At 36.7% G+C, this 72,089-nt stretch overlaps 1 pseudogene; it reads left to right on the top strand.

The window, feature by feature from the left end:
* Positions 1–30,140: 30,140 nt before the first annotated feature.
* Positions 30,141–48,862, top strand: LOC136118550 (eukaryotic translation initiation factor 2A pseudogene; annotated as a pseudogene).
* Positions 48,863–72,089: the final 23,227 nt, after the last annotated feature.

The raw sequence follows: 72,089 nt of genomic DNA on the forward strand, positions 1-72,089 counted from the left end.
GTGAGTAGGAAGGAAATTGGCATTTGTTGAGTGGCTAGTAATGTCAACCATAATTACTTGTTTTTTAGGCATGATACCACTTGCTTCTTTTTGCCATAATTGCAGGTGAGCATTACTATCCATTTTATACGTGAAGAAGTTGATGCACAGAATATTTTGTACAGGATCACGTAGCCAAGAAAGCAGAAAGATCCAAGGCTCTGAAAGCTTGAAGTTTACTCCACACTGTTTGCTTTCTCCAATAATGCTGAAAGAAATGCATGGTTTACTTTCTAAAATAGAACTATCAAAATTTAAACATACTATTTGTTGCAGGTCGGAAGGATTCTACAGAGCAACAAAATCTTTAGACACCATTAAAGCAAATTTTAAAGATATTAAACAAATTTGCTCAAGGAGCTCTAACTGTTCTAGAATTACTGGGAAATATGACATCATGGATTGACCATGTCTATACACAAGCATTTTGGCTTCAACAAAGGGAATTTCAAGAGAAAGAAATCCTGCAAATGCAATATCTGCTTCCTTGGTCCTGAGGTGTTGTTTCTTTGCTTTTAGCTTTATACCATGACATCATTCTAATCAGAAATGGAAGGACGCCATGCCAAATTTAGAACATACTTGAACTTTGTGATTTCGTACATTAGAAATAAATTCCAATCTTTAGAAGTCAGCTGGTGAACTATAAAATAAAAGAACATTACTTCCTTTTTCCAAGAAAAGTGCCTCCCAACAGTTTCTTGGACATCACATTGCCTGCACAAAACCACACTTCCATGAGCTAAGCGCAAGTCAATTAGAAACACATGTACTATATTGTCCCTGGATCTAAGGGTTACAAAGGAAACACTCAAAGGCTATCATGATAAATGCACCAATCTGGGGATTTGAGTACACATAAAATGGGCTAAAAACTAACTTAACACCCTTATGGAGTATATGTTACTTGTGTTCACCAATTAGAATACTTAGTGCTCATGTTACTGATTTTTGTAAAACCAAGTCAGTACAATTTAAGATAAAACATTCCTTTGTGGCAGTTCTTCCAAGCAGCAAAACCACTGCAAAATGGGAAAAACAAAACAACTCGAAAATATTAAAAAATCCTACTTTTCATATAGGCACTTCCATTTAGGTTTATCTGCAAGGTGAGACAGAATGAGATATTTTGTATATTAGAAATAAATGGTTATCAGGATTTGATGTTTGTCTTAGAGATACTAAATTGATCTACACTTGATAAGTAGGGTATAACACGGTACAAATACAGTAAGAACTTATAACACTGTTGTATTTAAACATCAACACTTATCAACTCATCAGCACATCTCCCAAGAAGTTCACACTCTGATTTATTTCTGTTATTGGGAGCTGACTGTAGTCGTTTTCATTAGTAATTGAGAATGCATGTATTCCCAAAAGATTTACCTTAAAAATCTGTATTTTCACAGGATTTAGAGTGACAATAGCTATCATTCTCTTGATTTTATTTTTGTGTGTAATTTTATCTCTGATCAGTAGTTCTGAAAAAAGTTAAAGAAGTTATGCAATCCATAATAGTATGTCCCAATTCTCACTCCACATCTTGACATCAGCACCCCAATTGTATGATAGCATCTTTGACAAACTCTGGGCTTTACTCACCTCACAAGGCATCATTTCAGAAGCAGTGCAGCCAGCCTGGTGGATTTCATCAGCCGTCACAGACTGGTGCAGTTCCAGGGCCACATTACCGTGTTTCGGTGAAGAGCAATGAAACTTTGAGTACGTGGATGATTTAAAACCAATCCAATCTTTCATAACAGCACCAATTTTCCTTTTATTTTTTAAGTCTCCAAATGATAAAGATTGGTCATTCAGTTTACTCTAAAGAGATCAGTAGATTGTTTTTCTAACTGATGTTTCCTTCTTAATTCGGGCCTTGATGCTTTTCTTGTAATTGGCACAAAACTTTCCCTTCAGTAGGAGCCAGGGGACTGTGAGAGCTGCGGCTTTTGTACATTTCTGTGCACCTTGGCTTTGTTGAGACAGGGCTGTGTTACGATGACATTTAAGGAGGAAAAAACAAGCTGTCCTGAAAAATGTCAGTCTCACTTGTAGTCTGTTTTTGCACCATGTACTGTAACGACATTCCCATCCACACAGCACTGGTGATTTCCCCTCTGGTGGGTTCTAGCCTTCTAGCTACTTGGCAATAAATAAAGTCAGAGCAGAGAGAGAGTACAATTAAAAATTAACTGCCCCCAATTTGCTCCACACTGCTTTCATCTTTGCATGCTTGTTTGATGAGGTGCTTCTCAAGTGTCTTAAATTGCAATATAAAATAAGGCCTCCAGGGCTTCCTTGGTGGCGAAGTGGTTGAGAGTCCGCCTGCCCTTGCAGGGGACACGGATTCATGCCCCGGTCCAGGAAGATCCCACATGCCGCGGAGCAGATGGGCCCGTGAGCCATGGCCGCTGAGCCTGCGCGTCCGGAGCCTGTGCTCCGCAACGGGAGAGGCCACAACCGTGAGAGGCCCGCGTACCGCAAAAAAAAAAACCCAAAACAAACAAACAAACAAAAAAATAAGGCCTCCAGTGAACAAAAGCTCTAAAATAAGGAGGAGGAGGTCATCCACCTTGGTTGTCCTCAACTCTTCCTTCCCAAATTTTTACCTCTTAACCTTGAAGCAGTTCCTAACTCCTGGGGGGGATGCTGGACTAAGGAAAAGCTGGTGCTACCATCACCAGATCGAGAATCCAGGAGCCCTGATTTTTCTACTAACTCCTAGCTTGTTATGGAAACGTTCCTGGCCCTTTAATTCATCCAAGACAAGGTTAGACAGGTTCCAGAGTTGTGCCTCAACAACTGAAAGAGAGAGAGGTGGTGGGAGTGGGGAAGTGGGGACAAGCATACAAAACAGAGAAGCAATTCACTCATACACATTTCTAAAATAATTATTGGTCATAAATGTGTTCAGTTCTATTCACCAAGGTTGACAGGCTATTGCTCCTGCTGAGAGCCCAGTTCTAAAGGAGAGACCAATTCCGAGCATCCTTGGACTGCAACATCCCAGGAAGGACTAGCCCTTTATCCAATGGCAGGCTGATTACATTAGACTGTTGATAATGTAGAGGGAAACTCTTTATTTTATAATATTGATATGAATTTTCCTTCACTTGCTGCAACACTTCTGCCAGAATCACCATTTGTGGACTTTCAGAAAGACTTGTTAATCACTAACAATAAACACCTCATTTTATAGCAAAGAAAGGAGACAGGGGTTCACACTCAAGACATTGACTAGCATTGCCAGCTGCCTCTTATCGTAAAACAGGTAACAGAATGGTAGACCGAACTGCTGAAGGCTTGGCCAACCCCACTTTGAGTTGGGGTTGTGGTCCTAAAATATTCTGTTTGACTCTCAAATCCACAGTCAATGTATTGTGTTGTGGACGCCATAGGGAACAGTGAGAAAGAGGTGAGAGCAGCCCCCTCACTATTACAGTAATAGACCACTAGTAAGTGTTTTGCTTTCCATTCCTATACTCTTGGGTCTTAACAAGGTTTAAAGGTTAACATTAGCCAAGAGAACAATATTTCACCAGAGAACACATACACAGTCCAATCAAATTGTAACCAGGACCGCCCACATAGCCAATCAGGACTCCTGATACTGTTTTTTTTTGTTTCATTTTTTTTTAAACATTTATTTATTTATGGCTGTGTTGGGTCTTCGTTGTTGCACTTCAGCTTTTCTCTAGTTGCAGAGAGCAGGGGCTACTTTTTGCTGTGGTGCACAGACTTCTCATTGAGGTGGCTTCTCGTTGTGGAGAATGGGCTCAGTAGTTGTGGCACATGGGTTTATTTCCTCTGTGGCATGTGGGATCTTCCCAGACCAAGGCTCGAACCCATGTCCACTGCTTTGGCAGGCAGATTCTTAACCACTGCACCACCAGGGAAGTCTAGGGCTCCTGGTACTGTTGGAAAACAGATGAGGGGGAACCTTCAAGATGGTGGAAGACTAAGATGTGGAGATCACCTTCCTCTCCACAAATACATCAGAATTACATCTGCATGTGGAACAGTTCCTACAGAACACCTGCTGAATACTAGCTTCCCAAAGTAGAGGATCAATGCCGACCAGCACTCACCAGCCCGAGAGGCTTGTCTTCTCACCCACTGGGGCGGGCGGGGGCTGGGAGTTGAGGCTCGGCTTCGGAGGTCAGATCCCAGGGAGAGGACTGGGGTTGGCTGTGTGAACACAGCCTGAAGGGGGTTAGTGCACCACAGCTAGCCGGGAGGGGGTCCAGAAAAAAGTCTGGACCTGCCAAAGAGGCAAGAGACCATTGTTTCGGGGTGCGCGAGGAGAGGGGAATCCTTCTCCGTCTGCCCACAGAAGGCAGAGCACAGCCTAAATGAGCTCCACAGATGGGCGCGAGCCACGGCTATCAGCTCGGACACCAGAGACAGGCATGAAACTCTAACGCTGCTGCTGCAGCCACTAAGAATCCTGTGTGCAAGCACAGGTCACTATCCACATGCTGCCCCCCGCCCCAGGAGCCTGTGCAGCCGACCACCGTCAGGGTCCCGTGATTCAGGGACAAATTCCTCGGGACAACACATGGTGTGCCTCAGGCTGTTGCAATGTCATGCCGGCCTCTGCCGCCACAGGCTCACCCCACATTCCAATTATAACTACAGTACCCCTCCCTCCCCCTGGTCTGAATGAGCCAGAGCTCCCTAAGCAACTGCTGCTTTAACCCCATCCTGTCTGGGCGGAATAGAGGCCTGAGGGTGACCTACACACAGAGGTGGGACTAAAACCAAAGCTGAACCCCAGGAGCTGTGTGAACAAAGAAGAGAAAGGGAAATTTCTCCATGCAGCCTCAGGAGTAGCAGATTAAATCCCCACAATCAACTTGATGTACCCTGAATCTGTGGAGTACCTGAATAGACAAGAAATCTTCCCAAAATTGAGGCGGTAGACTTTGGGAGCAACAGTAGTCTTGGGGTTTGCTGTCTGTGACTGACTTGTTTCTGATTTTATGTTTATCTTAGTATAGCTTTTAGTGCTTCTTATTATTGGTGAATTGTTTATTGGTTTGGTTGTGCTCCTCTTTTTTTATTATTATGAGGATTTTTATTTTAATATTTTTTTCCTCCCTTTTCTTCTGAGCCTTGTGGCTGAGAGGGTCTTGGCGCTCCAGCCTGGTGTCAGGCCTGAGCCTCTGAGGTGGGAGAACTGAGTTCAGGACATTGGACCACCAGAGACTTCCTGGCCCCAAATAATAGTTGGTGTGAGCTCTCCCAGAGATCTCCGTCTCAAAGCTAAGACCCACAGGGAGACTAGCTCAGTGCTTTGTGACCACCTAAAGGGGTGGGATAAGTAGGGTGAGAGGGAGAGGCAAGAAGGAGGAGATATGGGGATATATCTATATGTATAGCTGATTCACTTTGTTAGAAAGCAGAAACTAACACACCATTGTAAAGTAATTATACTTCAATAAAGATGTTTAAAAAAAAAAGCTAAGACCCAGCTCCACCCAACGGCCAGCAAGCTCCAGTGCTGGATGCTCCATGTCAAAAAACTAGCAAGACAGGAACACAACCTCACCCATTACCAGAGAGGCTGCCTAAAATCATAATAAGGTCACAGGTACCCCAAAACACATGACCAGATGCAGTCCTGCCCACCAGAAAGACAAGATCCAGCCTCATCCACTGGAACACAGGCATTTGTCCCATCACCAGGAAGCCTACACAATACACTGAACCAACCTTAGCCACTGGGGGAAGACACAGAAAAAAACGGGAACTATGAACCTGCAGCCTGCTAAAAGGAGACCCCAAACACAATAAGTTAAGCAAAATGACAAAACAGAGAAACACACAGCAGATAAAGGAGCAAGGTAAACACCCACCAGACCAAACAAATGAAGAGGAAATAGGCAGTCTGCCTGAAAAATAATTCAGAATAATGATAGTAAATATGATCCAAGATCTTGGAAATAGAATGGAGAAAATATAAGAAACGTTTAACAAGGACCTAGAAGAACTAAAGAGCAAACAAACAATGATCAACAACACAATAAATGAAATTTTAAATTCTCTAGAAGGAATCAATAGCAGAATAACCAAGGCAGAAGAACGGATAAGTGACCTAGAAGATAAAATAGTGGAAATAACTACTGCAGAGCAGAATAAAGAAAAAGGAATGAAAAGAATTGAGGACAGTCTTAGAGACCTCTGAGACAACATTAAACACACCAACATTTGAATTATAGGGGTCCCAGAAGAAGAAGAGAAAAAGAAAGAACTGAAAAAATATCTGAAGAGATTATAGTTGAAATCCGTAATATGGGAAAAGAAAGAGTTAATCAAGTCCAGGAAACACAGAGAGTTCCATAGATGATAAATCCAAAGAGAAACATGCCAAGACACATATTAATCAAATTATCAAAAATTAAATACAAGGAAAAAGTATTAAAAGCAGCAAGGGAGGGGCTTCCCTGGTGGCACAGTGGTTGAGGGTCCACCTGCCGATGCAGGGGACACAGGTTCGTGCCCCAGTCTGGGAGGATCCCACATGCCACGGAGCGGCTGGGCCCATGAGCCATGGCCGCTGAGCCTGCGCGTTCGGAGCCTGTGCTCCACAACGGGAGAGGCCACAACAGTGAGAGGCCCGTGTACCAAAAAAAAAAAAAGCAGCAAGGGAAAAGCAACAAAACATACAAGGATATTCCCATAAGGTTAACAGCTGATCTTTCAGAAGAAACTCTGCAAGCCAGAAGGGAGTGGCAGGACATATTCAAAGTGATGAAAGGGAAAAACGTACAACCAAGATTACTCTAGCCAGCAAGAATCTCATTCAGATTCAACAGAGAAACTAAAACCTTTACAGACAAGCAAACCTAAGAGAATTCAGCACCAAAAAACCATGTTACAGCAAATGCTAAAGGAACTTCTCTAGGCAGGAAACACAAGAGGAGGAAAAGTCCTACAATAATAAACCCAAAACAATTAAGCAATGGTAATAGGAACATACATATCGATAATTACCTTAAATGTAAATGGATTAACTGTTCCAACCAAAAGAGATAGACTGGATGAATGGCTACAAAAACAAGACCTGTATATGCGCTGTCTACAAGAGACCCACTTCAGACCTAGGGACACATACAGACTGAAAGTGAGGGGATGGAAAAAAGATATTCCACACAAATGGAAATCAAAAGAAAGCTGGAGTAGCAATTCTCATATCAGACAAAATAGGCATTAAAATAAAGACTTACAAGAGACAAAGAAGGACACCACATAATGATCAAGGGATCAATCTAAGAAGAAGATATAACAATTGTAAGTATTTATGCACCCAACATAGGAGCACCTCAGTACATAAGGCAAATACTAACAGCCATAAAAGGGGAAATCAACAGGAACACAATCATAGTAGGGAACTTTAACACCCCACTTTTGCCAATGGACAGATCATCCAAAAGGAAAATAAATAAGGAAACACAAGCTTTAAATGACACATTAAGCAAGATGGACTTAATTGATATTTATAGGACATTCCATCAAAAACAACAGAATACAATTTCTTCTCAAGTGTTCCTGGAACATTCTCCAGGATAGATCATATCTTGGGTCACAAATCAAGCCTTGGTAAAGTTAATAAAATTGAAATCATATCAAGTATCTTTTCTGACCACAACACTATAAGACTAGATATCAATTACAGGAAAAAATCTGTAAAAGGAACAAACACGGAGGCTAAACAATGCATTACTAAATAACCAAGAGATCACTGAAGAAATCAAAGAGGAAATCAGAAAAGTACCTAGAAACAAATCAAAATGAAAATACGATGACCCAAAACCTACGGGATGCAGCAAAAGCAGTTCTAAGAAGGAAGAGTTTTTCTTTTTTTTTTTTTTTGCGGTACACAGGCCTCTCACTGTTGTGGCCTCTCCTGCTGTGGAGCACAGACTCCGGACGCGCAGGCTCAATGGCCATGGCTCACAGGCCCAGCTGCTCCGTGGCATATGGGATCTTCCCGGACCGGGGCACGAACCCGTGTCCCCTGCATTGGCAGGCGGACTCTCAACCACTGCACCACCAGGGAAGCCCTAAGAGGGAAGTTTATAGCAATACAATCCTACCTCAAGAAACAAGAAACATCTCAAATAAACAACCTAACCTTACACCTAAAGCAACTAAAGAAAGAAGAACAAAAAAACCCCAAATTTATCTGAAGGAAAGAAATCATAAAATCGGATCAGAAATAAATGAAAAACAAATGAAAGAAACAATAGCAAAGGTCAATGAAACTAAAAGCTGGTTCTTTGAGAAGATAAACAAAATTGATAAACCATTTGTCAGACTCATAAAGGAAAAAAGGGAGAAGAATCAAATCAAGAGAATTAGAAATGAAAAAGGAAAAGTAACCACTGACCTGGCAGAAATACAAAGGATTATGAGAGATTACTACAAGCAACTATATGCTAATAAAATGGACAACCTGGAACAAATGAACAAATTCTTAGAAAAGCACAACCTTCCAAGACTGAACCAGGAAGAAATAGAGTATATAAACAGACCGATCTCAAGCACTGAAATTGAAACTGTGATTAGAAATCTTCCAACAAACAAAAGCCCAGGACCAAATGGCTTCACAGGTGAATTCGATCAAACATTTAGAGAAGAGCTAACACCTATCCTTCTCAAACTCTTCCAAAATATAGCAGAGGGAGGAACACTCCCAAACTCATTCCACGAGGCCACCATCACCCTGATACCAAAAGCAGACAAAGATGTCACAAAAAAAGGAAACTACAGACGAATATCTCTGATGAACATAGATGCAAAATTCCTCAACAAAATACTAGCAAACGGAATCCAACAGTACATTAAAAGGATCATACACCATGTTCAAGTGGGGTTTATCACAGGAAAGCAAACATTCTTCAATATACACAAGTCAATCAGTGTGATAAACCATATTAAAAAATTGAAGGAGAAAAACCATATGATCATCTCAATAGATGCAGAAAAAACTTTCGATAAAATTCAACACCCTTTTATGATAAAAACTCTCCAGAAAGTAGGCATAGAGGCAACTTACCTCAATATATTAAAGGCCATATATGATAAACCCACAGGCAACATCGTTCTCAATGGTGAAAAACTGAAAACACTTCCTCTAAGATCAGGAATAAGACAAGGTTGCCCAATATCACCGCTATTATTCAACATAATTTTGGAAGTTTTAGCCACAGCAATTAGAGAAGAAAAAGAAATAAAAGGAATCCCAATTGGAAAAGAAGAATTAAAACTGTCACTGTTTGCAGATGACATGATACTATACATAGAGAATCCTAAAGATGCTACCAGAAAACTAGTAGAGCTAATCAATGAATTTGGTAAAGTAGCAGGATACAAAATTAATGCACAGAAATCTCTTGCATTCCTATACACTAATGATAAAAGATCTGAAAGTGAAATTAAGAAAACACTCCCATTTACCACTGCAACAAAAAGAATAAAATATCTAGAAATAAACCTACCTAAGGAGACAAAAGACTTGTATGCAAAAAATTGTAAAACACTGATGAAAGAAATTAAAGATGATACAAACAGATGGAGAGATATACCATGCTCTTGGATTGGAAGAATCAATCTTGTGAAAATGACTATACTACCCAAAGCTATCTACAGATTCAATGCAATCCTTATCAAACTACCACTGGCATTTTTCACAGAACTAGAACAAACAATTTCACAATTTGTATGGAAACACAAAAGATCCCACAGAGCCAAAGCAATCTTGAGAAAGAAAAACGGAGCTGGAGGAATCAGGCTCCCAGACTTCAGACTATACTGCAAAGCTATATGACAGTATGGTACTGGCACAAAAACAGAAATATAGATCAATGGAACAGGATAGAAAGCCCAAAGATAAACCCACACATATATGGTCACCTTATTTTTGATAAAGGATGCAAGAATATACAATGGAGAAAAGACAGCCTTTTCAACAAGTGATGCTGGGAATACTGGACAGCTACATGTAAAAGAAGGAAATTAGAACACTCCCTAACACCATACACAAAAATAAACTCAAAATGGATTAAAGACCTAAATGTAAGGCTAGACACCATCAAACTCTTAGAGGAAAACATAGGCAGAACACTCTATGACATAAATCACAGCAAGATCCTTTTTGTCCCACCTCCTACAGAAATGGAAATAAAAACAAAAATAAACAAATGGGACCTAATGAAACTTCAAAGCTTTTGCACAGCAAAGGAAACTGTAAACAAGACAAAAAGACAACCCTCAGAATGGGAGAAAATATTTGCAAACAAAGCAACTGACAAAAGATTAACCTCCAAAATATGCAAGCAGTTCATGCAGCTCAATATCTAAAAAATAAACAACTCAATCCCCAAATTGGCAGAAGACCTAAATAGACATTTCTCCAAAGAAGATATACAGATTGCCAACAAACACATGAAAGAATGCTCAACATCACTAATCATTAGAGAGATGCAAATCAAAACTACAATGAGGTATCCCCTCATACCAGTCAGAATGGCCATCATCAAAAACTCTACAAACAATAATTGCTGAAGAGGGTGTGGTGAAAAGGGAACCCTCTTGCACTGTTGGTGGGAATGTAAATTGATACAGCCACTATGGAGAACAGTATGGAGGTTCCTTAAAAAACTAGAAATAGAACTACTGTATGACCCAGCAATCCCACTACTGGGCATATACCCTGAACAAACCATAATTCAAAAAGAGACATGGACCACAATGTTCATTGCAGCTCTATTTACAATAGCCAGGACATGGAACCAATTTAAATGTCCATCAACAGATGAATGGATAAAGAAGATGTAGCACATATATACAATGGAATGTTACTCAGGCATAAAAAGAAGTGAAATTGAGTTATTTGTAGTGAGGTGGATGGACCTAGAATCTGTCATACAGGGTGAATAAGTCAGAAAGAGAAAAAAAATACCATATGCTAAAACATATATGTGGAAAAAAAAAAACGATTCTGAAGAACCTAGGGGCAGAACAGGAATAAAGACACAGACATAGAAAATGGACTTGAGGACATGGGGAGGGGGAAGGGTAAGCTGGGACGAAGTGAGAGAGTAGCACTGACCTATATACACTACCAAATGTAAAATAGATAGCTAGTTGGAAGCAGCTGCATAGCACAGGAAGATCAGCTCAGTGCTTTGTGACCACCTAGAGGGGTGGGATGGGGAGGGTGGGAGGGAGGCCTACGAGGGAGGGGATATGGCTATATATGTATACATATAGCTGATTCACTTTGTTATAAAGCAGAAACTAACACAACACTGTAAAGCAATTATACTGTAATAAAGATGTTAAAAAAAAAAAAAAGAAAGAAAAACAGGGCTTCCCTGGTGGCGCAGTGGTTGAGAGTCCGCCTGCCGATGCAGAGGATACGGGTTCGTGCCCTGGTCCGGGAAGATCCCACATGCGGTGGAGCGGCTGGGCCCGAGAGCCATGGCCGCTGAGCCTGCGCGTCTGGAGCCTGTGCTCCACAATGGGAGAGGCCACAACAGTGAGAGGCCCGCGTACAGCTAAAAAAAAAAAAGAAAAAACAGATGGGAAATGTATTTGTTCACAGCGCTTTTCGTTAGCATAAAATACATACTCATATATATGTAAATATTAAAGCAGATGCAAATTACATATATAATATAGGTATATATTATATTAGAGACATTATATATTATAGGATTTATATTATAATATAAGCACGACTTGAAGAAAAAGAGAGAAATGCATTCATATATAAATTATTTGTTTAAATAAATTTTAAGAATAAAAGACTTAGTACTTAGCTGTCTGTTTCCCTAATGAGTTCTACCATTTATTAATAGTCTGGCTATAGGCAATTGACTTAATTGCTTTTGACTTGATTTCTATGACTGCAAAATGGGACAGTGGTAGTAGTTATCTCATAGGGTTATTAAGAAATCTAAATGACACAATTTATATAAAGTCATAATTCATGTGAAGTGATTAGCACCTCTTTCCAAAGAAGTGCTCAGTAAAAATGATCTATTATGCTCATATATTTATAGATATAAATTTATGCACAGATATGCATATACATATCAAACATAGATGATAGATATAAGTAGAGTGACGATTTATCATGTATTTTTTCGAATATTTTGTTTCTAAAAAAATCACAGTGGAATTCTAAACCTTCCTTAATACTTTTCAATTTAAAATTTACAGTTTAAAAATGACAGGCATGAAAGTAACAAATTGTTTTCTATATATGTAATTTATTCTCTGAACAATGTCAAGAGGAACAAGCAAATATATTAATGTTTATGGAATGGAAATGTTAAACCTTTAATATATGCTTAGCTACTTTACATTCTTTGTATCATGCCCAGGATGATTTTTCATTCTGCACTCTAGATTCTTGTTAAGTATTAGTAATGATGTTAAAATTATCATTTCTAAGTGTTTCATAGAGTTATACATTTTGTCAGCCATCAGATTTTCTCATAGTTTTAGAATTTATAGGGCAGATTTTGCTAGGAACACATCTATAACCATTTTTTAAAAATGCTTATATGGCTTTTCCAAAGTGTAGGTTGAAATTGGTGCAGATTTTGTTTTAGTAAATCACTCCCCTTGAATGTCATTATTGGGATGACAGCTCTCTTAGCCCAGCCTTCTAACCCACAGACTGCCTTGGTGTGGGAACTGCAGGACTATAATTAATCCTGAAGCAAACTGAAATACCCGTGATCATTTCATGGAATGTATTTTAGCTGTATAATTCCTCCCACACTGGTGTTCAGTCTGTGCGTTTTCCAAATATGGTTGCCAAAGAAAAACCACTGATGAGAATAAGCTTGAAATAGACAAGGTCAAGGGAAAGTAAGTGAATTTAAAAGTTTAATGAGAACCAAAATAAGTTAATGGAGTTAGGAATTCTTTGCCAGTTTTTGGCCAATTGCAATTAATCAAGCCAGCTGTCATTAAGACTGAGAAGGGGGAATTTCCTGTCTTAAAAAATTTTAGGGCCACACAGACACTGAATGAAATATTTTAAGAGTTATAAACTATCAAAACTGAAAGAAAACATTCATATTAAGTAGTCAAAACCCTCATTGGACAGATACAAATACTAAAACTTAGAGATGTGAAGTGATTTTCCTAATAGCCCTGCATGTTATCAATAAAATCGGGACTAAATTCAGGTTGAGTTTTCCATCCAGGGGTCCACATGATACACTAGACACCAGACATATATCTACTGTGCTATTGTAGCCATAGCTCAACATTTATAAAGCTAATTTCAGTGAACATGATTAAATTAGCTTTAAAAAGTGGAGGTAGGAGAGGGAAAGCCTTATTTACGGTGCAATCCCAACTAATAAATGCAGACAGAATGATGGAGGTACTAAAATCACCAGTTTGCAACTGCGACAGTAATAATTGATCCAGGCAGGAGCCATCAATGAATGCTAAGACCATTTCGTAAAAGTTTGCTGGGATCAAGATATTTGAACAGCCTCAAGGTATGTCCCCAAAGGTAGCTTATTCATGACGATGGGAAAACGTAACTTTGCAACAGAGAAAGCTGACAGATGCCACCGTAGCCCCGTGACTACAGTTCATATCCACTAGTGGGACAGATACGTGTCTCCCAGTGTGGTGAGCTGAGGGTGTTGCACAGCTCAGGGAGCATCTCTGCCAACAAACCAACGACATAGACCCCTGAGTCTCACATAAGGAAGCTGTTAGAAATCCGCAAATGAAGGGACAGTTTGAAAACATTCCTCAAAAACCTAAATGTCATAAATTACAAAGACTGACGAGTTGTTCCAGAAGAAGACATGGTATCTAAGTGAAACGATGGACACCAGATTGTGTGTTGACTTGAAAAACAAATGCTGAAAAAGAACTTTAACAGAACAATTAGTGAACTATGAATATAGTCTATAACGCATACCGGTGTTGTATCATGGTACATTTTCTGAATTTGATAATCGTATAGTAGGTGTGTAAGGTGACGTCTTTGTTCTTAGGATATAGATGAGAAAGTCTTTAGGGCTGAAGGATTGGGATGTCTGCAACTTACTCTTTATGAGCGGACCATAATAATAATGAGAATGATGTCATGAAGGGGCAGGAGGAGGAGGGGAAGGATGACAACTATATACACGTACCTTAGGAGAGAGAGAGGAATTAACGGGTGAATCTAAACGAAGGATACATGGGTGTTCGTTGAACAACTTTTGCAATTAGTCTGTAGGTTTGAAATTTCTTCAATAAAGAGTGTAAAAATATTTTCATCATTACAATGAAAATTGAAAGTTTATCTTCATACTACTATGCACAGTAAGATCTTGTGGATTATTTCTGTTTCCTCTGTGCCATGCTACCATTGCCACCATTTCCTAAAAATGAAAAAAAAAAAAAGAGAATACTGTCATTATTAATCTGCACTGCATTGGGAGTTGGAATATAATACTTTTATTACAGACTCTATAACGTTAGAATGACCATATACTTGGTCAATTTAACTTAAATCTCTCATTAGCTATTATGATGGTGAATTTTATCTGTATTTTGACACTGTATGTTGGTGTCAAAAATGAACATGGTCACCTTCATTAGTCAAAAGTCCAGTACAGTGGGAGATAGAAAGTTTGAATGAGTAAGAATTAGGATGAGAGTTGGGAGAAGAATCAATCAAGCAGAGTGAAGAACATGGGATAAGATCCTGCAAAAAGAGACGGCTTCGTGTGATCCAGAAAATAATAACAGGCCATCATGTTGGAACTATGGCATAACTGATTCGAGTGGTTTTAGAGAAATTGGTTCCCCTTCTAAAGATTCCAGCTACAGGACCAGCACTTTATGGCTATGCTAACATAATGTAACTGTATCATAAGTGCCATGGGAAGCTGCTGAAATCTTTGAGGTCATCTAGTGAAATGAATATATTTCAGAAAGAAGTGAGGTGCTATGTGAGGGATGAATTTGAGGGTATTCTGTGGGGAAAAGGAGGACTTTGCTGGGGCATCCACAGAGAGAAAGGTGGCGTGGGATGGGGTGGGGGGAAGGGAGACAGAGTCTTGTTGAGAAGCAATATATTGTGGAGATTATTATGGAGAACTGAGTAAGGATGTCCAAGAGTGAAGACCTAAACAACTTTGACGGAAGGGTCCCCTAGGGGGTGAGCACTTCCAGTCACTGCCTTTCTGGAGATGTCTATTCTCTCCTCACTGGATAGATCTGATGAGCATAACTTCTAGGAGGAAACTTACTTTCTTTCAGAGCTGGAAGGGCACGTTCTATTTTATTCCTGGCTTCCAGTGTTTGGGAGGCCTGAGAGGAATCAATTTTAATTTCTCTTTCAATGTATGTTGAGGTGGAGAAATATCAATATAAATTTGTTTTGATTTCTCTGTCTCCGTAGGAAACTTGCTTTTTATTTCTGTAAGCTATTATAGTTTTTTCTTCATCCTTAGTATTTTCAGATTTCACAAAACATGGCTTTATTTAGATCATTGCATTCATTTTTTGGGGTATAGGGCAGTTTCAATATGGAGATTTTGAGTTCTTCCATTCTAACAATTTTTCTTGTACTATTTTCTTAATATATTTGTCTCCATCATTTTACACACACATACACACACACACACACAGATATAAGTAGGGCTTTGAACATAACTGCTTGATACTCATTTTATTATATACAAATATTTTAAAGCCATTTTTCTTCTCTTTATTTTTGTACTAATTCAGAGAAATTTTCCTGCTTTTACCATCCCACCCTCAATTCAGAGCATCAAATTTATTCCCTTATTCTAAACTCCCATGGCATCTTTCATGTGTCATGATTTCCCCTTACTTTTACTTTCCTGTTTTTTATTTGGTGGAGGCAAACTTTCCTCTCAATCTTCCGTGCGTATTAATCATAGATTGTTTGACTCCCTTGGTTCTCAGCCTGGATTTTCCCTTACATTTTCCAACTTCATTTCCAGTCATGAATGCTGGCACCTTTCCAGTCTGGCACCTTTAACTAGTGAGGCTGTGGTGCTTCCTACCTTTTTCGGGGTTTTGCAGTTTTATCTGTCTTAGCTATGGAGATTGATTGAGCCATGGACCTGATAAGTCACAACTTATAGTTCTTCCAATTTCATTTTCCGAGTTTCAACTCTCCCTGTTTCTCTTTGCTTTTGGATGCTTCCCAACATCTTCAAATATAATTTTAATTGATTCATTTAGTGATTGTTCACATGATCACTTCACTCTTCTCTCTTAAGCAGATGCCTGATGTGGTTTGAACAAACAGATGATACTAATTTTTTGTTTAATTTTCTAGTAGTCCTCTTTAGATAAATTACACTAAAAATAAAGTTGAAAACGCTACAGTGATTTGTGCTATAGCATCTTTGAAAGGATGAAGGTTAAGAAGGGAAAATGGGTCCTTACTGAATTCAATTTTGCCTAGAGTCATTTGCCAGAAAATAAATTAAGTAGCATTTAAAGGGTAAATTGTTATTGAACTTGAGTGAGAGGATTGAGCAGGTTAAAAGTAAAATTGATCCTTTCCCATAATGATCGAAACATCTTTCATATTTTGTATCTTGTGTCATGTTAGCAGGGAAATGTTTGACAGTCCTTTGTGCAGTTAATCCATCGATACGAGGGTTTGTCAGATGCAGAAGTCAATGTTTTATGTTTACAGAGATAATCAGGTTAGGAAACCTTTTCCAGAATGGATTTTGCTCACATTATTCATCAGATTCCCCAAGTGTTCCCATGGAAATGCCACATATCTGTTTCATTCTATTTTATAACCAGTTTTCCATTTTGTAGCTATGAACTATTTCAAATTGGTATTTACTTGTATTTTGAGGATTTATAGAGATGTATAATCCCCCAATAAAAGAAAATGAGTCACTTTTATGATTTTAGTCTGTGTGCTTAGTCCTCATATTTGAATTTCAGACACTATTTTAAGGCTGATCATTGCAAGTTTTTTCTTTATCATGATGAAGAAAAATAAGCCTATTTTCTATAATTAAAAATAAAGCCAGTTTCATATGTGTATTTTCTTCTAGACTAATCAGAGACATAATCACCCAAACTGCTATGACTGATTAGGATTTCTTTTCTTACAAAATGTTTCTAAATAATGGCCATTTTATTTTAATTTTATGTTATTAAGTGAATATCATAGATTTTTTAAAGCTATTGAATTTGTTTGTGCTGGCAACAAATCCATCATTTCTGATTTCAGCATCTCACCCTATGTGGCAACCACAACATTCCTAGCTATAGTCCTAGATTCCATGTAATTTAAAACTTTATATTCATTTGCTAATCATCTGCAGATTCTTCTATGGTTGTTGTTTCATCATGTAGTTGGCTCATTTACATTGAGACATTCCTGGGTTTTTTTTAATTGAGCATTTCTTTATTTCCCAATTTTACTTTTGTTTTTAATGTTATTTTTGTTTCAAATGTGCTTTTAATTTCTAGGTCCAATGTAACTTATTAGAGACATCTAATTTATTAACTTGTACTTATTTTTTTAAAGTTCTACTCTCTTGAATCACTTATATTTTCCTCTATTGTTTTTAGAATCATAGGATTTTAAATTCCAGGGCCATCTGAATCTTGCTCTCACCTATCCATGTTAGGGGAAAAAATACAGTTGGATGGGGGTGCATCCTTCATGATGAAGTATGGTATTGGTAGCTACAGATATTTTTCATCAATATTAATGGTGTCTTAGATAAGAGTACTTGTAGAATATAAGAAAGTGATATTCCACATGTATACAATGGAATATTACTCAGCCATACAAAGAAACGAAATTGAGTTATTTGTAGTGAGGTGGATGGACCTAGAGTCTGTCATACAGAGTGAAGTAAGTCAGAAAGAGAAAAACAAATACAAATACAAAAACAAATACCGTATGCTAACACATATATATGGAATCTAAAAAAAAATGGTTATGAAGAACCTAGGGGCAGGATGGGAATAAAGATGCAGACCTACTAGAGAATGGACTTAAGCTGGGACAAAGTGAGAGAGTGGCATGGACATATATACACTACCAAATGTAAAATAGATAGCTAGTGGGAAGCAGCCGCATAGCACACGGATATCAGCTTGGTGGTTTGTGACCACCTAGAGTGGTGGGATAGGGAGGGTGGGAGGGAGGGAGACACAAGAGGGAAGAGATATGGGGATATACTTATATGTATAGCTGATTCACTTTGTTATAAAGCAGAAACTAACACACCATTGTAAAGCAATTATACTCCAATAAAGGATGCTAAGAAAAAAAAAGAAAAGAAAGTGATATTCCAAGCCGTGCTAATTAGTGATTTTCAAATAGCTACTATTTGTCATTCTTCTCTCAAGGGTATTTGGTTTATGTTGCAATAGCCAAGACATGGAAGCAACCTAAAACAGAGGAAAGGATAAAGAAGATGTGGTGCATATATACAATGGAATATTATTACTCAACCATAAAAAAGAATGAAATAATGCCATTTGCAGCAACATGGATGGACCTAGAGATTATCATACTAAGTGAAATTAAGTCAGAGAAAGACAAATATCATATGATATCACTTATAGGTGGAATCTAACAAAAAGATAGAAATGAACTTATTTACAAAACAAACAGACTCACAGACTTAGAAAACAAACTTATGGTTGTTAAAGGAAAAAGGTAGGGGTGAGGGAGAAATTACAAGTTTGTGATTAACATATACACACTAACTGTATATAAAAATAGATAATCAACAAGGGCCTACTGTATAGCACAGGGAACTCTACTCAAAACTCTGTAATAACCTATATGTGAAAAGAATCTGAAAATGAATAGATATGTGTATATGTATAACTGAATCACTTAACTGTACACCTAAAACTAACACAGCATTGTAAATCAACTATACTCCAATATAAAATAAAATTTATTTTTAATTAAAAACAAAAATATGTTTTAAAAATTAGGTCTCTGTGGTTGGAATCCAAATCTTGTACAGGTCTCCATGCTTGTAATCCAACATGAGTCCCAGAAGAAGGTGGACCTTTATTGTTTGGGTAGCTTGAACCCCAAATCTGGACAAGTTATGTGTGTGTATTGGACACTGTTGTTACTTACTTTTTTCCCCGATATGACATACGTGATAAGGAAATACCACCCCATCCTCAGTTTGAGGGGTAGTGTCTGAATAGGCTTAGCAGACCAGAGCAAGCTCATCAGCTCTGCCACACCTGGTTCCCAATCCCAGGCTTATACCAGGCAAAACACAGCAAACCCTTGTTACATCTTAGTGGTTCAGTGTTGGGCACAAAACTTACTTTGGCCTAAAATGTCCAAACTAAAAGACTTTTATTCCATGGTAAGGAGAAACATTTTCTCTCTTCCTCTGAAAGTTATAATGCTTTATACTGGAAGCGTTCTTTCCACTTTTTTGGTTTATCTGATGTCAGATTATTGACATACTTAAGAGTTCATTTTTTTTTTAACCATTCCACGTTCTGGATTTGTCTAGTTGTTTCTCATAAATAGGTTCAAGTTTAATGTATTTTGGGCAAGAATACTCCATATGTGATTGGTGTATTTCTACAGAGTTAGGGGGTCTCCGAGACCATCCTCACTTCTGACACCAGTTGCGAGTTCTGGATCCCCAAGACCACTGTCAGATTTGGTAATTTGCTAGAACTCACATTGAAAGCTGTAGTACCCACAGTTACGGTTTATTACAAAGAGACATGAAGACCAGCCAAGCTAGAGGGGCATGCGGCAGGGCCCAGGAAACCCCCTGCACAGAATCTCCAGTTTGCCTCTCCCAGTGGGTGCACCTTGTAATGATAATCTACATATTTCCCATTTTATTCATTTCAATTGAATGTTTGAAGCCTTGTAAATGTTAACCCTTGGTCTCCAAACCATGTTCTTTGGGAGAAAATAAAAACATGACTTATTTCTGTTTCATCATCAGGGCAAAATTTTCTTGAGTTGATTTAGTTCTGTTCTTTGGATTATAATGAGTTTTACACAAAATTCTTTAGAGAACTTAAATAAACATCATATACACTAAATTTTAAATAGTATGTATCCTTAGTAATACAAACATATCGCAAGCAATATGAACGTACCTATAATATCCTTGGTACCCATTAAGAACATGGTGATGTATGTTGTTCCTACATTTTTCTTCATTATTTCAGGTAACTTTTACCTCTTCTTCTCTTTCTTTTCCAGCCTCCCTAATCTGATCTATATTTCTCTTAATAAAATACAGGAATAATATCATTTACTGCCAGTTGGAATGCTAACCTTATTTTAAAATAAAAACATTTTTTATTGAAAGCAATGCCTTTTCGTGGCTGGATAGAATTTCAGTGAAAGGTTAAATTAAAGACATTTTTCCCACTTCTTGGAAAAACACATCCTCATGAGTATTAACTTGCACAAGGGAACAAATGGAAACAAATGTAGAAATAAAAGAGATAATCAGATTAAACAACTCATTCACATTTTCTCTAACTGTATGAACTCACGAGGTTTAGATACAAATTTTAGCTACCACTGACTGATCAAGCTAATCAAACTGACAAGCAAAACATCTTTTGTCACATCATAAAATAATGCTCTCTTGCTTTGATATGACCTCTCTTAATTATAATTAACATTTTTACATCCCTGGTAAGAAACTCACATTTCACAACAAACACAATATAGACAAACTCAATTCAGAGGAAACTAGAACCATCAGGAGAGATACAAATAAAGTGTGTTGCTGATGACAAATCTACTAAGGGTTTTCAATCAAATCGGCTTCTTCTAGCACAGATACCTTTGTTTACACAATGTCTTAATTTATTACTTCAATTTATTTGCTGGCTTATTTTATTTGTAGGCTTAGTCTAATTTTAACACTGTCAAGGATAATTCAAAGAGTATCGAGTAAGTCTGCTTAGAAGAGAGAACTTACGTTAATCTTTTCTGACATTAATAGAATTAGACCTTATTAATTCTGACATGATTTATTTCATATTGTGTAAATACTAAGTGCAAGCATCATGTTCTCATTGAAACAAGTGTTTTACATGCCTCATATACTGCAATTTAAAACATGAATTGAAAGTGAGCCTTGAAAACAATTTGAAATTACATAAATCTGTCAAACTTAGAAAGATTATTACTGCCAAACAAGAACTACTGAATGCTGACAAATAGTGCTCAGGGAAGTATCTGGAGAGAAAACAGAGGTTTGTCCCTCTTGTAAAGAAATAGAACAAATGCTTATAACGCTTGTTGGGCTTGCCCCTGTGATTCAAGCACATATTCTTTGTAGGTGAAAAAAATTCTTCTTAATATGCCTATGTGTGTTTAATGCACACTTATTTTTCTTTTTTATAACAGGAGAACTAAAACTCAGGTAAATGCGTGTTTGAGTTTTGTTTTGTTTTATTGGTTTTCACTCGGGAGGACAGTTTAATATAAAATTGTGTGGCTTGATGCAAACAGGTTGTGCTTGCAAAGGGTAAAAAAATTTATGGCAAAAAGAGATTTACCTGCCTTACTACTTTTACCCTGTTTACCTGAGATTTCATGTCATATGTCCGGACATTTTTTTTTTGTTAATGAAGAGAAACTACGCTTAAGATTTTTTTGTCTACGTCTCTGATTGCTTAAGTGAGCTTTTTAAAGAAATGACTGGGAACATAATGGGGGTGTCATTTCTACTCTACTTGTTACTAAACAGCAAAGTCTCATTTTTTACTTCTCTTTCCCTTGACTCAAGCTGATGTCACCAGCTGATTAGCCAGATGATTGAGGCCAAACAGTTGGTTGACAGTCCTTTGGAGAATCTTTAAAGCATGAGAGTGTTAGAATTACATCTTTTGGGGACGTGATATATCTCCATCTAAGTTGCAGATGTGTGGAAATCGTTTGAACTACTTTTTAAGCACACAAAGATGAAAAGGAAATATTCATATTGGCTTCCTTCAAATATGTGACTTGATCTATGATTCGAAGAATTTTTTTAAAACTAGAAAAGATGCTAGGCCTTTGTTCTTCTGAAACAAGAGCAGAGATAGCATTTCTCTTAAGCCTCAATTATTTATTTGCCAGAAACATATGGGGAGAATTATTAGACAAAGCTTTCATATTTCTGGAAGGATTTATTTTGTAGCTGCCAATTGGGATGTGAATTATACAGCTTAATATAGTACGTGAATGACTGAAAGTAAGTGAAAGGATTTGCTACATTTGTACATTTTATATAATATCCATTGTTAACTTGAATTAACACACCTTATGCAAAGTCTTAAAGCATACACCACATTAGAGACTGTTTATCTTTGAAAATCATGAAGGACTACTTGACAAAGCATTTATGTATTTAAGACTGACTTTAAGAAGTTTGTTTTTTTTCCCTCTGTGTTTCTGTGTCACTTCTTCCCTTTACACAGTAATTTCTAATGCCCTTGATTTCTACCACATTTTAGGAAATAAGCGATGATAATGAAGAGGAGCTGGTGTTGTTCTCTCCTTACAGAATTTTAAATGACCTTTGAGGGACTGGTCGATGTTGCAAAGCTTTAATCACTCTTTCAGATAGTGGTTTCTATACATCAAGTTTGGTTTGTTTTCTTTTAACTTAAAGCTAGGAGTCTTCCTGTAGACATATGCTTTCATTTCTCTTGGGTAAATGCCTAGGAATGGAATGGCTTGGTCATATGGTAGATTTATGTTTAACTTCTAAGAAACTGCCAACTATTTTCCAAAGCAGATGTAAGATGTACCCTTTTACATGCCCACCGGTAGCAGAGGGGAGATCTGATTGCTCACATCTTCATGCACAGGTGGTGTGGTCACTCTTTGACCTTAGTCATTCAAGTGGGCATGTAGAGGTGGGGTTTTTTGGCGTTTTTCTTTTTTTTTTTTGTATTTCCATAATGGAGAAATACATTGAACATTTTTTCATGTGTTAATTAGTCATCCATATATCATCTTTAGCAAAGGGTCTGTTCAAATCTTTCCTTTTTATTTCAAATTATGTTATCCTGTGGTTATTGAGTTGCAAGAGTTCTTTATATATTTTAGAAACAAATTTTTTCTTGGACATATATTTCACACATATTTTCTTCCAGTGTGTAGCTTACCTTTGCATTTTCTTAACAATGTCATCTGGAGAGGTTTTAATTTTGGTAAGTATACTTCAATGATTCGTTTTCTTTTATAGTGCTTTCCTTTTATTTCATAATTATGAAATATTTGCCAAACCAAAGAAAACATGTTTTCTCTTAGAATTTTTATTTTTTTCACTCTCACATTTAGATTTAGGATTGTTCATAGCAGCTTTATTTGTGATAGCCAAATTGTAAACAACCCAAATGCCCATGAGTAGATTAATACATAAGTAAATTGCATATCCATAAAGAGGAATCCTACTCAGAAAGGAAAAGAAATGAATCATTGATACATGCAACAAAATAGATGAATTTCAAGATAATTATACTGAGTGAAAGAAGTGAAACGAAAAAATAGAGTAGATGATATATAACTCTGTTTCTGTACACATAGAAAACGCAAGCTAATCTAAAGTGGCAGAAATCGGATTAGTTGTTATCTGAAGATGGGTGAGCAGGGGGTGCAAGGAAAGATGTGTAGGATGCATTACAAATATGCACAAAGAAATCTTGGGGGAGCAAGACATGGGCATTATCTTGACTGTGATAATGATTTCACACTTAAAATATGTGCAGTTAATGGACTATTGATTACACTTCAATAAAGCTTAAAACATAAATAATAAATAAATACAAATTTGAATGAAAAGAACAAACTTAACACTGCATTGATAGCCTTAAAAGTGAACCCAGCAAGGATTTGAGGACTTACAGGATGGCAGATTTTGTACTAAATGTTTCATATAATTTATCTTATTTATTGTCCACAGCAATCCCATAAAACTGGGATTAATAGGCGTGAGAAAAATTAGCACCAGTGAAGGTTATTGACTGTATGATATCAAATAGCTATGAGACATCAGTGGATTGGCATTTAATTTAAATGTTAATCTTTTAAATTCTGTCAGTTCTTTGAATTATGAATCAGAACCATGTTATATTTGTACACAAGAGATACCATTAGTTTTCTGACCTTGATTCTTGCTAACTGTATCCTAGTCATAGAGGTTTTGTAGTACATAATTAAAAGCTAAAAAAAAATCATAGCAGTAGGCTGATAACCAACTTCCATGTTACAATATCATATATCAGAATGGATATTTCTTAGTCAAATTTCTGTTATGTAACCAGACATCTCCATTGCTAGATGTAAACATGTTATCTGTCATATCACACAGGCTGGCTTGAACTTTGAAGTAATAAAAACTATGAATTCTTGAAATATGTGAACACTTTTATTCAATTTATAAAAGGCAAAAGGAAGGAAAAAACAGAAAACTAACAGATCATAATCAGGTATTAGGGGAAAGCTATGAAGATCCGATATGAACTCCTCTGACTCCTTTCTGGCTAATAGTTATCCAAAACCATTCTTCAACTGGAGAGTGCTTCTCCTCCAAAAAGAAGGAGAAAGTGTCCAATGGGTAATATATGATGGCTTTAGTAGATATTTTGGTAGAAATCTTATAAATGGTTTTTCCCCCTGGGAGGAGTTGAAAGCAGTGTCTGAGGGAGACCCTCTTTGTTCTAGGGGTTCGGCCAAGAGTGGAGTCACCAACGACTGCAGCTGGTGATCAGTCCAATAATTCAAGTGTAGCCTCGACCAACACAGAAGAGGAGCGAGACAGCACACAACGCATTCCATGGATGCTACCGGAAAGGGAATCCTGGGCTCCTTTATTTAAAAATAAAATAAAACATGAAAAGTCAAGTATGGACTATATTAACCATGAATGATGATATCCAATAAAATAAATAACTGTGTGATTTATTACTTATTCTGCCAGGCCTCACTTTCCCTTCCATGCTGGAACTAGAGCTGATAAAGGAAATGAAGATGTTGAAGATCATTGGGGGGATGTGAGCTCATGGGAACATTCATTTCGTATCCTCATCTGACAGTGGCCTTTCATTTCTGAATGTTCTTCTTTTTCTCTTTTCTTTTCTTTGTTTATTCAAGAATAGTTGATTTACAAAGTTGTGTTAGTTTCAGGTGTACAGCAGTGTTGCAGATATATATATATATATTGTTTTTCAGATTCTTTTCCATTATAGGTTATTACAAGATATTGACTCTAGTTCCCTGTGCTGTACAGTATGTCCTTGTTGTTTGTCTATTTTATATACTGTAGTGTGTATCTGAATGTTCTTTAGTGTCTCCTGAATCTTCTGGGAAATGCAGCTTCAGAGAGAGAACTATGTGAAATGTGTGATATTTGGGATAGACAAGTTCGTTTTACCAAATTTACATCTGTTCGATGTTAGTTGAGGTGACTTCAGATAACAGATGAAAATTTCAGAGATGTCAGGTTTGGCTATGTAAAAGGGAAATTCACCCCAAATACTGAATTTCCATATAGTTTTGTTCAGCAAGGTGTATATGAAAATGGGCATTATCACTGAAGATAAAAATCAAAGAAGCCCAAAGCAAATATTTCATAAAACATCCTTCCTACTGAGGAAATGGGTGTCCAGTGTCATGGTAAGAAGTAAGGCTTTGGAGAGTCCTTGGCTTGCCCCAGGCTTGCTGTTTCCTGCAGGTTGCTGGTAAGAGTCACATTGTCTATTTTGAGAGTGACCTCAATTTCATTATTACTTTCCAGCAGCTCTGGAAAGGAATCACAGCAGTCATTCTCACGTTTATAGATGTGGAAGCCACAGTCCAGAGAGAGCATTTGACTCATTGATATCATGAGGCTGATGAATGGGGTTAGCAGGCATTAGTACCCAGGTCTTCGGGCAACCTGTTTCCTGTTCTTCCTCTTTCCATCAGAGACCATCGGACAGAGACACACGGATCATTAGTGCACGGAATTGATGGTTCACAGTAATTAGGGAACACAGGACGTGTAGGTGTCTACAAGTGTATCTCTTTGTAAAGGTGAGGTTCTACATACCTTCGAGACTATTTTAGGTTGGGTTTCACAAGAGGCAGACTCATACGAAGACTTGAGGGCCAATAGTTTATATGGGGGGGAGCAAAAGCAAGCGCCATCAAGGGAGCAGGGAATAGAGACAAGGAAGGGAGGACACGGAGCAGCGGTCCTTGTGGAGTGGACCACTTCTGTGGACGACCACGCTCAGTTCTGGGGTGTCTCTGGGAGACACTGAGGAACACACCTCTGGACCACCCGCCTCGGGTAATGATACTGGGATGCTTGTGCTCCAGACCCCACCTACCATTTCCCAGCATTTGAGGCTATCCCCAGGGGCTCTAACATCCCAATGCTTCCCCGGGGAGCCGGGCTGGAGCCGCAGCTGCTTTGGGAAGACACGGGAGCAGAGGCCTAAGGATGCACCGGGAGCATCTCCCACAGACACCACTGAGAGTGGACTGGAAGGGTTTGGGGCCAGATGGCTAAAAAACTGCAGCAAACTCAAATGTCTTCCTAAAAGGATAATGTCCTCTACTACTCTGAATAACTTTCCAAACTCTAATCAAGTCAAGGGAGTCAGATGTCCACATGTTGTCCCAGAGCAAACCCTTCTCCTGTGAAAAGTGTGTCCGCCACCCCACAGACAAGGCTCAGGAGAGGGTGCTATGGGCTGAGTGTCTGTGTCCCCCCAGTTCATGTTGAAACCCTGTCCCCCAAGGTGATAGTGTCAGGAGGTGGGGCCTTTGGGAGGTAATGAGGTCATGAGAGTCAACCTGCCACGATGGGATCAGTGTCCTTATAAAAGAGACCACAGAGAGCTCCCTCACCCCTTCCTCCAGGTGTGGCCACAGTGAGAAGATGTCATCTATGAACCAGGAAGCCAGTTCTAACCAGACGCTGAAGCTGCCTCTGCCTTGACCTTGGACTTCCAGGCTCCAGACCTGGGAGAAATCAATCTCTGTTGTTTAGACACTTCCAAGCTGTGGTATTCTGTAATAGCAGCCAGAATGGACTAAGACAGGTGAGTAGGACTGACATATTTAGGGAAAAGAATCTCAGGCAGGGGGATCAGTATATGCCAAGTTGTCCAGTCTGTCATGGCTAGATCACAGGGGCTGGATCAGGAAATTCACTTTGGGGCAAAGTGGAATTCTGCATGATGAGCTTGCCAGGTTCTTGAACGTCAGAGTAAGAAATCTGAATTTATCCTTGCAGCAAACAGAGTGTCAGAGAAAATTTTTGTTCTGGAGCGAGAGTCTTAGAAAAAATATGGAAGCCTATTCCTGACACGATGCCATGTCCCCGGGAAAGAGGAGGTGTGAAGAGTGAAGAGGATGCTTTTACTCCTAGTTGATGTCACCCTTGTCCCCTGTTGTTTAGATAAAAACAAACAAAAATTACTTCAAGGTCCTTCTTTAGCAGCGATTGTGGCAGGCAATGTGTGCAGAGTTTGGGTAGTTTCAAAAATGATATGAACTATCATTTTTAAATAGTATTATAAAATGAAAGAAGTGATTAAAAATAAATTCGAAGTAGTATTAAAATGTTAAATTCACTTGGAAGCCTGGATGGAACAAATGTTCATTTGATGAAAATCTTTGCTGAAGTCTAGTGGATATTCACTTGAATGTAGGAATTTAAGTGCTGAAAGAACATATTTCTCCCTGGGTCCAAAAACAACACTGGTGGAGAAGTTGAATAATAACAATCATGATAATAATGATAATTTCCATAACATAAGGTAAGCAAGGCTAGGAGTGAGTGGTATGGCATTCCTATCGATTGAAAGTGGAAACGTTATAGAGGCTATGAAAAAAATGTTACTTTGAGATAAACATTTACATGTCTTATAATCAATTTTATTTTTTGGAAAAAAATGGATAATTTTATTATCATTTGTAAGTTGAGAAAATTGGAGGAAATTAGATTTATCTGGCGTGAAGAGATGGTTATTATTTTCGGAATTAAAGGAATACTGTAAATGTACATTTAACAGACCGCTAATCAATTCTGCCACATAAATAAAGCATGATTACGTTCATCTGGAATGAAAGAATGGAAAGGGTTTAAATAGCCATGCTTTTAAATAGTCGCAGCTCTCTCCTACCAAATTATTTTCAGTTCTATTTGATTTGTCCAACTCAAGTCCTGGGATGTAAAATATATGAATGGATCACTCTTGGAGCTACAACAAACAAAGCAGTTTCCAGTGAGATTATGAATATCGTTCCCCAAATTTTTATTAATGAACCAAGGGCAGGACAAAAGCTGCACACTTGGATAAGCTGAGTGCAGCATTTATGGTGCCTTTAAATTATTGTACAGATTCTTTCCCTCTTGTGTTCCGAGTGCTTGTTCCTAGATTTGACAGCGATGTAAAAATCAACTTAATTACATACATCTCATTTTCTAACTGTATTAGCCAGGAGCTGTAGAGTTTAATAAACATTGGGGCTTATGTAAAAATAAAAGAAATACTTTAAAATGCTAATAGAATTCAGATGAACCTCAGGTGCTTGTAATTAGTAAAAGACAGTAAGCATCTTATAGGTACATAGGTACTTGTACTGAAACAAACACAATTGCTTAAATACTGAAAACAACTTAAGAATGAAACCTTGAAATAAAAAAGAATGGATTCAGCATTGTAGTTTAGACCTAATCACTTTGTATCCCAACTGTTGTAGTTTCCTCTAATTCATCTGAAAATAATGTTTTTCTTCCAACATTTTATTCTTTAAATATCTGTCTCACAATTATTAGATATTTCTCTAGAACTGGTCTTGAAAATCATGTTCCTTTCATGCTTAGAATATTTCTGAGACTGTTCATTTGCAAATATATTAGGAAGCACATTCTCTAATTTGGAATTCCAGGCCATCTACATCTGGGGTCACAACAGGTCCAGTTTATGTGCCCACCTGCCTCCAGCCTTGCCCTGGACGCCTGCACTATGGTATCACTTAACCTCTCAATACCTCCTGGTACCTCAACCTTCAGGGATGCTTGGGCTTCTGCACCTGGTCCCTGTGCCAGCCTCAATGGGAGTCAGCTGATGCTCTAGCACCCACGTGCTCAAGAGGCAGGTGAGGCCACCAGGACACACAAAGAAGTGCCATGCAGTGGTATCATCTGCAACCAATGAGTGACAGGAAATGAAAGAAGAGGGATGTAGTGGCCAAGGTTCTCCAGAGAAGCAGAACCAATAGGCAATATACAGAGATATATAGAAGCAGATGTATTATGAGGAATTCACTCACTCAATTATGGAGGCTGAGACATCCCACTACCTGCCACCTAGGAAACTGATGGTGTAGGTCCAAAGCCCTGAGAACCAGGAGCTCTGATGTCCAGGGTAGGAATAGATGGATGTCTCAGCTCAAACAGAGAGAACTAATTTAACCTTCTACTACACTTTTGTTTTATTCCTGCCTCAACGGTTTGGATGAGGCCCACTCACATTGGGAAGCAGATCTGGTTTCTTCAACCCACCAATTCAAATGCTAATCCCTTCGATAAACACCATCACAGACACACTCAGAAATCATGTTTCTCCAGGTACCTGGGCATCCTGGAGCCCAGTCAGGTTGACATATGAAACAAACCATCACAAGGGCAAACAGAATTATTTGTCTTTCCCTGTGCCCCCTGACCCCAACCGAGGGAGTCAGGAGTCCTACCACTTCCCAGTGTACACAGGCTCCCCCTCCCATGATATCCTTGAAGCCACACTTGGGACAGTAATAGGGCACGTCTGCTTGTCAGCCTGACTGCCCCCCCAGCTCCAGCAGTAACAAGTACCCCTTCACCCTGGCCAAGCCAGGAACTGAGACTCCGCCTTCACCTTAGAAGTAACAAGCCAGACCCACCCTTCTCCCAGTGGTGTGGGATTGCTGCTAACAGAATATTTAAGTAAGATCCATAGCCTCATAACACTACACCCAGAGTGTCCCAAAATTCAACCTCCAAATCAGTCACATCAAGAACCAGGAAAATCACCATGTGAACAAAAGGACACAGATGGTAGAATTATCTGAAAAAGAACGGCCAACAGAAAACTACTGCAATGAAGCACACTTGAAACAAAATGAAAAAATATACCGTCCTAACGTTGAACCAGAAGAAACAGATTTTAGACCTGAGAAATACAGTAACAAAGAAAAGATTCAATGGGTAGACTCAGCAACAAATTGGCGAGAACAGAGGAAAGACAGTCAGTAAACTTGAAGATAGAACAACAGAAATGAGCCGGTCTGAACAACAGAGAGAAAATAGGCTGAAAGACAAAATGAGCTGAGCCTCTGGGACATGCAGAATTCTGACAAAAGGTTTAATATTTGCCTCACTGGACACCAGAAGAGGAAGAAGGTGGACTGAAAAAATACTCAAAGAAATAATGGCTGGAAATTTCCCAAATTTGGCCAAAGACCAATCAACCCAAACAGGATACATCATATTTAAACTTCTGAAAGCTAAGACAAAGAAAAACATCTTTTCCTGAATGAAGAAAACTAAGAGAATGTGTCATACCTACACTCAAAGGAAGTTCTCTCAATAGAAAAGAAATGATGAAAGAAGGGACCTTGGAACATGAGGAAGAAAGGAAGCACTCAGTAAGTAAAAACATCGTTAAATACAATAGTCTTTCCTTCTCCTGTTGTGTTTTCAAAGTCATATTTGACAGGTGAAGTGAAAATTATGATGGTCTGAGGTGCCTCTCAATGTACGACATAGAGGAAATATCGCAGACAATTATATTATAAACTGGGGAGGGTAAAGGGATGTTTTCTACCCTTACCCTCTAACTGATCCAACCATGCTGGAAAACAGTTTTGGAATCTTTTCCCAAATTAAACGTATATTTAGCATACGACCCACCCATCACACCCCTGGGCATTGATCCCAGAGAAATGAACACCTTTGTTCACACAGAAACCTGTACGTGGATCTTCACAGCAGCTCCTTTTGAAATAACCAAAAACTGGAAACAACTAAAATGCCCTTCAATAGCTGAATGGTTAACAAAAAATACTGGCCCATTTATTCCATGGAATACTATAAAAAGGAGCACACTTTTTTCTAGTTTAATGGATTTTATTTCATTTTTATTGACATATAGTTGATTTATAATATTATATTAGTTTCAGATGTCCAGCATGGTGACTCAGCATTTTTGCAGATTATACTCTGTTATTCGCGGTGGGGAGGGGGTGAGGGGGGAGAGGGAGAGGGTGTGTGTGGCCTGAACTCTGCTGTCCTGGAGAAGCATCATTCAACAACCTTCCTCTCTATTTCTGATTTCTGCTCTTTCCTTCTCTTCCTCCCTCCCCCATTTCATTCCTTTTTTCTTCATTTTCCTCTTTCAGTGTTGGAATTTTCAGTGTTTAATTGTGGTTGCAGTCATACAGATGGAGTATGTGACTGGGCTCTAAAACTTCTTACTATCATTCAATTTTTATGTAATGCTCAAGTGCTAGGTCTTGGGAATTTTATTATTAGCCTTGAAATTATCAGCATTCAGCATTTGCGTCTGCTTCCAAAGTATAACGATGACCGAAATGAGGTGCACCAATAATTCATGTGTAGGAATGGAGTGTGTAAGTGTGCTGGCACCTATCAGGTGATGTCAGTGGTGGGGGTCACTGAAAGGGGCTTGATTTGGTGGATTAGGAAAGAACGGTGAACAAAGTCACCGAAGAAAACTACCTCCCTTACGATGACAACCATTCCCATGTCTTTGATCGTGCTTTTCCCATGAACCCCATCCTCCTAGCCCTACGGTGTCTGCCATTCTGCTTCTCAGCCTCTTGGACACATAGTCTGCTTACCCGAAGATGCTTCTAGCTGTAAAATCACTCCATATCCCAGCTCACCTCCAGTGTTTCCTTGTTATCTCATATCTTGGCATCGTAATTTTTCATTGTGTTGTTAGATCTTTGATAACTTCTGTCTGACTTTTAAGATTTTTCCCCAGTTTTTATTGTCCTCTTCATTAGAAGAATTGAATATCTGAACCCACCATCCCCATATGCAGAACTCCCTTCTCTACTGATTTGAGATGACTTTTTTAAAAAATATACAATGTTGTATAAGTTTAACCCAATTTTTAGATTTTCCTTTCTGTTCTATAATTTTTTTTTCTGTTTATACACATGGCAGTAACCAACTGCTTTACTTATTGAGGCTTTGTAATATGTTCTAATAACTCTTAGAACGACCCCTCTTCATTGTCCTATGATTTTTTATTAGTCTTCATTATTCCAGTTTTTTGTATTTCTGCTTTTTCCCCATGAACTTTAGGACAACGTTAACTAATCTCTGCCAAAACTCTGTTGTAATTTCGGGGGAATAATCTTATATGTACATATTGAAAGAAGACAAAACATCTCTGTGATATTGGATCTTGTTGATGGACATGTTCATAATTTTTCCATCCTTTAAAAGTTTTCTTCATACAGATATTGTCATTTTTGTTATACTGATCTTACATAGTTTATCTTTCTGATGTTATTCTGAAAGGAATATTTTCCCATTATTATTTGGTGTTTGCATAAATAAAAGCTGTTTATTCAGTATGTTAATTATATAATACCAGATTTGGGTTGTGGTGCAGTCATTAGCAGTAAAAATTATCTTGGCTTTTGATTTAATTAACAAACTTTTCATTGTTAAATAATTATAGATTCACAGGAAGTCGCAGAGATGGTACAGAGAGGTCCCTGTAGCATCGTCCAGTTTCCCTCCATGGTTACATCTCACATAATTATAGTGTAATAGCAAAACCAGGAAGTTGACTGGGTACAATGTCTATGTGTAGTTCTATGTCATTTTATAAAAAGTGTAGTTTGTATAACCACCACTGCAATCAAAATACAGACTGTGCCATCACCGCAAAGATCTCCTTGTGCTGTGCTTTTATAGTCATGCCCTCCCACCCATCTCCACCTTCCTCAACCCCTAGCAAACACTAATTTGCTCTCCATCTATATAATTTTGCCATTTTGAGAATGTTACATAAATGGAAACGTGATATATGACCTTTTGAGATTGACATTTTTTACTCAGCATAATGCCCTTGAAGTCCACATGAACTGTTATATGTATAAAAAGTGTGAGGATTAAAAAAATTGCGAGATACACTTGAAGAAAATGTCCAGAACTAAACACGGTAGAGAAAAGAACGGGACAGAAGCAATATCTGAAGAAATAATTTTTTCTTCTTTCTAATAATTTTCTGAAAAGGGAAAAAGAAATCGAGCTGCCAATAAAAGAAATAATACTGTTGTTGTATATGAGCAACAGCATGATAAATATGTAATTTTTAGGTAGTGCTTTATAACATCATGATAACACAGCTGAAACCACTGAGATGAGAAACCGTAAAAGCAACCAGAGGGGGGAAAAATACAGATTATTTTCAAGTGAACAATGATAAAATAAATACCTGGCTTCCAGAAGAAAACAATAGAATCAAGAAAACAACATGTTTGAAGTTCTGAAAGAAAGTAACTCCAGATCCAGAATTATATATCCCGCAAAGAAATCCTTTTAAGATGAAGGTGAAATAATAGTTATTTAATAGTTATACAAACAAACCTAATCCAGTTCATCATCCTTAAATTTTCACTAAAGGAAATACAAAAAAAGTGTCCTTCTGGCAGAAGGAAAGATTTCCAAAATGTTGGTTTAGAGATGCAGGAAGAGTGAAGAGAAAAAGGTAAAGATTTGGGTAAATGAAGTAAGGATTAACTACATAAAAATTTTTTAAAACTTCTGGAATGAAAAATGAATTTAGAATCAAAACAAACAGCAAAAACATAGTTTGGGTGAGGGTTAAATTGAGTAAGAGTTGTAAAGTCTTTGTGAGTATCTTGACTGACGTAAAAGTGCCAATTTATATTAGGTATTAATAAGTCAAGAGTGCATATTACAGTGTCTCTGACAATCATTAAAATAATAAAAAATAGATAGTACAATTAAAAAGCTAATGGGGGAGAGAGTAACAGAACAATCTAAAAAACTTAATCTCAGAGAAAAAAAGAACTTAGAAATAACAAGTGAATAGCAAGATGGAAAATCTAAACACAAATATGTTAGTTATTAAGTATAAAAGGACTCCAATTAAAAGACCAAAAATTGTCAGGCTGAATTAAAGCTCGTGCATGCAGACGCACACACACCAATTCTATGCTGTTTACAAGAGATTCACCTAAAGATTACATGAAGATTATATAAGATTATACAAAGGTTAAGGTAAAGTGATGGGAAAAGACCTATCACGGAAACACTATAATCAAAAGGCCTTGTAGTTAGATTAATATCAGGCCAAGCAGACTTTAAGGCAGGACATAGCACTAAAGAGGGGCATTTCAAAATGATAAAAGTTCAATTCACCAGGAAGATGTAATAGTTACTAATTTGAATTCATCAAACAGTATTGCTTCAAAATATACATGCAAAATAAAGAACAAAAATATGGAGAAAAATTCACATCACAGTAGATGATAGTACACCTTTCAGAGTAACTGATAAAACACGCAGACGACAAAGATGAGCCATAAAGACATAAAAGATATTGGCAAAGCAGACCCAACAGATGTATCTAGAATATTATCTCCAATGTCTGCAAAACACATGTTATTTCCAATATGCACAAAACTCTTACAAAAATAGACTGTATTCTCTGTAAACCAAGTTTCAAATTATTTCTAAGGATTAAAATAATACAAAACATGCTTCTTGAAGATAGATGAGTTAAGCTAGAAATCAGAAAACAAAACAATTCCCAAACCTTTGGAACATACATCATATATTTCTAAATAATCCATGGCTCCAAGAAGAAATCAAAATTAAATTTGGAAAACATTTTGATAGAATATAATTTTAAAATAATCTGATTAGTTCAAAACTTGTGGATATGGCTAAAGACAGGATTATGGATTTGGGGTTTTTTTAATTGTGAATAATATATAGAGAGTATAAAGATATATTAGAGTATGTTAGAAATATTATATAGATATTTAGATACATCAGGAAAAAAGGAATGTACAAAATCAATGAGCTAAACACTCACTTTAAGAAATTAGAAAAATGACAGCAAACAAAACTTGAAAGGTGGAACAATGGGAAAAAAAGAAAAAGTGAAAGAAGTAATTAATAAAATAGAAAATAAACAGACCCCAGAGACGATCACCAATGCCAAAGTTTGGTTCCTTTTAGATACTACTAAAACTGGTAAATTCTTGGTGAAATTGATCAAGAAAAAGAGATGGACAAACAACCATTATCAATAGTGAATAAGGACATATTACTATGAGTAACATGAAAATGCACTTATTTAGTTATTTATTTTTTTAGATTGAAGAATTTATTTTTTGGTGCAGAAAAATTAAGTCATTATACTAAATCAAAACTCAGCTAGTTAGCAATTCATGAATGCCAGTTTTAAAGATTGTTTCTAGACAGCTTCATATATCTGTTTTGTTTATTTGAAGGTTAGATTAGCATTAGGGTCATATTGAAATATGCAGTAGAGGGTATCCAGATAGGTAAAGAAATCTAATCACTAATGACGACAATAATAACTATTAACATTTGATATAAATTATGATGATCTGTGCAGTGGTGAATCTATAGAGTAGAAAGTTTGAAAGAATTAAATAGCTGAATATTATATGAAAAATCTCTAAAATATATATATGTAGATATATATATATATATATGTTTTAGGTTAACAAAAAAAATCAAGGTACAGGAAATGTGTAGTTTATGAAAACATTTTATTAAAAAGGTCTAAAATAACATTATATATTCATATCTGCTTTAATAGACATATAAAAATTCCAGAAAGATGCAAAAGGCAGGGGTTAGTCTTGTGGGGTTGAAAGTGAGAACCAGATGTCTTGGGGACAAAGTGGCCATAAGACTTTTCCCAGTGCATCTTTAAACATAAACATAAAAGACATGATAGATGTAAATCTATATATATATATTTTAAAATGCTGTGCATTGCATAATTTCAGTGCCCTTCATATCAGATTCTAAGTGCATGAGATCCTAGAGGGAAGCATCCCCTAAAACCTCCTGTGAATGGGATATGAAAGGGCATACTCAAGGTCATGCACTACAACAGGCCTGTTTTAGATCCATGTGATATGTTACATCATTTTTTTAAATTACATTGGAAATAGAAAATAAAACAAAATGAGTTAAAATTGCAAGAATTGGAAAGAAAGGAACAAAGCAGTCATTATTTGTAAGAGATATAATTGCCTCCGTAGAAAGGGACAAAAAGTCAGCAAAGATTGAACTAATGTTCTTTCAATTTGCTATCACTGCAAACAGGAACACTTCAGTACCATATTGTTAATTAAAACAATTCAAGCTAATTCAGGCCACACTGAATTCTCGGAACTCCTAGAGTGGGTATAGGTCATTCATTTTTAACACTTTGCTGTGTGCTTCCTTTAAGTATCATAGAATGGTGTCATATGTTAGTTTGACCTGTCTCCTTGGACAGCAGAATCCCAGAACGCAGAGATTCTATTTTATGATTCTTTCTTTAGCCCCATGGACTGTCTCAACTTGTGGGCAGTTTGTGTTGAATAAGTGTACTCGTCTTCAAGTGATACTTGGGTTGAATAAATAAATCCAACAGGACATGGACATCCTAGGTTTTGTGAACTGTCAAGATCATGCTGTCATGCAGGACAAAGTATGTCCCCAGACCAACAGCATCAGCATCAGTTGGGAACTTAGAAACACAAATTTTTGGAACCCCAACCCAGACCTACGTAATCAATGGGTGGGTTTTACTGAGACCCCTAGTTGTTTCTGATGAATGCTGAAGTCTGAGGGCTCCTGGTCTAGGAGTAAGAGTATCACACAGAGACAAGATGACAGATATCTCAGAAAGTTAATGATCTGGAATCACTTTTTCCGGGCAGTAATTGTTTGCACCAGTTCTCTTTTTAGTAGCCTTGTACTCATCTAATTACTTTGCAGAAAGTTGCCCTTGACTCTCATGTCGTACATTTAGGGTTAGACGCACACACCTGCGAATTTCCCATGGAGCGGCGTTCCTCAAACTCTGCTGGGCAGAGACTGCCATGTGTAGGGCTTGCTGAAAACTCTGCCCTACCCTTGGAACTTAGAGTCACTGGATCTGGGGTCATCTCTAGAATTCTGCATTTAAAAAACAAAATAAGCCATCTAATGAATCTGTAGCAGGTGGACAGGGGACCACATTTGAGACCTATCACCCTGCAGCACTGCTATACAAGTTGTGATTGCAAATCAGTGGTTGGCATCATCTGAGATGGTGTTAAAAATCCAGACTCAAGAGTCCCATCCCAGACCTATAGATTCAGAAACTTCATTCTAGCAAGATACTCAGGGCATTTGCTACGCATATTAAAGTTCGAGATGCCCTGTTGCAGGCAATTCGTGAGAACACTAGGACCCATGACTCTGTGTGAGAAAACACTGGCCAGAGGGAAGGCGAACTAATTTCCAAACAACTATTTCCGATTGCCATTTCTAGCACTCTGTTGAATGACACCATTCTTACTCTACTTCACTTCTGATTACTCTTTTCTCCTTGATGACTGCAGTTCTAGAAGAAACCTAATACATACTATGTTTATAACAGTACACATATAAATAGCTCTAATGAAAGCTCAATGGAAAATATACAGCATTACAGATGAAATTGATGTAATTAACAATAAATTATGTGGAATCCTTTATGTTTTAGTAGATCAAAATAAATTAGTTGATTGTAGGAAGTTAATAATTAATTTGAGATGTTTATGGCAAGTTATTGACCCAATAATGTATTCTGTTTTCTTTCTAGATTTTAATATTTATATAATTTAGCAGTTGTTTTTTTAAAAGGGGAATATTTTAAAGTCTTATAATTGGATCTATTTCTATTAATTTATAGTCAAGTGGAGTACATTTATTTAAGATTGAGAAATACCATTTGCATTGCATTAACATTTTGCTAAGAGAGACAAAATGTTGATACTTATTAGTATAAAGGAGCTTATTAGACTTTGAAGACGTGGCTTTGAATTGATTTTAGTATAAGCGAAACTTCATTTTTTAAAAAATATGGTTATTTGGATACTTAGCCACTTTTCTTGTTTTCTTTGTAGTTTTTTTTAAACTATTTTTTTTTGCTTGTGATTTTCATAACTTATTCATCTTTTTCTCTGTATTTATACCTTAGGGACTGTCCTGCAGCTCTTGGTAGTACTTAATGATTAAAAATATCTAGATGTCTCAGAATTAATGACGCACTTAGAGTCTCTAAATATTGCAGAAGGCTTGCCTAAACTTGGGCAGAAACCTGGCCTCCTGTGGGGTGTTGTATGGGCACACATCCCTTTGGAAGTAAGATGGGATATAAATAAACACATGCGTAAATAGATGTGGTCTGATGGAAAAAGCTACAGGCAGATTCTTCATCTAAAATTATACACATGACTATCTGACATTCCATCACTATAAGGCATTCCTTCAAGAGACTACATCTTCAGAATCCCACATGCCCTTGAGAGGGATACACCTTATGTCGTGCTTCTGAGCGATTGTCTTTAGATTGCAGAGAGTGTGAGAATAAGCGTCACTGGGAAGGGATCAGCAACCCAGCCAGGGAGCCACAAGCATGCCAAACGCAAGTTCTGACTATTTGCTAAATTTTCTAACTCAGAGATTTTAAAGACAAATGAAGGTCTTTTATTAACAGAGAAATGTGCCTTTTTAAATTTGCATTTACATAGAGAGAAAAGCCCAGCAGGGTTGTTTGTTTTCAAATTAAAGAAGCATAAGAATAAGTTATATGACATCTGGGAAAAGATGGGGCCCCTGGCTGGCATGCAGGCCCTCCGTCCACTAGACTCGAAGACCTGATTATCCACTCGACTTTGCTAAGTATCTGGTATATTTTGGGTGATTGGCTTTGTCTCTCTGGGCACAGGTTTTCTCACCTCTACAGCAAATAGGACTAGATGATCCCGAATGTCCCTGCACTGCGTTTGTTTCCCAAAGAATGAAAACAAGTGAAAAAGAAAATGAGTAATTCAAATTTTCTCTTCAGCTCATTCTAAAATTACCTCCTCAGGCTTACAGATCTGGAGTTGTTTTCTATAAATCAGTGAATTAAAAAAAAAATTATTGGAGAAAAGGGAAAAATAATTTAAGCAAAGCAATAAAACCATTATTTCATGTTGAAGCTCCAGGCTTTGTGGGTTTTGAATAGAATTTAAAGCTGGATAAGTATTTTATTTCTGACCACGTATTAACCCATTCTTTAAAAGTGACTTCCTATTTTTTGAAGGAAGTCACCGCAAAATTTATCATCTCTTTCAGATACTGTACTAAACGCATTATTAACTGCATATGAATTTCATTTTTAAAAGCAGGAAATGAAATGACTGCTAAGTTCTTGCCTGAAGAGTTGAGAGCATCCTATATAAACTAGTGAATCCCATTAGAATGAATTTCACAATGAATACACACGTGTATAGTAATTATTGATAGAAATACAATAAACCCACCAACCTTCAGAGTGCCAAATGGTAATAATGAGTGAGTACAGTTGCGCCTGGATGAAATTAGCTAAAAATATGATTATAGATGTTTATAAATATAGATTTTAGAAGGAAATTTATATTTCAAATAATTTTCTCTGAACAAACCATACTTCTTTAAATATCCCCAGTATCCATATTTTTGCCTTTTTAATATCTAAGGCTCAAAGATGATAATGATGGTGTTTGATTATCTATAGAGTGAGTAAATGCTACTTAAGGTGATAAAAGCAAAAAAATTCAGGAGAGGAGATGATGATAAAAGCTGTATTTGTGTGTCAGGTGGAGCTACCTAGGAGATGCTCTCTACATCGCCCTTAGAATATTCTCTATCTACTTAGCCAATCAGTCGTTCTTTATAATAATGTTAAATCACTTAAGCCATAACTAATAATAGTACAAAACTTGAAATGAATTTATAGGTCCACTCTTTTAGGATTTGGCAAAATGAGGAATCTTCCTCACCAATGGACTGAGAGTTTCTATGAGACAGACATTTCAGGGCACCAAGAGATGGAGACTCATTTCAATGACTTGATAAATGGTGCCTTTACAAAGCAGTTTTAGGGACTTTTAGTTTTAGGGACTCCCCAGCTCAGGAGAGAGTCCCCTGCCCCCACCACAAAACTGGCCTGCCCATCAATCAGGCAGGTGGTCACAGGGAATTATCCACAACCCACAGTTCAGTTTTATGGAGAAGACCAGATGACCGCTCTTGAGAGGTGGGTGCTGGTGAAGGGCCAGCAGACCCTACTAATCACACGGATTATTTACAATTCTCCATTCACAACCCTCTCAGTTAATCTGAGGAAAGTGCAAAGATGACATCCACCTAAAACTCTCTTAACTTAATGAGGCACTAAGAGATTGTATTTTTCACTGTTCTCTAATGGAAACATAGAACAGAAGCTTATACAATCCCTTAACAAAGAGATGCTACATATTTTACATTTCTTTCTTTCTTTTTATAGAAAGCCTGTGGGAAAGAGGTACATAGATCTTGGAATAATTTACTCAAGAGCAACCGACAAGGCTCAACACCAATTAATTCTGATTTTGAATTTTTTAAAAAGTGACATTTTAACATGCTGAGGGCCAAGTTTGTTTTGCTGTCATTTCAATGACAACAAAATGTATTGGCTAGTCTTCATAACAACTTCTTAGAATATTAGTATATTATAGTGAGATCTTATATTTTATATATGTGATACAAGAAAGAGATTTTCCTAAGTAAGTGTTTATAAAAATTACTTGTCAATTCTGTTACTGGAAGAGCAGAATCTATGACTGGTGATTAAAAACATTTTTTTTCCATACCATACCTAACACAGACTATGAACAACTGTGTCATATTGGTTTGGAGGATTAATTGTGAGAAGAACTAACTCATCTATTGGAACCAGTGACTTACTAGAAATTTGTAACTTCCACCCTTGACTTTCTCATTTTTTACAACAAAAGTTCCAGAAATAGCCTCATATGACCAAAAAAACAGATTTGCAGTTCAAGGCAAATTGTTAGCCATTATTTTTCCAGTGGGGAAAGAAAAAAGTGAAGAACGTCATATATTAACCTTATTGTACAGAGCAGCTGGAATATTAAGATGTAACCTCCTAACTTAATCCATTGATAAGGACATTCTTTTGGGTATAAAGAAATTAGAGATGTAGAAAGTATGCAGAAATCAGGGCTTCAAAGAATCTTGCAGTTTGATGAAACTGAACACATTTCTTTTGCTGAATTGGCAGAATCATAAATCAGTTGGTTGAGGGTATACATAATATGACTTTTTTTTCAATAAGAGGATTCTGGTGGTTGGGTTGGCAGGTTTAAAATTTGATTTTGAGATAAGACTTAGAAATTATAAAAGTCAGATTGAATTTCCAGCAGATTCCACAGTGATGGAATATTCTATCATCTTCTTGACCGCCTCTCTTGCAGGATTTATAAGTCTCCCAGCTTGTGGGCGGGCACAGCTGGAGCAGGAATTGTTGTGTCCACCTGATTATTTCTGGAGTTTCTGGTTCTTTCCACTTAGCTTCCTGCTGTCACTTTCTGAAACAGCTTTCACAGGTGCGTTAGCCCATGGACAGTTGTTTACTGCTGAGCCATTCTCTGCTAAAATGGGCCAGTAGACCCTTTGCAACTGAGAACCAAGGACATGAGTAGAGTATTTTCATTCTAACCAAAGTTGGAGGCCATGGATTTAAAGCCGTGTCAATGTGCATGTTCTCATGGGTGTTTCCTTTAAAACTACATGCAGAACCTTAGAGCAGGTATTCCTAAAATTCTTGGTTACTGATGTTAGTTAACTATACTGAGTTCTTTAAAGGGCACTGTCCTTTGAGCCCTCCTAGACCACATGCTTAAAATCCAAATTGCTTCTAAATTATTTAGAATTAATATGTCGCAATAATATTAAAAACAATTTCTTAGAGTTACATAGCTATCTTCTAACGACAAAATGCCTGCAACCCATTGGCTCCCTTATTTACAAAAGTATGAAAAATGTTGGTTATTGTGTGAGGGAAATAACACAATTTTGGTGTTGTAACACTGCCAGGCATTCATGATACTCATGTGAGCCTTAAAATTCATGTCAACTGTGTATTCGTTCTGAAAAGTCATAAAGGCATAGAGGAAATATTAAGGCTACATTATTGATGAATGATTATATAGCAAGCTTATGTAAAAGTGCATGGCATCTATTTTTGACCTGAGACCTGTAATTCATGGAATCACATTCTTAAAATATTTTATTGTGCTCTGATAAAAATGTCCCTCAATGAACACACTAATGTGGGGATTTGGCTCTTCTACCTGCCTTTGCAGCTTTGAGAATCAATTTTAAACGAAGAGAAAAGCACACTTGTAATAACTTCTTTCTCTATCTAACAAGCTTATTGTGTGTCTTGGAAATTAAGAAGCTTCTTATATTCCTACTAGTGAAATGACTCTCAAATTCATATAACAGTTGTGTAAATTTACTCAGAAGAATATATTATGGCTCATTTTCAAACTGCCTCGCTGTTGGGATGGTATTGGGCATAAACATGGATAGAATAAAATGCATGGAATATACTAAAATTTGTCATGTAAATATCTTATTTCACTGGATATAAAAGATAGAATTGTTATCCTGCCAGCGAATAGAAAAAATAAAACATAAAATACTCTAAGTTGGATGCCCTCCATCACCTTCAGTCAAATTACATAGACGAGTTATACAGTTACACAAGCTGATTTTTTTCATACTTGACATTTGAGTAAAGCTACTTACTTTCTCACAATGTTAAAATTTTATTTTGCAGTTACCTATACTAAACATGATGGAAGATATGACTAAAGTAAAATAGAATTTAAAATTAGCTAAAAACTCATAAAAGTTTGGATTGGGTTTCCTAACCTCCTTGAAATCAAGTACCCTAACATTTTAATTAAACAGAGAAATTTCAACATACTGAACTGAATCCTATTTCCCTAGTCAGGGAAGGAGATATTAGGATGCTGGACTCACTAAATTATACTGGTTTGGTTGTACATTTGACATACACATGGATAATCTGCCAGGGGAAAATTCTAACAGTGGGAAAAATATTTTAGTCTCATAAGCAATGAATTTGATATTCAATTTTGTTGATAACAATTCAAGTCTCCTGTCTGATACATCCAAAAGAATAAAGATATAGATGCTTTAGGTGGTGAAGGTGATGTTACGTCCTCTGTTAGAATGTTCTGTTACTTCTCTATGGATTTTCAACAGCCTTTGCACATCCTCAACTTCCAAATATCTTTTACATTATCCAAGGTCAGAAAAACCATATGGCTTTATAAAGATCAAAGAGTGAAGCCAGAAACCCCACACTTTTAAAAGTAAAGACCAACTCACCAGTACATATTTTAGCATCAAGTGCATATGGCACACGCTAACTGAAAAAATTTATGTGGCAAAGTTAACCTACTTAGAAGTGGAATAACATGTCCTTTAAGGCAGAAAGGACAAGCCCATCTTCCAGTGGGAAAGTGGTACAGTTAGAGACATCAGGGGAAGAAACGAAAGAAACTGGATTACAGAGACTCCAAACGACAGGTAGGAGCAGTACAAAATGGAGAAATTAAGTGAGAAATTAACCTCCAACCTCTGAGGTCATTCTTCGTATTGAAATTCAGTTGTTTTAAGGAGTCCTTAATGCTAAAGACATGATTTTCTCATAGCCAAGGGGGAAAGTTCAATTACTGTACCCATGTAATCATCCATTTTAAATCATTTTTGTGTAAAGATCGGGTGTATTGAATGGATTTGTCATACTCAGAATGAAACTGGTGCAAATGAAATTCCTGTTAAGGGGCATTAGCTTTACTATTCTCTCATTTGCTATAAAAGCCTTTAAGTACCAAAATTTGGGATAGACTGTGGCTTATTATCAGTCAAGTAGGGGAGGGAGGTGCTTCCTGACAGGTTTAAAAGCAAGTGGCTTTTTTAGTCTATAGTCTAGGGAAAAACATCAGTCTTCCTCTTGTTTTTAGGGTTAATTAGATACTATTCTTTTGCTGTTCTAACTCATTTGTTTTCTAGATCCTACTGCCAAATATATTTTAATGGTATTTTTTAATGTCAACCTCATTTTCCCTGTCATTACCATCCATGGGCTAATCAAACAATTATCTTGTCATTTATTTTATAAGACATTCTATAAAAAACCCATAGAATCCTTTCAGAATTAAGGAGATACCATTATATTGATCATAAACATATTTTATTGAATATTTCACAAATAATTTTAGTAAAGAAACAAAAGTCTATGTAAATAAAAGGAGTATCTAAAAATTATTGAAACATTAAAAGCTGATGTATGTTGTTATTACAGCTTTTAGAGATTCCTGATAAAGTGATCTATGAGCAATTTTAACTGATGTATTTCAACAGTTGCCCGGTATAAGTTCCTTAGATTTTGACCATTAAATTATCATTTCTTTACTATTTAATGTGATCATTCAACATTATTAATGCCTGATGGGAGAATTTTTCACATACTGAGGTATGGGAAAGTCATTCTGGCTTATACACGATTTGGCTTGAATTTTATGCTAACCAGAACAGACTCTTACAGCCTGTCAAACAAGCATCGTACATCTGCTTTAACCATTAGGGAAAAGAATGCATTTTAAAATCAAAATGGAGTAACTGTGGTTCAGGCATTCAAAATGGAGCTGGGTGGCCATAATTTCAGACACGTTCCTGCATCCCTGTGAACATGAGTTTTCTGACCTGTGTCAGACTGAAGGACACCACCAGCCGTTCTCAAAACAGTATCTGTGAATAGCTGCCAGCTGCAACCGTATGGTCTCAAGGTCTCCCCTTGTAACTATGCAACCATTTCAGACCCCAATCAATCCTTGCTTAACAAGCACCCTTACTGCTTGCCGGCTCCAATTATAATTCTTGACAAGCAACTTACGTAACTCTGTGGTTTTTGCCTTTATAAGCCTCGCCTATTTTGTAGTCTAGAGAACACGATTCAAGTGCTTCTTGGATCTGTGTCTCCTGGGCTAACGTCCTCAGTTTGGCAAGAATAAAACTCTTTTCTATTCCTATTATAGATTGTTTATTGATTATTTCCATCAACGTACCTAAACCTAACATTCCCCTTGAAAGAAAATTTACCCTCGTTTTAAGTCACTGTGATGGCTTTGGCAAAATTTTAAAGAATCAAATCATGAAGGTTAAGAGATAAGGACTTCATCTACAAGCAACGAGATTTTGTTGATTCCCTCCTACTCTGGGGAAAACCCTTAAGCTTGTCTCTCCAGTCATTCTGACCAAGGACAATGTGACATTTAGGGAGGAAGTCTGCTCCATTGGAAGCAGGCATTTTTGCCTCCCCAGACTGGATTTCCACTTGGATCAAAGACCAGTCTACACTGTCTTGGCCACGTTCAATTTTAAACATGGCTTCTGTCATCAACAGTCCATCGAAACTGAAAGCACCGAAGGGGTCCACCTATAGCGTGTCCTAAGACCAGGGTCTATTTTGGTTTCCTGGACATGGGCACCTGCTGTATTTCCTCAGTTTGTCTGAAATTCACATCAGGGACTCTTTCTTAGTTTCTTACTCCCCTGGAACTTCTAATTTTCAGGGTTCTTCTACATCCTTCTATTCTTATCACTCAACTCTGGTGTCCTCTCCTGGCTTCCAGGCCACACATCTCCAATCTGCATCTTCTGCCAGTCTCACTGCTGAGCAGTGGGTGTTCGTCCAAATGCTGGCAGGCCAGCTCCACTAGGGTTTCCATCACAGACATCTCAAACTCATCACGTTCAAAACAAAACTGTCATTTTTAAAATTTATTTTGAAAAAATTTTTAAAATCTATTTTACTGAAGCATAGTTGATTTACAATGTTGCATTAGTTTCTTCTGTACAGCAGGGTGTCTCAGATATATATATATATATATATATATATATATATATATATATATATATATATTCTTTTTCATATTCTTTTCCATGATGGTTTTTCACAGGATATTGACTATAGTTCCCTGTGCTATACAGTAGGACCTTGTTGTTTATCCATCCTATATATAATAGTTTGCATCTGCTCATCCCAAACTCCCACTCCATCCCTCCCCCACCTCCACCCCCTTGGCAACCACAAGTCTGTTTTCTATGTCTGTAAGTCTGTTTCTAAAACAGTGATTTTAATCTCACCAAACCCGTGTCTCCTTTTGGGTCTCCCAACTTCCTGAAGGAACCCATTAGACATTAAGTTGTCAGAAAACTTCTCCTCTCTTATTCCTACAGCAACATGATAAATAACAAGTAAAATGGTACAACCTCTCTGGAAACAGTTTGGTAGTTTCTTTAAAAACTAAGTATGTGGCTACCATACAAACTTGTAATTGTACTCCTAGACACTGATGGCAAAGAAATGAAAACGTATGTTCACACAATATCATCTACACAAATATTTATAGACACTTCATGCTTAATAGCCAAAAATTGGAAGCAGGCCAAATGTCTTTCAGTGGATGAATGGTTAAATTGTGGCACATCCATACCATAGAGTATAGTCAATGAAAAACCAAGCTATTGATACAACTTAGATGAATCCTTATCTGAATTATGCTGAATGAAAAAAAAAAAGGCAATCCCCCTAAGTTATATTCTATATGATTCCACTTACACAACATTCTTGAAATGACTAAATTATAGAAGCAGAGAACAGAGGGCTGTAGGAAGGCAGGAAGTCATGTGATGGGAATGGTCTGTATCTTGACTGTATCAGTGTAAACATCCTGACGGTGATACTTTGCTATAGCTTACAGGTAGATTATCACTGTAGATAATACAGGTAGATTACATTGTAGAAAGATTTACAGGTAGATTTACATTGTAGAAAGCTGGGTAAAAGATACCCGGGTTCTCTTCATATTATTTCTTACAACTGAATGTGAGTCTCCAGTCACTTCAAAATGAAAATAATTTTTAAATTTAATTTAAAAATACATAAAAATAAATTTGTCAAACCGTCTCATGAGTCGGGAGCCATCCAAAACACAGAAAAACATACAATAAAGATTCTTCTCTATTCTTGTTGTTTTCTTTGACCCTAACACAATGCTACACACTTTCTTGGTATTTTAAAACCAGCTTAGAGCACAGCTGGGATACCTGAGCTCCAACTTTGTCATGTAAAGACCAGAGCATGTTTGAAGTCTTCATTCAGAAAAACAATGCAAAATTGGCATCTATCCTGGTCAGAAGATGAAACTATTTGCGCCAGAAATGTTAACAATGAAGTTCCCTTCTTTGACAACAACGATTTTAATGTGATTGCAAATAAATTAAATTTGCAAACAATTATTTTGTGTTATCACCTGGACCTTAACTATACAAGGTGGCTGTCCATGTCCTGGGGAGTAAGGGCATATTTTCATTTTGTAGATTAGATCAGTACCTCAACTTGGGTGCACCTAATGCAGCTTTAGTCAACAAAAGTTTCCTTAAGGCTGATAAGATTACAATGCTAAGGAATAGAAAACCACTGCTGTGTTGTAACAGCTGGTACAGGTGTTGACAAGACAAGAACTTCCTATTGTGGGAAAAGTTTTTCATTACATTGCAGCAAGTAGAGAAATTGATGTAGTTCAGTTACTCAAAAACGGCTCCATTTATGATGCAGTATGGAATTTGTACTATTTACCGTGTCATGCCCGCCAAATGTGATTCTGCATTTAAGTTGGGACTGGTTGTCCTAAGGCAGACTGCGACAGCCCTTGTGGACACATGTTAGTAGCATCTGAACTTGACAATCTGAGGAGATGAAGGAAGTGTAGGATATTGCAAACTACAAACTCATTTCTAAACCCGTCTCCTCTAAATATTCTAAATATTTTCCTTGGTGCCCAGGTGGTGAGCACATTTTAACGATCACCTGTCCTCTTGGATAATGTGTTAACACTGGGTACGAGATTTAGCATTAACCCAGCTGTATCTTGCACAATTAGGATATACCTTCAAATGCAGAAATATGACAGGTTTCTTGGCAGCCATTTTTGGATGGAATATTTACAGGAAAGACAATAATTTACCAAGCAGTTCTAAGTGAAGTCCCAGTGAAGAATATAAGCTTGCAACATCTTATAAGTTTTAAGAAATGAACCAGTCACCGATTCTGAACTGCATGAAGAAGAACCATCCCAGAATAAGAAACCACCACCTGGAAGTGAAAAGTCACCAACAAAAACAGTCGTTAATAATTAAAGGATGCACGAGGCTGAGACAGCAGAGAGCAAGAGGGGACAAGAGTCCAGATTTGACTCCTCTCCCACCTAGCAAAGCCACCATGAAAGACAGCCTCTCAGTCACCTCCCAGAGACCCTGAGACAGAAAAACAGACCCAAAACCTAAAGAAGAAGACGTAGGCAATTGAACAGCTGAAAGAACAAACAGTACCTGGAAAACAGCTAGAAAAACATCAACGGGAGAAAATGCAGCAAGAGAGAGCCTTTCTCCACAAGCCAAAGACGTGGAATTGGGAATTTAAGATACACAGAAAGCGAGCAAGTTACCAGAAACCAGTGCAAATATTTCTTCTGTTAAACACACTGACATCTATGGAATACCTATGTGCTCATCCTTAATGTTCATCTATAACAATTCATTCAAGATTTTTTTTAAAAAATAGAGCAAGAAACCTAAAATACTTAAGAATAAATCTAACAAGTAATGTCCAAGAACTCTACACTGAAAACTATAGGAAAATTAATTAATTAATTTTTTGAAAAGTTGCAGAGGGAAATTAAAGAGAGCCAAAAGTATATCATGTTCCTGGATGTGAAACCTCAATATTCTAGATGTTCATTCCCTCCAGAACATATCTACACATTCTGAGCAATTAAATAAAATTCAGCATGAATTTTGTAATAATTGACAAGTTGTAACTAAAATTTATATGGAAATACAAAGAAGCTAGAAGAACCAAAGTGATTTTTTAAAAACAGAACAAAGTCAGAGGATTTACCCCAGCCGATTTCAGGATTTATTCTAAACCCCAAGTCAACAAGACTGCACGATACTGGTGACAAAGTAGATCTAAGGAACTGAAGAGAAAGCTGAGACAATAGTTTGTCGACTTTGGCTCTATTGATATTTGGGGACAGATAACTGTTTGTTGTGAGGGCTGTTGTGTGCATTGTAGAATGTTCAGCCACACCCCTGGCCTCCATGCACTAGATGCTGGGAGCACCCCTGAGTTGTGGCAGCTTAAAATGTCCAGACATTGTCAAATATTCCCTGAGAGGCAAAATCACCCCCCAGTTCAGAACTACTGGTTTAGAACTACTGGTTGACCTACACATACATGGTAAATGACAAAGATACCAGATAATTCAATGAGAAGTGCAAAGTCATCTCAACAAATGATAACAGAAAATTACACATAGATCCTTCACTCATGCCATACACTAAAACACTTGAAATGGATCATAGGTGATAATATAAAACCTAAAACTATAATATCTAGTACAAAAGGTAAAAACAAATTTATTTAAATACCTTATGATCTTGGGTAAGCGCACACATACACACACACACACACACACACACACACACACAAACGAATCTTAAAAGAAAAACGACTGATAACTTGGGACTTCATTAAAACTAAAACTATTTTTCTTCCAAAGAATTATGAAAATCACACAAGAAAATCAAAGGGGAATGCACAAACTGAGAGAAAATATTTGCAATACATATATCAGACACAGGACTAGTCTTCAGATAATATAAAAATTCTTATAACTCATTAATAGGAAAAAAATGACCTGATAAACTGAGTAAAAGATTACACGGGTCCTTCACACTATAAGATATACAAATATCACTCCTCTCCAAAAAAAGAAAAAAACACACAAAACAGATACCACTGCACACGTTCTATAGAGTGGCTGAAAAGATTCACAGGAGGATATAGAATCCCTGGGTGTCTCATACACTGTGAGTGAGAATGATAAAACTGCTTTGGAAACAGTTTGACATGTTTTTAAACACTTTAAACACACACTTACCATAAGAAGCAGCCCTTCTACTACTAAGTATTTACCCAAGAGAGAAAGAAATATATGTCCATAAAAGACTTACACCTGAGTGTTCATAGCAGCTTTATTTGTAATAGCCAAACACTGGAGACATCCCAAATAAGATTATAGGTAAACAAAATACAGTATACTTATTCCATTGAAAACTACTTAGCAATAAAAAGCAACAACCTCCTAATACATGCAGCTTGGATGGATCTCAGAATAATTATTCTGAGGGGAAGAAAGGCAAAATCTCATAGCTGCTCTACAATTCCATTTGTATGAGATTCTAGGAAATGCAACTAATCCATCCTGACAGAGAATAGATCATCGGCTGCTGGGACGAGGGTGGGGGGTGAGGGGAAGGATGGGGCAGGGGCCTGAAAAAAACTTTTGAGATGAAAATGTTTGGTATCTTGATTATGACTACAGTTTCACAATGCATACCTGGGTCAAAATTCTTCAAATTGTATAATTTAAGTATGTGTAGTTTACTGCAAGTGAATTATATCTCAATATAGTAGAAAAAATAAAATTTAAATTGACATACATTTTAATCCACTGGAGCAAATTATAGTTTTATTCTGCAGCTTTATTTTCAATTTTTGAGCAAAGCTCAGATCATGAAATTAGCTCAAGAATAAGATTATTCATGAGTGTCATACATTCCTTGGGGTTACTTTTGGAATTCTTCCCCATCATGTAATACCATTCAGGATTCTAGCATGGTCAATGGCTGCTCAGAGAGGGCATGTGTTGTCTCAAAATTCCTATCACACTTTCTATAATAAAAATATCTGGTTAGAAAAATATCATTTGGAATGTCACTAGCAGCCTTTAAAAATAAATGCTAAAGGAAAAATACAAAAATAGGCACATTTTCAGTTAAAAAATTTCGGAGAGAGTAGGTGCTAAAAGCAGAAATCTAACTAGAAGTTAATTGATTGCCATTTAATATTTGACATTGTTCTTAACTTGTGCATTAAGAGCCTTGTCTAAGGGCTGAAGATGATTTACACCTGGAAGATACTAGCTGAGTCCACTGATATTAAAATGAAAGAAAGATTATATTTAGGAATATGATAACATTTGTTGGATATGAATTGAACATAAAAAGTGGAAATTAATTCTTAGAGTCTTTTTTTTTTTCAAAAACTTGAGAGGCAACAGGTGGATAGATTCCACATTTCAAAGCAAATGTCTTGACCGTGATAAATGCGTGTGTGAAGTGCCATATTATTAAAACTCTTCTGTAGGGTAAATAACATTTCATTGCACAAATTAGAGGCAACTTAATTTTAAAAATCTGGAATTTGGGGCTTCCCTGGTGGCGCAGTGGTTGAGAGTCCGCCTGCCGATGCAGGGGACACAGGTTCGTGCCCCGGCCGGGAAGATCCCACACGCCATGGAGCGGCTGGGCCCGTGAGCCATGGCCGCTGAGCCTGCGCGTCCAGAGCCTGTGCTCCGCAACGGGAGAGGCCACAACAGTGAGAGGCCCGCGTACTGCAAAAAAAAAAAAAAAATCTGGAATTTGGGGGGAAAAAAAAATCATACTAACATCTAGGACATTTTACTGGGATCCAGCCATTTATATATAATATCCTCTGCAAGTCATATGTGACATCTGAGATCTTGAAGAGAAATTGACTGCTGAGCTACCAAAGGAAAAAAATTAAAACCCATAATGTGAATTACTAAGGTTTGCAACCAACTAATCACACACATACACACACCCCTCAATAGCACTAATAACTTCTTAACATAAATGAGATTTCCTTCAAGATGAGACGTTGAGATATTCTAAAGTGCAGCAGTTATCTACTACAAAATGTGTTGCATTTAAAAACCACCTCAACAAATAAGCTTTTATTTAGCTTATGGCTTTGTGGATTTGTGGTTTAGACTGGCCTCAGGGGACGTGTTTTCTTAGAGGGGCTCACTACATGTCAGGCAGTTGACGGGCTCTGAGATAGGGTTGGGGGAGTGTCTGTGCCCCATGTCGTTCACCCTCTATCAGGCTACTTTGGATGTGTTCCCCTGATCATGGCAGAGACGCAAGTGTGAGGGAAGCCCTCACTGTGACACCTTCATTTATCTGAATGTGACAACAACCACCGAGTTTAGAAGCAGACCCTCCCCCAGTCCAGCCTCAGATGAGACCACAGCTCCAGATAATGCCTTGACTGTAGTCCTATGAGGCTCTCCATCAGATGAGCCAGAGTCCACACTGAGGTAGGACCAGGACCATGATGAGTGGTAACCAGGGAGGTGTCTTGAATTCTGAGACCTATACATCATCACACTGGAGCATCAGGTACCTCATGCCCCCCTTATTTTTCCAGAGAAAAGAAAAGAACACATCATTTTTAGTGATTTTTAAACTTTTCATGCTGTTTCTCCCAGAGCTTCATTTTTGTTGGTACGTTAATGCCTTAAATTGATGGGATTTTTTGCCATTACTTCTGCCAATCTTGCCTTAGGTAACTGTCTTTACTCATTGCTTGTATGTTTGCTGATGCTGTGCTCATTGCCCTACACTGGGTTTTGTTTTATAAATAAATAAACAAACAAATAGTTTACTATTTGCTGGCAACCTGATATATTTCCTTACCAGGTTGCCAGTAAATAGTCTGGATCTTTCAATTCTTCTGAATTCCTCATGCAGAACTGGGTTCAAGTTCATTCAAGTGTCCCTAGACACTGTCACACATAAAACCATTCTATATTACTTAAAATAAAAGTAAAGTAAAAAAGGTAACCCAAAATAAGTTGTTTTGTTTGGGGGTTGTTTTTCTTTTACTTTTCAATATCAAGGAATTGTCCCTCACAACTTAGACTTTCTCCTTGGAGAATAGAGCAGACTTGTTTCTTCCTCCTGAAAATTTCAGTCCTGATATTTGGGGTCCTTATTAGCAGTACCAAGAGTTCAACTCACCAATTCTCTCAAGAGACTAAAGACACCAAGTAAGTGAACATTCAGTGGCCAGCCCTGGCTCTCCAAAACTTTTAGGGTGGACCAATAGGCTTTTACTGCAGACTTTTACTGCACATGAAATAAAAATAATATTTAGCCTAGAATATGAGCTATCATTACTTTGATAAATATGAAGATATTTATTGAACTATTTCCCAGTGTCCTTTACAGGAAACATTGCATCCAAAAAAAAAAAAATCCTCTAGGGTTTCGTGACCTTTCAAACCTGGGTTTCTAACCCCTATTCTCCTGAAATATTGGAAACTGGGGACAAGGGGGTAGCTGATGCTCATGATTAGGGTTGGGTAGCAGGTTCAATAGTGTTCAATAACCGCAGCAACAGCAATCATAGCCGTGACAATAGAAATGATCAATGACCTGCCTTCAGGCATAATGCCACTGATAATTGATACCCTGGTCATCATTGAGGAAGGGTGTTGATTTCTGTTTTGTATAATATGCTCTTTTGAAGGTCACAATATTAAACTTTTACAATCTGTTTTGTGTGTGTGTGTGTGTGTGTGATTTTAACATTAAGCATTTCATACTTCCAAATAATGCCAGCTTTTTAATCAGTTTTGATGGGAATCCTTTTGCTGCCACACCAAAAGATACAGGAAAAAGTAAAAAGTTGCTGTTTAAATTCATAAACCCTAATTGTAAGACTACAGCTAAAACATAGATCAGAGTTTGGTGCTTCACCGTTTTCAATTTCCACTGGTATCAGCCCTTTACCAAGATTAATGATACTTATAAAACATTATCCTCGCTATTGCAAAATGTCCAAGTATTACTAAAATAAACCCTTCTCTTACCATTTATTGGGATTAATTTTACCATTCTTTCCTCCCTAATTACTTTTATAGGTTGCTTCCCTTGTTAATTTAATGAAGGGAGTCCTTTTGTTTAATACAGCTGAGTCAATGCAGTAAGAATTATTCTCTATCTAATCAATGTCTACTAGAAATAAACTAGAAGTAATATTGCTGTAAATTCTAGTGCAATACATTTCCACAGGCTTGAACTTTTTCTAAGTTTTCTTTTGTTTCTATTTTATACAGAGTATATACAAAGTATATACAAAATATACAACAAAGTTGAAGAAATTTAATAGCAATGACACAAATATGGCATAACCTACCATAATTGTTATAAGTTTACTATGTTGTGCACCTCGAACTAACATAGTGATGTAGCTCTATCATACCTCAACTTAAAAAAATATATATGAAGAAGGGGGATGGTGAAGGGACGGACTGGGAGTTTGGGATTGGCAGATGCAAACTATTATATAAAGAATGGATAAACAACAAGGTCCTACTGTATAGCACAGGGAGCTATGTTCAATATGCTGTAATAAACCATAATGGAAATGAATATATATATATATATGTATATATATATATATATATATAACTGAATCACTTTGCTGTTACAGAAACTAACACAACATTGTAAATCAACTATTTAAATTAAAGGAATGTAGACACTGGGAGGAAATGCATGCAAAATGCTAATGATGGTTTTCTCTGTGGGTGGGGTGAGGATGATGGGTGATTGTTAATTTTTACTTTGTGCCTTTATGTATTCCTACCTATCTACAATGAACATATATTGCTTGTAAAATTAGAAAGAAAGCAATAAAAGTCATTAAAAATGAAAAAAGCATCAAGTTTTAAAAGTCCAATATCAACTAATCCATAATATAAAGTGAAGATCTCACTAATACCCTTCAATAGATATTTTTCTTAAGTTTATTAAAAGTATTTACCTTGATCTATCTTTTAAAAAAAAGAGTTGTTATAAGAGTCGGATGCATCTCATCTTTATATCTTTCACAGAAATGTTACTAAGAATGAAGTTCATTATGTCACAATATATCCACCTGTGAGCATCTCCCAGGAAAAATCTATGTAGTTCTAGGACCACAAAGCACCATACTTCTCCTGAATAACAGGCTTGCGTTTAACCTTATAGACACTATTAAATAAGTGGTCTGATCTGCCCAGAAGCTGAAAGACAAATCTGGTTCCAACTAATGCAGTTCTTCTCCTGCCTTGGCTACAGATTCAAACCACTTGTAAAATTCTTAAAAATCTCACATTCCAGTACGAGGTCCACACCTCACAGGACCAAGCAAATCAGACTTTAAGGATGAAGGGGTCTGGGAATCTGTTTTTTTAAGCTGCCTAAATGATTCTAATCTGCAACTGTGGTTGAGAAACGCTGACACTGAGTATAACCCATCAACAGGAATGCATCTTAGTCACATACTTATGCCTGTTATGTGTCTCCACTTTTGTTTTATTATCAATTTTAACATGTTATCTTGCTGTAGTTTATACATTCTTACAAGCTGCCTTACATAATTTTCAGAATCAAATAAACAATATTGTATGATTGATTTGAACAGAGAAGATTAGGTTCAAGAAGAAACTTGGCTTTGGGTCTTGAGCTCAGAATACAGAACACAAAAATCTCTATGCTACCTTATCTGTCAATAAATTAATGTAGAAGATAAATACTTATATATTTATTTGAATTTTACGTTGTCAGTTTTTATGCTGGGTAACATTTTTTTAAATCTAAAATATGAATACAAAAATACCATAGGGTGCTTCTTAATAAAGACTGCACTTATACAATGTAACAAAATGGAATTGATCCATTGGAATTGATCAAAATGGAATTGAAAAGATAAAAATACCTTACACTTCATAATTGATACAAATGAATCAAGAACTCAGAAAAGAATAGTCTCAATTATTAATTCTTCCCATTCAATAATATCTTTGATACTGCATAAAACCACAGATGTACTCACTTTACCCCATATAGTAACAATAAGTCAAGAAAGCTGCAGCTGACAGAATATAAAATTCATGAGGACAGAATTTGGGTCTAAATTTTACTGAAATATCCCCAAAATCTAGAAGACTGATTGACACAGTAGATGCTCGATAAACATTTGTTATAACTGAGATGCATAAAATCCCTAGATGAGCAAACCTAAACACAATAAGTGATTCTTATTTTTTAATCCAGATATTCATAGATATATGCATATAAATATTTATGCTTAGGGACTTCCCTGGTGGTGCAGTGGTTAAGAATCCGCCCGCCAATGCAGGGGACACGGGTTCAAGCCCTGGTCTGGGAAGATCCCACGTGCCGTGGAGCAACTAAGCCCACGAGCCACAACTACTGAGCCCGCGAGCCACACCTACTGAGCCCACGAGCCACAACTACTGAAGCCCGTGCGCCTAGAGCCTGTGCTCTGCAACAAGAGAAGCCACTGCAATGAGAAGCCCACACACTGCAATGAAGAGTAGCCCCCGCTGGCCACAACTAGAGAAAGCCCATGCACAGCAACGAAGACCCAACACAGCCAAAAATAAATAAATAAATAAATTTATGAAAAAAGTATATATTTATGCTTAGATGTAACATAAATATAAGCATATAAATATTTATGCTCAGATATACATGTAGATATCAAAATCTAAAATATGTAACAAAAAATAAAATGTGTAAAACCTAAGCATATAAATATTTATGCTTAGATATAATGTAAATATAAGTACCTACATGTATATACACACATAGACACACAGAATGAAAAATAATACTTATCTAAATTGGAAAGACATGCAAAAAATTTAAAAGTGATTCGTTATACAACATGGAGAAAACAGGGATAGTGTATTTCTATATTTTCTTAAGTCTCAAAGTTACTATTCTGCTTTCAAATCATAGGGAAAAAATCCTATATGACAGAGTATGAATTGTGCTGCATAACTTATAATTTTACAGTAAAGTGTATACTAGTAAAGGTAAAATAGTTGAAGACATATTCATCCACTGATGGTGTTTTTAAAACAATATTTGCATGAAAGGAGGTGGAGAAATAGTGAGATTCCATTTCAGACTAAAAGCCTATTTTATAGTCAACTGCCACTTCGTAGAGTGGCCTGGTGTCGGAAAAGCAGAAAACATTTGGAGTTCATCACATTTCACCCCTTAATGGACCTGAAATGCCAAGTGTTCTTGATTCTGTTCTTGGGAGGCTTCCAAAAGGACGATTTAGGCCAGTTTCACCTCTAGTGAAAATCTGCCCGTGTTTAACTCAACTGCTGAGTGTGCTTTGGAGGACAGTTTCCAAAACAGAAAAAGAAACAAGAAAAAAAAAAAAACAACAGAAATGAGGCACTCTGAGTTCTTTTATTTTTGTAATTTTTAATTAACGGCTCCTTTATGGAAAACTTGAACGTTTAACTGTGTGTTACCCTTGTGTGTTTGATGGAGTTGCCCAGACACAAAATCTGAAAGCAGGAAAGCCTTACTTGGATTGGCTATCACCCCAAACACCTCAACCTCATCACAACTGTCTGTCACCTGAGTGCTTCAGGCATGTCCTCAGAGGGTCTAAAACTCCCATGAAAGCCTGCAGTATATAATGAAGTGTCATGTTGGAGTGAAGGGCTAACTCTGCCTTTTGTCCAAAGTAAAGAACTGGGCAAAACCCTTTTCTTCTTGGTCAGATTGAATGAGTCAGTATGCAGACCTGATCAGTACTTCAGAGCTCATCCACAGACCACATGAGAGAAACAGGGTCCAGACATAGAATAGAAAATGATGAGGTAAAACTGTGTTTATTCTCAGTGATCATTATCCTTTATATATACACAATCCTTAGAAACCTACAAAACAACTATCAGAACTAATAAATAAAAATAGTATGGTGTCTGGTCAAGAAACAAAAGCAATTGTATTTGTTACTATAGTAGCAAAAACATGGAAAAATAAATGCAGATATAAAGGGAATTTTTAAAAATCTGACTTAGAGTAGCATGAAAATCATGATACCTTATAAAACTAGCAAAAAAAGCATGAGTATAAAATAGCATAAGTAGCATAAAAATCATGTTACCTTATAAGGGTAAGCTTCTTTGTCTATACAATTTGAATAGAAAGACTGCCAGCTTCTTTGATTGTTTTCAGGAGGCAAAGTTCTTGGTACAGTACCTCACATATACACTCAGAGTAAATGTTAACTGTTATTAACATTATCACTTTTATTATAAAGTGATTTTGTTCTTTAAAATATCCTGGACAAGATGGCTAAAAACAGGTTGCACATTCATTTTTCAAGTGTATTTCAAGGACAGGGATTTTTTCCAAATAAAAGAATCTTTAGATTTTTATCTCAGTTACTTGTGCATGGACTCTACCAATTGTCTATTTTCTGATCCTTAGTTTATGCAACTTGTCTCAGAATGAATGCTCAGAATGTGTGTGATGGTGAATACAAAGTCTAAAATGCACACAGTACAACGTATCTGTATTCTTCCTTTATTTAACTCCTATACGTCAATGAGAAAAATGTCAACACTACAATAGAAAAGTGGGCAAAGTATGAATGGAAGATACATATAAGAAAAAGCAAACAAGAAGCAAACACATAAAAATATTGTATTGTTTTAATAATAAAAGATGTTAATTAAAACAGCAGTATAACATGATTTTTACTTGCAAACCAATGTGATTTAAAAGGGCAAAATATTCCATGTTAGGAAGGAAGCTGGAGAATAGGATCTTTATACTGATGACAAAGCTGCAAATTATTGCAAACTTTATGGATGGCAGTTGTCAATATAGATTGAAGTAATAAGTATTTAAATCTTTGGACCCAGAAATACCATTAGGAATACATCCTAAAGCAATGATAAGAAATAAGTATAATGATTTACATCAAAAGAATTTTATCACATTTTATAATATAAATGGAAAATAAACAATAACCTAAATGTCTAAGAGTATGAAACTAGTCATATAAATAATGATAAAGTCAGAAAAGTGAGAATTCAGAAGACTATACAATATGTTTTAGCAAGGACAAGTATTCAAGTAATAATAATAGAGTGGAGTGTACGATCCTAGTTTTAAGGTCTGTACATAGGTGTTCATTCTATTAATGCTATCTCTGGATGGTGAAATTACAGGTTGCTTTCCTCTTCCTCATACATTCAGCATTTTATAATAAACACACATTATTTTAATAATTGAGGAGCACATAATGCACATTTCGAGAAATGGGTTACTATAGCAAGAATTTTGCAGGCTTGGGAATTCTGTCTCAAGCATAACAATTATTTTAATATTTGAAATTTCTATAGCATTCATCTTGCATTAAATCCTTATTAGGGAAGATGGTTAAGAAGACCAATATCTCTAGCTTACATCTAACTGGGGAGAGTAAGCGGTTTCCCTATAGTGTAGAGCACTATATGAAAATGGAAGGTGCTTTGCTAGCCTGAGGGAGTGCTTACTAGCTGGCCAAATCATTAATTAGACCAACAGTTTCTATGGAGAGGCAGAAAATCAGAGGCAGAGGGAAACATAGCATTTGCACAAATGGCCTTCGGTTGCAAACTGGATATGCATTAGTTTCATGAAGCAACAGTTCAGTCTAGTTCTACTAAAACTTTCAGTGTCCCCGAAATTAACGTCCTGACACTGAGTATCTGATAAGGATAAAGAACTGTGTTTCTGGTGTGTTCACTGAATTTCACGGGATATCTCTAGTAACATAGAAGAAGAGACCAATAATAACAAACATGTGCTTATGGATGATTTGAATACTTCATATATATTTATACATCATATATACAGTTATAATACGTATGTTGCTTATTCTAAAAATGTTGATATTTTTAAGAAAATTGTGTACCGTCGCAAAAACCAGACAGTGCTTTCTTGGCAAGTAATAGGTGTTAGAACTTATCACCTCTTAATTTCCTTGTATAAGGATAATTGTGCTTATAGAACAGTGGCAAGAATTAAATACAATTACATTCATGTAAAGCTGTTATAGCACAATATCTTTCAACCAATTTTACAAGAATAACAACTACTTTGAAGTCATTTAATTGGAATTTTATAACATTAAATTATACTTTCCAATCTTTAAAATTTCCCATTAAATATAATGAGAATTATCCTCATGAAAACTTGGAGTCTCAATTCTACCATCCTGGTAGAAGAATGGATTTCCATAAGCTAAGGAAGGAGGACTCCATATGTTTATTAAGGGTGGAGATCTCCCCTCACCACCTCTTTCTCTCTGTCTGTCTGTCTCTCTCTCTCACACACACACACAAACACACACACACGTACAGTGGGCAGTAATATCCACAACATCCTTAAGATTTTAAAGTCTTTGTGAGTACTTTTGTTATCAGCATGAAGTAGCATATTGGCATATACCGTGATTCATACAGTATGAATCTTTATTGGCATAAATCTTCGTCTGGAATTCTTTGAATGTATCTAACATAGATTGAAATATCACATAAATTGATCATTTTGTTTTCAGATTTTGGTCTTAAATTTGAATGCCTAAGAGAAAAGGGACCATTTATATGGTTTTATCACATATAGTTTCTGATTTTGTCATGTATAAATAATCATGTAAAAGTTTTTAAAATTCAATAAACCAGGAAGCATTTATTAAACATCTGTTGCAGCAGTTTTCAAACTTCGGCAAGCATTATATTTATGACAGGAATTTATTCAAAATACAAGAACCAATCTACTACTTTAGACGCCTGCTGTAGCAACTGGTACAGGATGTTAAGAGCGCTGTCTACTGTATCTCACAATGGCCCCACTATAATTTTCCATAAGAAAGATATGTTTCAAAACTAACTGTCAAAAATTTTTATTTTGCTTCATGAACAGGTAATTTTTTTCTCTCTACAAGTAGTGATCCTTAAGCATCACCTACGTTTTGCTAAAAAGGAAATCAGCAGTATCCTTTTGTATTGTTTGCAGTTTTGATATAAAGCACTGAAACAATCCTGAATCCATTTCTCCAAGACAATAGCTCAGACGAGCTGATGGGGAACAAAGGGACTTGCCTTATTTGGGATAATACTGCTTGCCCATCCACAGTAGGATGCAGTAGGTGGGGAAAAAGAGGAGGCTGATGGACCAGCATACACACCTGAGTTTCAGCCTTCATTATCACAAATGAGGCAAGTCCCCTTATGGTACCCTGTACATCATGTCCACACCCCGTACATCATATTGCAATACATTTGAATGAGAGACCTTTTATCCAACATAAAATTATCATTCTACCTAAGTAGAAAAATTCAAAGTTCCATTTAATAACAAGGCATGAAATACGATAATTTCTTAGAGAAGTTTATGGTGCATTTTTATTATTATGACTTTTGCAGCCTACCAGTGCTCTTTGATTCATTAGGCAATTGCAAATGCGGAAAAGAAAGTTGCTGTTGTTTCCAGTGGCAGTGAATGGTATTATATCTAACAATTAAATAGTAGAATCAAGTGCCATAAGAAAAAGAAATAGCTATTACTAGTTCCCAAATTTCTTTGTATGTCTCTGCATCATGAACAAATAACTGAGAGGAGTGTAATATTGCCACAAAGCTAATTGCAGTCCAGTAAGGGCTACACCTTTACTGTCTGTCTTAATGCACTGGCTTACATATGATAAATGCTAATTTGGTTGCTTGAATAGAAGATTTCTGTTTTGAGTTGTTTCTATCTTGACCAAGAAGCACTTATTCTAAATATACAGCTATATAATAATAACAATTTGTTAATGATATATTTTTGGGTGAAGTAGATTTTAGACAAGAGGACTGCCATACTTCTCAAAATATGTAGAGTAATAAAGTATAATTCTTTCTGAAAAAGACACTATATCCAACCCAGTGCCCTAGTTTTTATTCTACTGTATAAATGACCTCATAAAATCTCCTTGGTAGTTCAGGTCAGGTTATTAGCATAGCATCCTTTGATCCTTATCAGTCTTTGTGATTTCTTCCTAATATCATCACTGATGTGAAATTAGATGGCCCGCATTCCATTTCTTTAAGACAGTCAGTGCATGATATAAATTCTAGGAACTAAACCTTTTGTCTCTCTACATGTGTCACCTTATAGGAGGAAGAGTGTGCATGTGTGTGTGTGTGTGTGTGTGTGTGTGTTAGAGAGGGAGAATGGGGGAGAAATCATTCACTTTAGAAGTGACCTTTAACTTAAAAAACTGTGGAACTTAATACATACTCAATTCACATTGCACTAACACAGTCTTCAAAAGCAAATTTAAGAGTTTACTACAGTTCATGACTTGATCTGGAGGCTCCTTCCAGGTTTCTCTAACACTGGGCACCTACTTTCCTTTCATCCATGACCTTGTTGAAAATTCATTGACGAATTGTCTGAAATACAGAACCAAAATATTCCCTACAGGTTTGATACAGAAAAGAGAAGGCATAGAATAGCAGTACATCCTTATCCTCTCTTCTGCTTTTCTTATTTTTCTTTCATATAAAAACACTTGTCACCTTAAGCAAAGCAAGACTTTTGCAATAAACAAATAAGTTTTGGAGTCTTAATATAATGATCCAAAATCTTACTGAATGTGCATCAGTTGGAGTCACCACTGGTGGTTTTCTATCACATGAATTCTCTCCCTACACACACTGTAAAACAGATTCAACATTATTTAACCTAATTTTATTTCTTCATATCACAGGACACTTCAGTGCTCCTAGTAAGTTGCTGTTTAATGTCTTCTTATTTAGCTATTCTTTCTTTTTTTGCCTGCATTGGGTCTTCGTTGCTGCACGCGGGCTTTCTCTAGTTGTGGAGAGTGCGGGTTACTCTTTGTTGCGGTGCGTGGGCTTCTCATTGCGGTGGCTCCTCTTGCAGAGCACAGGCTCTAGGCACGTGGGCCTCAGTAGTTGTGGCACGTGGGCTCAGTAGTTGTGGCACACAGGCTTAGTTGCTCCACGGCATGTGGGATCTTCCCAGACCAGAGCTCAAACCCGTGTCCCCTGCATTGGCAGGTGGATTCTTAACCACTGTGCCACCAGGGAAGCCCTAGCTATTATTTTTTATTTTGAAGAGCTTTGCTCTTTCTAAGTCGATATCCAGAGACAGATAGGAAACCAAAACCCGCTTACAATTAAAATATTTAATAGAAATTTCAAATATTTCTTTCTTGATTTCTATTTCATGAACATTTTTCAAACAGCTATTGGATTAAAAGACTATGTATTCATATATTTTTTCCAGGCCTATTTAATTTTAGAAGTTAAAAGTAAAATCAAACAACACAGATACAAATCCCTCTAGCTATAAATTCTCCATCTTATTTGCTCTAGAGCATTTAAACTGCTACTCTTATACTCTGCCTTGGATGTTTTTCATCCTTTACTCACTTTAAATGGTTGACTATATGTTAAATTCTTTGCCAAATTTATCTTTGTTGTCGATGTTGCTGTATCATATTTGATGAATGCAATGCTAAAATTTTATTGAAAGATTTATTGTTGGGTATGATTTATAATAGTTTGTTAAGTGTAAATATTTTTTGTAAATTCTTATGACAATAGTAAGAAAATATTTAAATAATGAATAATACTCTAAAGCATTTCCAAATGTAATTATATTGGGGAGATAAAAATTAGAAATTAAATAAGCATATTTTCTCTATGCTTTGTCCTAAAGGAGAAAGTCTGTGAATGGGATTGATTTTTTCTCTAACTCAGAGGATATCCTATGAGAGATAACATGACATTAAAAATGATTGATAAGCTTATCTCAAAAAGTTGAAGTGAAAGATAATTTCAAATGCTCCATGGAATTGGAATGGATTGTGAATTGTGTCTACTCTAATGGACTCAGTTCCCTACTTGGATATTGAAAGAGCTTTGCAACTCCTATGTGATCTAAAATGAGGATGACCAAATATTTTGCTTTTCAAAATAAGACTCTTTGGGGTTAAAAAGGAAGACACTTAATAATTATACTAAGATACTAACCATCAGTGCAGATTGTCTCAGACAATCTGGGACACCTACATACATCCCTCCAGCTGGAGAACATGTATGTCTTTGGAGGTAAATTACAATATGCCAAATAAAATGTTTAGTTAAGATGAAGTAAAAAAAATACAAGGAGCCCAAAATAACCAAAACATACTGGAAAAGGGAACTAAGTTGAAGGACTCATTTTCTGATTTCAAATGAACTATAGCAATTAAGAAGGTAGGGTTCTGACCTAAGAATATCCATATACACGAATGGAATAGATTCAAGAGTCCACAAATAAATCTTTACATTTATGGTTAATTTCAACAAGGGAGCCAAGACAATTCAAAAGGAAAACAAGAGTCTTTTCCACAAACAGTGCTGGAACAAATGGATATCCACGTGTAAAATAATGAAGTTGGACCCTTGCCTCATACCATACTAAAAAATTGACTCAAAATGAATCAAAGACCTAAATGTAAAAGCTGAAGTATAAAACTCTTAAGAAAAAACATAGAGGTAAATTTTTGTGACTTTGGATTAGTCAAGGGTTTCTTAGATAGGACACCAACAGCACAAGCAACAAAAGAAAAATGGATTCGATTTCACAATAATTAACAATGCTTGTGCATCAAAAAACACTATAAAAAAGTGAAAAGGCAACTCACAGAATGGGACAAAATATGAATAAATCCCAGAATATACAACTCTTACAACTTACAGTAAAAAGACAAGTAACCCAATTTTTTTTCAATGGACAAAAGATTTGAAAATACACTTTTCAAAGTAAATATACAAATGACCAATAAACATCTGAAAAAAATACTTAGTATCATTATTTGTTGGGGAAATGCAAATCAAAACCACAATGAGCTACTACTTCACATTCACTAGATAATAAGTAAAAAAGACAATAACAAATGTTAGCAGGTATGTTAAGAAATTGAAACGTCATACCTTGCTGGTGGGGATGTAATATGGTCCTGCCATTTCAGAAAACAGCTTTCCAGTTCTTCAAAATGTTAAACACAGAGTAACCATATGACCCAGCAATTCCACCCCTGAGTACATATCCAACAGAACTGAAAACCCATGTCTACACAAAAAATTGTGCATGAATATTCAAAACAGCATTATTTATTATAGCAAAATAATACAAACAACTCAAGTATCTATCAAGTGATGAATAAATAAAACAAATGTGAAGCTTTTAAAAAAAAATGAAGCTAAAAAGTATGCAATTTGAACAGCAACAACAACAACCATGACAATGTCAACTACCTTTTGCCTACCTACCCAAGTCAGGCATCAAACTAAAAATTCAGCATATTTCCACTGGGTAATAAACTTTCCCCTAATACAGAAATACCAAATATAACTTCCTGTCTGTTGCTTTAACTCTAAAAAACTATTCGAATTTTATATTTTCATTCTTTTAAAATAAATTCTTTTCACCCTTTTCTACCACAAAGCTATCAGGATCCTCTGTATTTTTACTCTAATAGATTTAATGGTTTTTTTAAGTACAGGTTTTAATCCCAAATTATTGTTAGAGGTTTAAGGCTGAGTTCTCACTTCCTTTTATTGACCTCTTCATCCTCCTCCCATTTATCAGCTCTCCACTTAAAATTAACTTTATGATAATAATTAATAATATATAATAATAATGATAATACACTCTGAGTGCAAAACTTAAAATCCCATAACTTATAACATTTTTCCTCCTTCCCCACCCCATGGCTATATTTTGCATTATGTTTGTTTGTTTGTTTGTTTTCATTTTTGTTTTTTGTTTAGTGAAAGTATTGGATTTATTTAGGTGTATATTTATCCTATATTGAATCCTCTATTCAATAAATGTGATTGAAAAAGTCTATCCTATTCTTTAAAAAAACATATAATTGGATTTCTAATATGAAAATAAATTCCAGGAGAACCAAACAGTAAACTTCTATTTTTATTTGTTTTTAGTAAATTTATTTATTTATTTTTGGCTGCATTGGGCCTTTGTTGCGGTGCATGGGCTTCTCATTGTGGTGGCTTCTCTTGTTGCGGAGCACAGGCTCTAGGCACATGGGATTCAGTAGCTGTGGCACACAGGCTCAGTAGTTGTGGCACACGGGCTTAGTTGTTCCACAGCATGAGGGATCTTGCTGGGCTCGAGCCCATGTCCCCTGCGTTGGCAGGAGGATTCTTAACCACTGCACCACTAGGGAAGTCCTCAAATAGTAAACTTTTAAAAATAAACCCACAAAAGTTTTAGAAGAAAATGTGGAACCATTTATCTATAAACATGGAGTGGAGAAGTGCTTTCTCAGCTGGACATAAATACACATGCCATAGACAAAATATATTACTTAAATTACACAAACAGTTTAACTTTAAAATATCATAAAGTCATAAGAGAAACACAAATTGCAAAAAAAAATGCAGTATAATTTTTAGGCAAAGAGCTAATTAAAACAGTAGAAAAATGGGCCATGGACATAATCAAAATGTCACAAAAATATCTATGAGATTGGATTTTGCAGAAAATCATGAAATTTCCACTGTTCATTATGCTTAAAACAATAGGGTAGGACAGTGAAGATTTTCAAGCTACAGAAGAAAGTATAAAGTTTTGTCTACTTTTTTTACCATTCTCTGCCACAGCCAGACACACGGTGGGGTTTGCGGGTTCTCCTTGCAGAGTTCACTTCCTCCTACTTCCTCATTTTTACTGCAAAGCGGTCTACCATCTGAAGCAGACCAGGCTACGGAACCTGGTGTAGGTTTTAACATCGGTGCAAATGATGATGCAGGTTCTGCATCATCTTGTTTGCACTTCAGTTATCAAAAAACCAACAGAGGCACAAAGCACACACACCAGTCAAAAGCAGTCAGAGGTAAATGGATTCAGCTCTCCAGGGCTTTTCAACCTCCTCAGGGATGCACACCCCAAATTATGACCCTCATGGGAGGAACTCTCAGGCTCAGGGAGTGTGAAATCTTGGTCTTGCTGCCCTTTAAACAATTAGGTCCGTGCAGAGGCCACGTCCAAACCAAAAAGTCTGCTTACTGTGATAAAGAGTGTTTTTTTTAGAGTCACGATGTGTTCCTCCCTGTGGTATGAAGCCTTCAGCAGGCTTGGCCCTGACCTGGGCACCATCCTCACCTGCCTTGTGTGTCAGCAGTGGACCACGGAGACTGCAGAGGCCACAGTGCCTGCCACGGAGGAACAGGAGTGAGTGGGATCCATGGGACCAGCGTAGCCCATGATGGAGCCTGACAGGCACCTTGCCTTCCAGGAGGGAAAACTTCAAAGGGAGCTCCTTCCACGCCTGTGTGCAGAAATGGTCACCTCCCCTTCTAGACCAGAAGGACTTGTTTTTTATCTCTCCCTGAACAGAGGAGGGAAATTAAATCTCATCCCTTGTGAGCACATAGCAGTTCTTTTCTCAGCATAGGTGTTAAATCTTTGCTGGTTGAATAGTGGATATTTGGAGCATTACGCCACAAAAAGAAATACACCAGGGCCATTCCATGTCTCCACCAAGAGCCACTGGTTCTCAGTTTCTGGCCTGTATTATAATTTTCTTGTGGACATAACTGCCACTCAAAACCTTCTTTATTACACTGACACATTCTAAACAAAAAATTTTAACACAGAAGCCAACTAGAAATATGGCTTCAATTTAGGATCTTCTCGTGGCTGCATATGATTTGGCAGGCCTGATAATGAACAATTAAAGAAAATCATGAGTATTTTCTGGAAGAAGTGTCAAGATGCTATCCTAGCCATCTTCTAGATCCTTCGGATTAATGGATATCTACAGCTTATAACCACTAGATTTATAAAAGAGAGAACTGAGTATGAACTATGGATTCCTGTTGTTTATTCCTAAATCAATACCCATAAAGCGTTGAAATAGTGGCACATTTTGCTGCCCTTGAATTGACAAGGTTGTTCACAGCTCTGTAAAACCATGGCACTTTTTGACATTTGTAGAAATAGCAATTACCCATACTAAGGAACACAGAAAAGCCCCAGTCAGCCTGTCTGACTTTAAAAGTGTCCAGTAACATGATCAAAATTGATTCAGAAACACAGTTACTCAAGTGAATAACTATTAAAGTAATGAACCCTGGGAGGAGAATCCATCTTTACTGAACCAAGTAGGAGTTAAACACAAGGCCTGCGTCATTGCAACAAAGCAGAGCATATGTTTACCTTAAAACAAGACAAAACAAACAAAAATGAAGGTTTTCAGCATTTTACCTTATTTCTCCATTTTATCCCTTCCTGAGACAAAATTTAACATGAAGAAAGCAACCACATAGCTGGGGAAACAAATATGATATGTTTCATCCTCAAGGCCTGGTCTGATCCTCTGCGGTAGAGTTGCTGTCAATTAATGTAGATGCTTGGAGCTCAGAGGTTGTTATCCAAGCGATAAAAATACCTGCCCAAGCCCCATAGTTCAAGCTCTGCTGCCAACGTACAAGATAGTTCTGGCCATTTCATTTACCCGTTCTCTAATCTACTCTCCTAATCTGCAGAAAGGATCTAGATATTCCCCTCTAATTCATTCTTCTAGTTTTAAAAGGGATTAAAATCCTCCTCAACCTTACAGGTATATGACTCAACTTTAATGAAAACAAAAGAAATTAAGATAAAAATCACTGCTGTACCAACACCTTGACTGTTATCATTTTTAAGTCCCGGTAGACCCAGCAGTTTTTAAAACAGATAGTAATTAGATATTTTAAGGGTTTCAGAATATGCTATCAATACTTTGTACCCTAATATGTTTACCTTCTGCCCTCTCTGTGTGTGTCTGTCTGCCTCTCTCTCTCTCTCTCTCTCTCTCTCTCTCTCTCTCTCTCTCTCCTCTCTCTCTGTTTCAGCAAATTGCAACTGTGAGGCTCACACCTGCTTTATCAGCCTCTGCGGGGGGTTCACCAAAAGAGACCTTCCCAAGAAATCCTACAGAGACAGGGCTTTGCCTCACAGCCTGTTCGTTGGGGACCTCAACCTCACACAGGATTTACCCCTAAGAAGGTGATAAGGTCACTTCCCATGACAGGTAGATTCTTAAGCAGCACTGTGTCAGCAAAGAACAATGGGGAAATGAGTTGGGGGTAAACAACAAATGTCTGACATTTTTCTAAAAACTAATTGGCTTTATCCCTGACAAAGTGAAACTCCACTGCCTTAAAAAGACAAACTTTAATCACAATATTAAAGACATTTAGTGACAAGTAATGGTCATCAGGTCTTGTGAGAACTATTGTAATCATAGGGCAGGTCTGGAAACGTTGCAGAGATTTATTGTTACTACTGCTCTAAGTCATAATCCATTTTATATAGTTGGAAATATAATCCCACTTTTGACAGATGGAGTAACAAAGGTGCACTGTTTGGGTGATTTGTCAAGGGGTCTGTGTAGGATCAGAGGGTGTCAAAGTCACAGGTAAACCTAGAGTTGCTCACCTGTGTACCTGTGCTGTCTAATAAGGCAGCCACTACCTGGTGAGCTCTAGAAATGTGGCCGGTCCAAACTGAATGTGATCATAAGTATAAAATACACATTGGATTTTGAAGATTTAGTGCAAATATTAGAAAGTAAGATATCTCAGAAGGTTTTTCGGCCGTTTGTTGAAATGCTCTATTTTGGATATATTGGGTTAAATGAACTTTATCATTAAAACTCATTTCACCCATTTGTCTTTTTCGCTTTCTTTCATGTGGCTAATATAAAATTTAAAATTACATACGTGGGTTTCCTTTGCAGCTTGTATTTTTTCTGGAGGAAGGTGCTGTGTTACATGTTTATCTCGTATGCTCTAAGAACTTTTACCTCCTGTTTAACACACACACACATACACACACACACACACACACACACCCCTCTTCAGAATTAGTCATCAAGAGAAAATTATACATATTTTGTTTCTTCTTCAGGTTGAAATGTCAGGTGCCAAATCCCTGGTGTATTTAATTTGTCTACAATTAGAATTGAAATGTTCCTTTTAATCACAACCAAAAAGACATCTTTGTAATCGGTTACCTCAGTTACCATTGTTAGGATGATGTAATTTGGCATGAACTCATGAAATTAAGATTTAGCAAATTCAAATCTTTCCCCCTTGAAAGAAACAAATACAGTGAATAAATCAAATAACCCCCAAATTCTACATTTAACAAAAGTCCAAACCTACTGTTTTTCCCCATTATTGAATTGATGTCTTTAGTGACGATCGCAGCAAGGATAAAACAATAATTTAGGTTTGAGATTTCACCTTTTTTTAACTGATGGAAGCAAGTACTGGATTTATGTAATATGATGAAAGTATAGGACAAGAAGAAAATGAAACAAAACAAAATAAAATATAAAATATGCCAAAAGGCAGTTGAATTGCCTTAACCTCTGATAATCAAGTAACTGGAATATTTGAGTTGCTATCTGATTATATCTCAGGATTTAAATTTGAATTCCTGATGCTCACAGAACACATTTTCCTGCCATCTTTCATGTCACCAGCATTCTGAGAGCTGAGCTGGCAACTGGCTGAGTACAGTGCCTGGTTTAATAATAGCTGGATTTGCCAAAGAAGATGGCTCGTTCACTCTCACAGGCTGATGAAGTTGATTTAATTTAGCTCCCTAAATTGCCTCATATTGTGAATTTCAATATGCATGTGTAAAGGCTTCCTTTCTAGTGAATTTTGCTGTAGAAATCATTGTTGCCATTGGATTTGGGGGTATATTCTCTTCATTTTTCATTCTCAAAGGTGCTGAATTTGTGCTCACTTAAAATTACATGATTAATGACACTGTTAGCGCCATGATAAAATTTGAAAAGAATAAGCACAAACCACTTAACTAAAACAAATAAGACTTTTTTTGGTTAATTAACAGTGACATATTAAGGTCATAGGCTGCCCAGATGCCAAATCACCCTTTATTTCCATCTGACTTAAAATTCTTTTTACCTGTTTCATTTATTATTAAGGAAATTAAACACACACACATATACATATTTTTTTTCTTTTCTTGAGAACTCATAATTTGAGGTTTATGTCCACTAAGTTAATAATGTACTTATACAGTCATTATGACAATAAAATTTAAAAGTCACAACATTCCCTTTCCTCATAAAAATATAATTCCATGTCGTATCAAAAGACATTTTATTTGTTCATAGAAATTGCAGTTAGTTTCCTATTCTAGATCCCCAGAATCTTGACAAAGATTCTGAAGGAGGTAGAGGCAAGGGACATATTCTTTTTAAAAAAAATTTTATTTGTTTAGTTGATTTACAAGGTTGTGTTAGTTTCAAGTGTACAGCAAAGTGATCCAGATATAGCTAGATAGATAGATAGATAGATTCTTTTTAAGATTCCTTTCTATGGTAGGTTATTACAGGATATTGATTATAGCTTCCTGTGCTATACAGTAGGTCCTTGTTGGTTATCTATTTTATATATAGTAGCGTATATCTGTTAAGGAGCATATTCTAATCAACTGTATGTTCTTTCCCTATGAATTTGCTGGGAATGAAAAAAATCAAGCAAAAATAATTCAAAGGAAGTATTATACTATCTTATTAAGTCGACAGAAACAGCCTGGACTCCTTTGCATGTATAATTCTGTTGCCCTCATTGATTCATTGCAGGGAGTAATTTGGGAATATTGGGGAAGAGCAAAATCTGACACATATGCTCTCTGATCGGTCACTGGTTGAGGTGAGAACGCATTGTGTGCATTAATTGTCCTGCAGATCCCTGAGCAGATATACAAGGCTAATCACAGAACTTCAGATTACAGAGAGTTCACTTTAGTGATTTTGCACCTAATCTTTCTTTGCTTTTACCAGTATTCAACAAAGATATATTTCATTGCTATTCGTTTTGAACTTTCATAGGCACTGGGATCCTGCTTGCATCCATGAATTATCCAAATGGCAAGCGACTCAGATTCTTG

The sequence above is a fragment of the Phocoena phocoena genome, chromosome 2, assembly GCF_963924675.1.
Source record: "Phocoena phocoena chromosome 2, mPhoPho1.1, whole genome shotgun sequence".
Taxonomy (NCBI): Eukaryota; Metazoa; Chordata; class Mammalia; order Artiodactyla; family Phocoenidae; genus Phocoena; species Phocoena phocoena.